The sequence below is a fragment of the Coenobita brevimanus genome, chromosome 81 (genome assembly GCF_032717465.1).
Source record: "Coenobita brevimanus isolate Jiangsu-jjx chromosome 81, ASM3271746v2, whole genome shotgun sequence".
Lineage (NCBI taxonomy): Eukaryota > Metazoa > Arthropoda > Malacostraca > Decapoda > Coenobitidae > Coenobita > Coenobita brevimanus.
The window spans coordinates 21,806,689-21,868,216 of NC_137034.1; the positions used below are offsets into that span (position 1 = coordinate 21,806,689).

At 42.5% G+C, this 61,528-nt stretch overlaps 1 protein-coding gene across 1 annotated transcript; it reads right to left on the minus strand.

Annotated features, from left to right (window-relative positions):
* Positions 1–33,161: 33,161 nt before the first annotated feature.
* Positions 33,162–59,724, minus strand: LOC145409501 (sulfotransferase 1E1-like). The gene is made up of 7 exons (XM_080279892.1): positions 59,548–59,724; positions 58,791–58,942; positions 58,311–58,512; positions 53,336–53,462; positions 39,415–39,581; positions 33,374–33,482; positions 33,162–33,274 (listed from the first exon to the last, which is right to left on the minus strand). Exons 1-7 carry the CDS (start codon positions 59,722–59,724, stop codon positions 33,162–33,164), a joined length of 1,047 nt encoding a protein of 348 aa, XP_080136018.1.
* Positions 59,725–61,528: the final 1,804 nt, after the last annotated feature.

Consider the following 61,528-nt stretch of genomic DNA (forward strand, 5'->3'; position numbering starts at 1 on the left):
CTCTGCTGGATCTGCTTTTGTCGTGGGGAATTTGGTTGAATCATGGCGCCTCTCCCCAGGAGTGTCTGCCTTCCAAGCAGAGCTTGCAGCCATTTTGGGTGCATTGTGCCATGCTCATCACCACCATTATAGACGTGCCATTATCCATACGGACTGTCTTTCCTCCCTTCAACGGCTACGCTCTTTCTCCCTCCATGATAATGTGTTCCTCCTAACAGCAATTTACACGGTTGCAACTCTTCTTGTCCAAAGGGGAGCCACTATCATACTTCACTGGCTCCCAGGTCATGTCGGGATTACTGGCAATGAAAGAGTTGATGACGCGGCACGCGCTGACTGCTCTCATCCAGAGATAACATTCCCCCTCTGCCCCAGCCCCTCATACATTCTTGGAGCACTAAAGGCAACCATAGGCAGGCTGTCCCGGGAGGAACACCAACTCTGCATCTCCGGGGGCTCTAGCTCTGCAGACTGGTATGCCACTGCTACATCATACTCTCCCCTCCTGCCTCCTAAGGGCCTGCCTAATTATTTAGTAGTGAGAATACGGAGATTGCGCCTGGGGTTCCCCTGCTTCAAACAGATCGCTGGTACGGAGCCTGATCCGTGTCCTCATTGCTTGGCCAGGTCCGATGTGCCTCTCGTACATTACCTCCTTCACTGCCCCGCTACATCTCTGCTAAGGTCTTGCCCCGATGGTGGCCATCCCCGATCGGGCGATGAATTTAGGGATGCTGCTGGCATTGTTGCCAGGGCACCTTTTAATGTTTTACTTAACGTGGTTAGGGACTACCCTCCACCACGTTAATTTCGGAATGAGCACTATATGTGCAACTGTGACGGGCTCTTGTTTGCCCGTGTCCCAGTTCAACTGGGACGAATATCCCCCCCCCCCAAAAAAAAAAAGATTGTTTGGCCATGTGGAGATGATTAAGAGAGAGACTATCTAGGAGACTGTGAGTGAGGTGAAGGGGGAAGTGGGAGGGGGAGACCAAGGATGTGATGCAGGGATGGACTAGAGAGGTATATGAGACAGGGGGGTGTATGTCGGTGGGAGGGCAGCGAAATGGTAGGGGAGGGCGATTTGTTTGTGGCCACCCCTTGCTGGGGGGGTCTGACTATGAATATATAGATAGATGGTGTATTTGGAGCTGATATGTAGGAGGACTTCTGGGCCTTGGGAACAGGCTGTGAAACCTGTGCCCAGAGTCGGACACAAGGGTACGGGTGTGTGCGTGTGTGAAGGTCACAGCCTTGCTCTTAGATCGGACTATATGAGCTCTCAGCTCCCTTCCGGGAGGGTAAAAGCTGACGATCACGACCATCAAGTGATCCTGACCAACCCGGTGAATTACATGGAAGAAAGAATAATAAAAATAAATAGAATACAACTGTAGAGTTGTACTAATCATGTGGGCCAGTCATCTTCCCTAAAATAGTGTGAACTATGGTAGCCCAACCCTGGAACCTGCACCTTAGAAGGGTTATATGGGATGTAGTGTTTGTGTGGTCATATATGCAGAGGAAGGTAAAGACAGTCCTAATTACAAGTAAGGCATGGGGCTCAAAATATATTCAATATAGGGTTAGTGCTCCTCCCCATAAAACAACTAACTCTAGAGAAACGGCCACCCCTTATGGGTTATGGAATCTAGCTATAGATACATAGTTATTCCTTATTGGAAGTCTTATCATGTGTCTACCCAAAATGCTACTTTAATGAAACAGCTTTCAGTTTTGTATCTGGTTCATAACTGTGGAGTTACCGTAAATAAAAAATCAAAATTCAAATGAGGCTAACCAGATTTGGGGCTGGTTTGAGAATAACCAGATGTTTTCTCAAGTCTGTGGCCTGGTACTCTTAGTGATTCAGATTTAAAACTTAATTTAGCATGCGGCAAAGATAAGCTGGTTGAACCTAACTTGAGGAAGTTTTGCACACGGGCTTGTGACCTTGAGAGTGACTGCCAAGTGCAGTTAGTTATAGCCTGGGCATGTTCTCTCTAGCCCCTTACCCGCGGGGATGACTGGACCACGCCGTGACCCTCCCGCGGGGATAGCAGCGCTCTGACTTACTTTTGTTAAATATTTTCTATTGTTTAGTATGAGAACAGGGCATAGGGCATATTTCAATGGAAAAAGCGAATGGAAAAAACTGGCAGGGAGTTGCGTTGCACAGCCAGGCTGTAGCTAGGTGGTGGAGGGAGTAAGGGAGGGGAGGTGGGGAGGCAAGGCAAACACAGAAAAAGTGCTCTGACTTCCTTTTTTTATATATTTTGTATATTTTTTTAGTATGAGAATAGAGCATAGGGCACATTTCAATGGAAAAAAATGGCTGGGAGTTGTGTTGTGCAGCCAGGCTGTAGCTAGGCAGGGAAGGGGGTAAGGGAGGAGAGGTGGGTGGACAGCAAAATGGCAGAGGACAGGACGATATGGAGGTGATTTGTTTGTGGCCACCCCTTATGAGATTGAGATGTCTGGCTATAGACAGACAGTTAGATAGACAGATAGGGTTCTCTCTGGTCTTGCCAGTCCTGGGGGGCAGCATCTGGGCACAGGTGAGATTAGCATCACTGTCATCAGGCTTACACTCTGGATGCTTTGCTTGTTACCACATTTCATGCCCTGTAGGGAAGTGACGAAAAAGGTGAGTTGAGGAAATATTGGTATGAATGATTGAAGAAAATATGAAGAAGAGCATATGTGTGTGTGTGTGTGTGTGTGTGTGTGTGTGTGTGTGTGTGTGTGTGTGTGTGTGTGTGTGTGTGTGTGTGTGTGTGATAACTGTACAATGTACTTAGTGCTGTAACAGGTACAATTCACCGAACCGTTATATGACCAATATTTGCATTTTTTCTGATACCGAACCGATACGGATATTTACAGTCAATATTGAGATATCGTCTTCAAATGAAAGAAAAATTAAAATACCTTTTACTGAAGATTTTATTGTTTTGCCTGCTTCTTTGTGAAAGAGTGTTGCTTCTTTGTGTATGTTCGGCAGTTTGATAATAAAGAGCCATGCTGATAATCACTAAAACTTCAGACTAATAAGTGGGTTAATGGGAAGAGAGAGAGAGAGAGAGAGAGAGAGAGAGAGAGAGTCAGTTGAGGAAGGTATATTGTGTATTGAACTGGTGGTGTGTAAGGCCTGTTCACACAAAGTGTTTTCAAATGCACATTTCCTAATGCACGTTAGCAAAGACAATAGTAGTGTATTGGATTGTACACACGCTACCAAGCGTTTTTCTCAACCGCTGTTCCCAATGCGTGATCCGACATTTTCCTTCCTACCGAGCATTTGTTCAGCGATTTGAGGTACGTGTATTTGCTTCAAGACAGACACATGCAGCAGGAAATGCCGCGTTTTGATGTTTGTGTCATGCTTCATTGGCTAGTGTGGCTTGCAACGCTAGCCAATGAAACGTGCGATCGTGCATTGCCATGACAGCCCCAACAGGCAGTCCACGTGGAGTTGGCACTTACACCTGTATGTAGGGAGCCTTGGAGCCTAACACGTGTTGAACGCCAAGGTTGAAAACGCTCTGTGTGTACAACCGCCACGTCTCCCTGGCAGTAGACGCGCATTTAAAAATACCTCGTGTGAATAGGGCCTTAGTGCGGTGGCTGTGTGGGTCTATGTACGTAAATAGTGTACATGCAGTCATCATAAGTGCGGACTGCCTGTAGTCATTAGTTTTTACATTCTTAATATGGTTTTAGTATTTACAATCACTCATCAATCCGTAATCTAAATAATTAAGTGATTTATTGAATATAATAAGAAAGAAGGCAGCAGATGGGAACGATATGGAAACAAGTAACTCTGAGACTAGAAGATGAACGACACTTGCCAACTTCGTTTATGCGCAGCTTCAACAACAAAAGAGTCTTTTAATAGGTACAAAAACGTTTCATATAGAATGTGCCTATGCTTCTCCATTACCCCTGGTGAATTACTGACTGCAGTAGAGATTACCATATCTGAAGCGAAAGTAATTCTGACAAAATTATACTTGCCACCCAAAACAAACACTTGGGAAGGGGGCATATATGAAGATCTGGCAGAAAGTACAATTCAGAGTTCAAGAACATTACTACATAGAATGTAAGCGAAATCTGAAAGAATTACATTAACCCGTTAACTGCCCATGGCATTTTTTCGGAGGTGTCCGTGGTGCGCAGACATAGGGGTAAAAATGAAATTTCCCAAAGGCCAAATTTTGTCCTAGGAATTGAGAGAACTCATGCCAAAGTATATAGTAAAGAAATATTAGCTCAATATTTAGCTTGGTAAAGCCATGGATGAACATCAAAGTGTCTGATTCCCTATTGGAATGTATGGTTTTCGTTTTCTTTTTCGGTTTCGATTTCGGTTTCGGTTTTGAGGGCTCAAACATGCTTGCATGGGTCGGCCTTGGTCACCATGGCACTATATTTGAATTCACCAGTGCAGTCAAGGCTGTATTGAGCAGTCGCATTCAGAACAGACCAGGCTGTATAGAGCAGTTAACAGGTTAACTGAAGATTTCAGTACAAATATAAATTGGACTACTCTAGATGTAAGTGGCCATGAAAGCTGTTGGAATCAAAAGCCCCTGGATCTTGTGCAAGAGATTTTCCCAACACATATAGAGGAAAACACCAGAAAAAGAGGAATTGATGATCCATCAGTACTAGGTCTTATATTTACTAGGCAAGAAAAATATACAGACAATATAATCTTTCACCCTCCGTTCGGCAAAAGCGACCATGCAGTATTAAATTGCAACTTCAGGATTGTAAAAGAGATTTGCTGTGGAATACAATCGATACAGAAAACATAGTAGTAGGATTGCATATAACAACAATAAATAGGCAAGAAATGATTATACAGGATATGGAGAGCTCAAAGACACTTTGAAGAAGACATTTTAAATACAAGTAGTGATGAACCTAAACTATTTTACAGTTACATCCGAAGCAAAACCAAAGTTAAAGATAAAATACAGTCCATTATTGGGGAGGGGATAATCTATACACAAGAGAAAGACATTTGTGAAGCACTAAATATAACATTCCAATAAGTTTTTACAGAAGAAAATAATCTTGAGAGATTATATCGAATATGCATGCCCACACATATTACCAGACATACAAATATCAGAGAAAGAAGCACAGGAAGAGCTAAGTAAATTAGACCAAGGAAGAGCAAATGGTCGTAATGAAATTTCAGGGTGCTACATGAATTTGCAGTAGAGTTTAGCAGACCTTTATATTTAATATTCAAGGACTCCTTAGGTCAAGGTAAACTACCTGATATTTGAAAGAAAGCAAAAACTGTTCCCCTATTCAAGAAAGGGAATAGACAGAATCCACTTAACTACCGACCTGTATCACTGACCAGTGTTGTTAAGATACTAGAAAAGCTGATAAGAAAAGTTTGGGTAAACCATCTAGAACACAGTATGATAACAGAAAGGCAGTTTGGTTTTAGAAAGGGAAAATCATGTGTTACTAATATATTGAGCTACTATGATAGAGTTACAGAAACAGCCTCTTGGAAAGAAGCAAATATCCATCCTATTCCAAAAAGGGGGCAACTTCTGATCCATCAAACTAAAGACCAATTGCAATAACTTCCATTCTTGGCAAAGTTTTTGAGATGCTAATTAACAAACATATAATCAAGCATCTAGAAATCAGTAAATTAATTAGTGATCGGCAGTATGGATTTAGACAAGAACGTTCAACTGTAGACATTTTTTGCCTTCTTACCCATCAGATTAACAAAACAATAGACCAACACGGTGAAACACACACAATAGCACTATATATATCAAACGCATTTGGCAGAGTATGGCACCGGGCCTTATTGTCTAAGATGTCACACTATGGCCTTGCATCACTCGTTCCTCTAATTTCTTCTTACCTTCATAATAGAAAAATACGGGTCATGGTAGATGGTAGCCTATTTATTCTCAGTTTCATTCCATAAATTCTGTCGTACTTCAGGGATCAGTTTTGGTGCCAACCCTCTTTCTCATTCATATAAATGACCTCCTATCTCACTCACAACCCAATAAAGTCTTATGCTGATGACTCAACCCTTTATAGTTCTTTCACATATAGTACCTCCTTTAACAATTTGATATTATAAATTCCCAGATAAACACAGCCTATTTCTCTGAACCAGGACCTTTCTAAAATTAATCAATGGGGACAAACAAATCTGGTCTCATCTAATGCTCAGAAAACTAAATACATTAATTTCTCCAACAGAAAGAATCCCTCAGACTCTCATATAATTTAAATGATGTCAGTATTCCCATATCCACTACAGTTGATATCCTAGGTGTTACTCTAAACCTCAACCTAAGCTGGACAGCTTATGTTAAATCCCTTGCTAATAATGCTTCCAAAAAATTGCGACCTATGTACAGAGTTCTTGAGTTCTTCACTGACGAGCAGATGGCCACAATATACAAAAGTCATGTGTGTTCTCAGATCAAATACTGTTCACCACTGTGGAGTGGATGTGGAGCGGTTGCATTGAGGCAGTTGGACAAAATTCAAAATAAAGCCATTAGATTAATCAATAATCCTGCCATCACCCAAGACCTTCCTCCATTATCAGTACGTAGAGATGTTGCTTCTTTAGCATTATTTTATATTTTTACCGTAAGTGTTCAGACGAACTGGCTTCAATTCCCGATGTTACTAACCAAGGAAAAACTGCCACTCTTCACCAGATTACTTAATATTCAACATCAAAGTCGGTCTACTAAACTCCATTCATTTTATGTGCCCTCTGTGTCACTAAAAGGAGGGGAGAAATTATAACAACATTATTTTAGTCACTGCAACAAGGAAGAGAGGCTGTATTATAGTCAAGGAAAATAAAGAAATGGTGGGCTGAGTCCACCATCTCGGTTTGGGGACGGTTATTATTCTTTCATTCCTTAAATATTGATAAGCTTTATTTTACATCCATTTCATGTATTTGTCAATCAAAACAAAATAAACAGTGTTATGAGAAACATGCAACGATTCTTCATTAAGAAATATTAGCACAGCACGGCTGAAGATCGTACGTTACGATTATAAACAATAACAAACTCACGTGTGTCTACTGCCCCTGTGGACCTACTGTACAAAGATCATGGAAAACCGTTGCAGAGAAAAATGGACAGTGCCTAGATTGAAGTATTTCCTTAAGTCTAGAGGAATACCATGTTCCGGGTACACCACTGGCGTGTTGTTCTGAGTTTTTGTACGGTATTTTGGAGCCCTTGGCATCGTCGGATTTCGGCCGGCGGTCTCGTTTCTGCATGATTTCGGCTGTAAACATTGTACAATTTTCAGATGAAAAACTTTGTAGATGTTCTTCAGCATTTTGGAGATGAAGCATTGTTCTTTAAGAAAGCTAAATTATATGGGTTTCAAACAATATGTGCACCTAGAGACTTGTAAATATGTGATGAATGCTGTCACACCCGCTGTGCTTTCACAGCGGCTATAGAAACGTTTTCCTGCATTTACCGCATTAAAGCATATCTAGGAAATCAGTATAACTACTAAAGAATAATATCATGAAGAACTTACATACGGTGTATCATTAAATATCATGGGAGAGATTTTTAAAGATATGCGATTTCTGTGGTCTCTGCATGAGTAGCCCGACTTCCATATTGAACTAGCTGGCGATTAATGGCAACTCTTGAGTTAGTGACAGTGGGAATTGTTCCTCCCCTTCACATTTTCTCCTGAAATACTTGAGCAGCTGGGAGCGCCCATGAATTCACACTATCTTCCCCCGCAATGCAGAACCTCTGCTTATCAAAATTCATTTGTCCCCAGAACTACTACTCTCTGGAATTCGCTACTGGGAGTTGTTTCCCACAAATATTTGATCCACTTCAGTTCAAGTCCAGTTGTTATGGGTATTTTATGAATGGAGGATGCCTTTAGGCACATGGACTTATTTTTTTTCCCCTTTGTTTTTCCTTACTCCATTCATTATCTATTTAAAAAGAAAAGAAAAGAGAAGAATGGGTGGACAGTATGTACTTAGATTTCAAGAAAGTGTTTGACAGAGTACTGCACCAAAGACTTTTATGGAAGCTGTACCATCATGGAGGAATTCAAGGCAACCTGTGCTGTTGGATGCAGGATTTTCTCAGAAAAAGGGAAATGAGAACAGTACTAAGTGGAAATTACTCATCATGGAGGTAAGTGACTAGCAGAGTTCCACAGGGCTCAGTGCTGACACCAATTATCTTTATAATATACATAAATGACACAGTAACATTGGAAATGGAAGCTATCCAAATATGTTTGCTGATGACACAAAAATACAAAGGAGAATTACAAACATAGATTTTTGCTGAGAGCTACATGAAGAATTAAATAAACTTCATGACTGGAGCAATAAATGGCAAATGGAATTTAATGTTGACAAGTGTCATGTAATTATGCTTGGAAAAAGTGAAAAAAAAAAAACAATAGAGTGGTGAAAAGAGTATATCTGAGCATTTTTGAAGGAAGAAGGAGGTGAGGTAGGCCAAGGAGAAGGTGGAGAGATATGGTGGATGAGTGTGTGAGGAGAAGAGGTTTGGAAGTCGGTGAGGCTAGATAACTGACAAAAGATCGAGCTGGCTGGATGAATGTTGTGAGAAGTGCATGATCAGGGATTTGGCACCCCTTTTTAACCCTCCCATGCATGATGACGCGATTCGCGTCCCATGGTTCTTTCCTGGTAAATGCACATTGACATGAATCATATGAAAAAGCAGAAAAAAATTCACTAAAAATTAAGTTTTGGGCTGATTTGCATTAAATTTTGGTGCGTCCTAGCAGGCCAGCCTTGCATTCAAAGTAAATACTTGGCAACACTGTGACTGCTCTGATGAGACAATGCGCAATAGAAAAACCTCAGTACCTCATGACCAGCTGGGCTGAAGGGTAGCGCTGCATCAATAGTCCCTTTAAATCCTCCATTTTCCCCCTCCTGCCCAAGGCAGAAGCCATTACTGAAATATTTTGATTGTATATTGTTTTGACTATACTGTGAAGTGATTGTGTCTATGGAACATATATATAGTGTTTGTAAGCACTGGGACCTGTTATCAGCTGTTAGGTCTAGAGGCAGGAGTCTGGTTTGCTATAGTGGGGTTTGCCACTCTCTGTCACCCCCCCTCCCCCCCATAAATGATGTGAGTATTTTACCTATATAGGGAAGCCAATACTTATATTGTGTGAAACATACAGTATAGTGCCTGGATTAATGGAATAACTGACCTACCTTAGCAGGTGCTGAGTATGTCATGGAGATATACTGTACTTGCTAAGGAAACAGGTGGTCACGTATGCCATAGAGTCGGGAAGGGAATAATAAAGGAGGTTGGGATGGAATCATTGTGATAGTGTTTTATACTGCATATGGTTTAGCGTGTAATATATTTATAAAAAAGTGCAGCGAGTGTTCATCAAGAAATATCCATTAACTGACTTGGCGCAAACCTAGCACAAGGATTAGAGACAACAAATACGCCACACAATCACAGACTTCAGTGAAAAGATATTGTACCAGTCTCAGATAATGCAATACTGGTTTAGTGTGAAATATATGTAAAAATAGTGCAGTGAATGTTCACCGAGAAATATTGCGTGCATTGACTGACTTAGTGCAAACCTAGTGCAAGGATCAGAGACAAAAAATATGCTACACAACCTATCTATCTATCTATTGCCAGACGCCTCAATCCCATTTCGGGTGGCCACAAACAAATCGCCTCCACATCGTCCTATCCCCCGCCATTTCACTGCCCTGCTCCCAACTCACACCCCCCTCTCTCATATACCTCTCCACCCCATCCCTCCATCTCATCCTCGGCCTCCCCCTCCCTCTTCCCCTCTCCACCTCACTCACATACACTCTCTTCATCAGTCTTTCACCCTCCATCCTCTCCACATGGCCAAACACCTCAGTGTGTTCCTCATAACACTTCCTATCACATCCACATCCACACCACAATGCTCCTTTATATCCTCATTCGTCAGCCTGTCTCTCCATGTGACTCCACAGGCTTCTCTTAAATAACTCATTTCCACTGCTCTCACTCTTGACTTGTGTCCTTCCAACAATGTCCAAGCTTCACTTCCATACGTTAGAGCTGGTATTACAATACTGTCATGTAGTAACTTTTTCACTTCCACGCTCACTTCCCTGTTTCTTATCACTGCTTTCAAAGAACCAGCAACCTTTCTTCCCTGCTGTACCCTTTCAAGCACTTCACCCTCCAAACCTCCATCCTTACTCATCACACTACCCAAGTACTTAAACGTACTCACATTTTCCAATTCCTCACCATCCAACCTCGCTGTACATTCACTGACTTCACCTCTCTCAAAGACCATCACTTTACTCTTCCCTACCTTCACCTTTAGGTTCCGTCTCTTGCACACTCTCCCAAACTCATCCACCAAGCCTTGCAGCTCCCCTTTGTCTTCACTCAACCACACAGTATCATCTGCAAACAACAGTACAGGGAGTTTCCAAACACTATCCTCTCTCACCAGGGCCACTCCAACATCCATTACCCTACCTGGTACCTCTTTTATTACCCCATCCATGAACAGATTGAACAACCATGGAGACATGACACATCCCTGTTTCAACCCAACCTCCAAAGAGAAAAATTCACTTTGTTCACCATCCACACGCACTGCAGCCTGAGCACCATCATACATACTCTTCACAGCATTCAACAACTTTCCATCTACTCCATATATTCTTAATACTTTCCACAATCCTTGTCTATCCACCCTGTCATATGCTTTCTCCAAATCCATGAAAGCCGCATACAACTTCTTTCCCTTCTCAAGAAACTTTTCCGCTAAAGATCTAAGAATTAATATCTGGTCTACACAACCTCTTTCCTTCCTAAAGCCTCCCTGTTCTTCTGCAACTAATTCCTCTGTTCTTTCTCTAAATCTGTCAATAAGTATCCTACCATACACTTTTCCTATTATACTAAGAAGACAAATGCCCCTATGATTACCACACACTTCTTTTTCCCCTTTTCCTTTGTACAAGGGAATAATTATATCTGACTTCCAATCCTCCGGGATTCTACCTTCCTCCCAGGCCTTTCTGCACAACTTCCACATCCATTCTACTACTATCTCTCCCCCATGCTTCAGGATTTCACCACACACTCCATCAATTCCTGGGGCTTTCCCCAATTTGACTTTCTTCATTGCTTCCACAACTTCTATCCTACTGATTTCTTCCTGTCTTCTCACCTCCCTCCTTCTCCCAGCCATTCCCCAGCCACTTATACTCGCATTACTTCCATCCTGTATGTTCAACAATTACTTAAAGTGTTCTCTCCATCTGCTCACTTTTTCTCCCTTCTCCACTAGTAATCTACCATTTTTATCTTTCACTCCCCTGCTAACTTCACTTCCACCCTGTCTTACTCTCTTCACCTCTTTCCAGAACGTCTTACAGTCCCTCCACTTTACACTCAAATTCCTTCCAAATTCCTCATCCACTCTCTTCTTACTCTCTCTTACTAATCTTTTCACCTCTGTCTTTCTTTCTACATATAACTCTCTCTTCCGCCTCTCAACTTCCACATATATATAATTTATACAGTATGTCGTGCAGCGAGTGTTCATGGAGAATCTATTGTGTGCATCGCATGTGTTATGCAAATGTAGCGCAAGGAGGAGAGAACAAATATCACACACACACACTACATAAATCCTCACTCACACACTACATAACTCCTCATCTTCAAACTCCTCAAGGTCCTGCCAGCAGCTCAACACCTCTGAAGGAAGTAAGTTATCCATATTTTGTTGATTTATATATTGACCTATTTATATATTTCTATATTTTTTTATGCAAATAATTACTGTTTTCTACATATATTCATAAGAGACGGAAGAAAGTTCAGCTTCAGTGTCAGTACCCAGCAAAAAGACTAGTGGTAATGCTGAGTTTCTGAGAGCACTATCGAAAATCTTATGATATTTTACATGTGTACTTTGAATTAAAAAATAAAACCTAGCAAGTGAAACTATTTAGGAGTGGATGAGGCAGGGGAAGAGAGTGTTTTTATCTCGCCTGTGGCCGAGGAGGAGTATTCTGCCTCTGTCGTCCATTTAATTGAAAAGTATTGGACGTACCGATTTCCTGAAAGAATCATGATAATGTGCATAAAATTTTACGTATGTGCATGAAATAACAATGTAATGTCTTTGATAAAAAATCGTTGTTACATAGGCAGGAATATAACAAAAACTGTGAGTGCATGATGAAAGTGCAGCACCGGTGTAGCGTTATGATCTGTCCCCCTGTCCGCCCCCTACGGCGCATGCGCGGGAGTTGCCAGATACCGCCACAAATATGCCATTTGTCCTCTGATCTCTGTAGGGGTAACATGATCGGAGCCTCTCGCCCTTTGTTTACAAACGGCAAATGGTCATTCCGGCTTCTCTTATCATTCGTCTCAAAGCTTTCTCGGGTAGTTTCCGCCCTTAAATTAAATTAGGTTAGGCGGAAAGCAGTAAAAATTCGAATTTCTAAGGTATGAATGAGTTAGGTTGGTTAAACATAGATATAATTAATCTGGGGACGAGTTATTTAATCTGTTAGGCGTGAGGATTGCCTTAGCTATGTATCTTTACAGGAATGAGTCAAGCTCGTACTGTCCCGTGTATTAAACCATTTTTATCATACATATCCTTGAAATTATAAATAGTTTTGGCACACACTACCTCATTCTGTTACTGATAATTACTCCTAGGTCCTTCTCCTTTTCTGATATGTGTAGGGTTGATCATCCTAACTTATAATACCAATCTGGTCTTTTCTCACTTTTACCAAATTAATTACATGACACTTATCCACATTAAATTCCATTTGCCATTTATTGCTCCATTCATGAAGCTTGTTCAATTCCTCTTGCAGCTCTTTGCAAGAATCTATGTTAGTAATTTACTTTTGAATTGTTGCGTCATCTGCAAACATATTTAGATAGCTTCCTCTCTGCGTTATATATTCACTTTAATACCCACCCAACCCCTTTTAAATGTCATAGAGTCAATAAGTGGCTTGGTGCTAGCTTTTCGTTTTCCTTTTTTTTTCCAATTATCCAATCCAATCCCTTTAGTTTTGAGAAATCTTACATCTCCCTTTAGTTTTGAGAAATCTCACATAAGAGTGTTAGGCTAGTCCAGTATAGTTCAAGTTCAGTCAATGTGAAATAAAAATTAGCCTCTAAATTTCATTTATGGAAAAGTACTTTTAACTCCAAACACTATGAAAACAGTATGCACTCCAGTAGGGTATGCTTAGTGAAGTTTCCTGTTCACACTGTTGCAGCACTGCTACTGATTCAATGGATAATGATAAAGTAAAAACCCTTATCAGTTACGTTACTGAGATCACTTCAGATACTAGTTGTTATGGGAAATAATAAAAAAAAAATCCTAAGTTAGGTTATTCAGCAGATTGGGTACATTACTGCACATCACTGATTGGCATATTTTAATACCAATCGTTTATTTAAATCTGCCCACATGTGCAGTAACATATACCCTGTCGTGTCCAGTAGCACAGGATATATTTATATACCGTACTATCAGTGGAAATGCAATGAACACAGAAAAAAAAAAAAAAAGCACCAAGCCAATGAAAATATGGCACTGAGGTGGAAGGAGGTTGGGTGGTTGTTAAAGTGAAAATATAAGGCTGAGAGATAAGACACATGAAGTACAAGAGGAGGTGAATAATAAGCGCCAGTACCAAGCTAAAACAATGACTACATGGCACTATAATGGAAGAGGGTTTGGTGGGTATTAAAGTGAAAATGTAAGACAGAGAGGTAAGACACATAAAGTACAGAAGCAGAGTAGGAAGAGGGGAAAGATGGAGATTAAAGTGCCCCTTTTGCCACAAGCAGGGATACTGAGGAAGTATTCTGTCCCCCCTCCCCAGAGGGGTACTATCAATGGAAACTAAGCCAGCTCCCAGTCACGGTTATCTCACGAATCCTTTCCCCGGGAAGGGGGATAGAATACTTCCTCATTATCCCTGTTTGTCGTAAAAGCCGACTAAAAATCCTTCCCCTTTTCCCCCTCTGCTTCTTGTACTTTATGTTCCACCTCTCTGCCATATATTTTCAATACCCACCCAAGTTAGTGCCATATAACTTAGTCATTGAATGGAATTGATTATTAAAAAAAAAAAAAAAAAAAAAAAAGAAAGGAAAGCGAGCACCAAGCCAGTCAATAACTATATGGCACTACAATAGGAGTTGGGTGGGTATTAAAGTGAAAATATAAGGCAGAGAGGTGGGACTGATAAAGTACAAGAAGCAGAGGGGGAAAAGAGGAAGGATGAAGATTAAAGTGTCCCTTTTAGGCAGTTTTTGCGACAAGCAGGGATACTGAGGAGGTATTCTATCCCCCCCCCTCCCCAGGGGGAAACTTAGTCATTGAGTGGCTTGGTGCTCGCTTTCCTTTTTTTTTTTTTTTTTTTTTTTAATTCCATTCCATTTCATTCCATTCCATTCATGAGTCCTTTACTCATCCCTCTTAATCACCTGTGAGGTCTACAAATACCTGTACACTAGTCAAATTTAACACAATGAGAACTACTCAACTACAGACCAGTATCACTGACCAGTGTTGTAAGATACTAGAAAAGCTGATAAGGGAAGTTTGGGTAAAACATCTACAACATGGTATGATAAAAGAGAGGCCGTTCGGTTTTAGGAAGGGAAAATCATGTGTTACTAATCTTCTAAGCAATTATGACAAAGTTAGAGAAACATTACAGAAAAGAGAAGGATGGGTGGACAGTATCTATTTAGATTTTAAGAAAGCATTTGACATAGTACCGCACCAAAGACTTTTATGGAAGCTGTACCATCAAGGAGGTATCCAAGGCAACCTCCACTGTTGGATGCAGGATTTTCTCAGAAAAAGGGAAATGAGAACAATATTAAGGGGGAATTACTGATCATGGAGGGAAGTGACCAGCGGAGTTCCATAGGGCTCAGTTATGTTTTTAGTATATTATGTTTTTAGTATATATAAATGGCATAGATAGTAATATTGGAAATGGAAGCAATCTGAATATGTTTGCAGATGATGCAAAAATTCAAAAGAAAGTTACTAACATAGATTCTTGCAAAGAGCTGCAAGAGGAATTGAACAAGCTTCATGAATGGAGCAATAAATGGCAAATGGAATTTAATGTGGATAAGTGTCATGTAATAAAATTGGGTAAAAGTGAGAAAAGACCAGATTGGTATTATAAGTTAGGAAGATCAACCCTACACATATCAGAAAAGGAGAAGGACCTAGGAGTAATTATCAGTAACAGACTATCTCCTGATGATCACATCAGTGAGAAGGTACGAAACATGTATACATTGCTTGTTAATATGAGAATAGCATTCACATATATAAATGAAGATATGCTGAGGAAGATATTCATCAGACCAACTCTGGAGTATGCATCACAGTAGTCTGGAATCCTCATCTCAAAAAACACAGATAAGATTGAAAAAGTACAACGGGCCACTACAAGATGGGTACCAAACTTAAGGGATTTAAGGTACTGAGAAAGACTGGAAAGATTAAATTTACCAACGCTGCAGAAGAGGAGGAGGAGACATGATTATGCTATATAAATGCATATCAGGGGAACAGAAAATAGACGTAAATGAAAATATATCATATGTGAAGCATCAGCAAGAGGACATTGCAAAATACAGCATAAAAAGGGAGGTGATAAAGATGTAAGGAAATTCAGTTTCCCTAACAGGACAATTGATTAGTGGAATGCGCAACAGAATGAGGTAGTGTGTGCCAAAACTATTTATAATTTCAAGGATATGTGTGATAAAAATGGTTTAATACACGGGACAGTACGAGCTTGACTCATTCCTGTAAAGATACATAGCTAAGGCAATCCTCACGCCTAACAGATTAGATAACTCGTCCCCAGATTAATTATATCTATGTTTATCCAACCTAACTCATTCATACCTTAGAAATTCGAATTTTTACTGCTTTCCGCCTAACCTAATTTAATTTAAGAGCGGAAACTACCCGAGAAAGCTTTGAGACGAATGATAAGAGAAGCCGGAATGACCATTTGCCGTTTGTAAACAAAGGGCGAGAGGCTCCGATCATGTTACCCCTACAGAGATCAGAGGACAAATGGCATATTTGTGGCGGTATCTGGCAACTCCCGCGCATGCGCCGTAGGGGGCGGACAGGGGGACAGATCATAACGCTACACCGGCATGGGTTCCCAGCAGTTTTTTGCAATTTACTTGGAAACTGCAAGGCGCATGATAAACCTGCGGATACCCTGAGAAAGCCCATGAAATTCTACACAAGATTATGAAATAAAAACATTATCTCTGTGAGGAAACTTTTGCGCTAGAGCTCCCTGCACAAAAAATCAGTTTCCAGTAGGAAATGGCTTTTAGTTTTTGCTACTTTCTCAAAAAATACAACTCGTATCACAACCCAGCAAAGCCTATTAGAAAGCTGATGAAATTCTCTTTCTAAACATCTAAAAACAATTTTTTGTATTATGGAAAACATTCAAGCTATGATGTTGGGAAGTGAGAGTGATGTTCCAGAAGTTTATTCACACCGGCCTAATGTACTTTTATTTGTACTTTTCTGTTTTTTTTTTTTTTTTTTTTTTGCTTATCGGCTAGAATAAACATCAGCGAATAAGATGATGTAGGTTTTACGGCAATATATATATGTTTGGGTGGCGAATATAAGGCGAGAGTACATGTTTTCATAGGTGCGCCGGGGGGGCGGGGGGCTGGCGAAGAGGGGGTGGAATAAAATCGTGAGCAAGAACATTTACCGAAACTTATCATGTGTGAAGGGGTTAACGTGGCAGCGTCTGGATTGACTCAGTTAGATACGCTTGTGTGGAGCTACAGAATGTGGTGAATGTTTTTGGTGCATCCGATGAAGCCAGGATTCTGGGGGCTTGAATGATGAGTGAATGGAAGCATGGTCCATTGGACTGGGCAAATTTGGACTGTCTGGACATTGTTACTCCTCATCTTTCCCTAGGGCAGGAAAGGAGGTCTAGACGATGATGACGATGATGATGAAAAGTGAAAAAAGACCACACTGGGATCATATGTTAGGAAGTTCAACCTTACACATACAAGAAAGGGACCTAGGAGTGATTACCAATAACAGACTTTCTCCGGCTGACCACATCAGTGGGAAGGTACGTAACACGTATGCACTGCTTGCTAATATGAGAATAGCATTCACATATATAAATGAAGACATGCTGAGAGAGATAATAACATCATTCATCAGACCAGCCTTGGAGCACGCATCAGTAGTCTGGAATCCTCATCTCAAAAAACATAGATAAGATTGAAAAAGTACAAAGGGCAGCTACAGGATGGGTACCAAGCCCAACAGATCTAAGCTACGAAGAAAAGCTAGAAAAATTGAATCTACCAACACTGCAGGAGACGGAAAACAGGAGACACGATTATGCAATATAAATGCATCTCAGGGAAAGACAAAATAAACATAAATGAGTGTATATCCTATGGGAAACATCAGCAAGAGGACACTGAAAAAAAAGAAAACTACACAAAGAGTAAGGCAATAAAGACGTAAGGAAATCCAGTTTCCCAAATAGGGCAATTGATCAGTAGAATGCTCTACCGAATGGAATACTGTGTGCCAAAACTATTAATAAATTTAGTGATATGTATGATAAAAATGGTTCATACACGGGACAGTACGAGCCTGACTCATTCCTGTAAAGATACAATAAGGTAAGAACAATTAGGTAAGAACACACACACACACACACACACACACACACACACACACAGTTGCAGACCTGAGGGGAGGCATGGTATGGGCTCTGCCTGTGTAATTTTGGGGGCTGGGATGGGATGGGGCTGGGATCTGTGCCAGAGGGTACAGTGCATTGCAGTTCCAAGACTACCACTTCTGCCCAATTGAGAGGGGTGCAAAACTGGGACCAGTGTCCCAGGAGGTTGCCCTATCTGTGGGTGTATAATGGGGGGAGGGGCAGTCCAACAGTTACTGATTTTTTATGACTGGAGGACACCTGTAATATGGTTTATGGATTATATTTTTTATATGTCTTTCCGTTCTCTTTTCAACTTCTTTAAAAAGAGAGGGGGGGGGGATGTGCATAATGAGGAATGTGGAATGGGAAAGGATACTAGCATTTGGGAAGGCAATGAACATGATTGTGTGCAACATGCATTTCAAGAAAAGAGAGAGTAGGTTGATTACATGCGAGTATGGGGGAAATGGTGGCCATAGATAGACTATATCCTGGTCAGGATGGCTGGTAGGAAATTGGTGAGGCATGTTAAAGTTACTGGGAGTGAAGAGTGTGTACAGCAACACAAATTGCTGATATGTGACATAGTGCTTAAGGAGCTGGTGATGAAGAAGAAAACCTGTGCACCTAGGAGGAATATATGGAAGCTGATAAACCAAACTGAAAGGGGTGACTTATATAGCGAGATTAGTAGAGTGGTGGCCGAACAGGGAGCCGTTGACAAAAGTGTTAAGCAGCAGTACAGGGCTCTCAAGAACAAACTCCTGAGTTACTGACTCAGTGTGTCGATGGACAAGGGGTCCCCCCAAGACATAATGTGGTGTTAGGGCTGGTGTGGTGGGGTCACGTAGTGTTAGGGCTGGTGTGGTGGGGTCAGGTGGTGTTTGGGCTGGTGTGGTGGGGTCAGGTGGTGTTAGGGCTGGTGTGGTGGGGTCAGGTGGTGGTAGGGCTGGTGTGGTGGGGTCAGGTGGTGTTAGGGCTGGTGTGGGTGGCGCTGGTGTGGTGGGGTCAGGTGGTGTTAGGGCTGGTGTGGTGGGGTCAGGTGGTGTTAGGGCTGGTGTGGGTGGTGCTGGTGTGGTGGGGTCAGGTGGTGTTAGGGCTGGTGTGGTGGAGTCAGGTGGTGTTAGGGCTGGTGTTGGTGGCGCCGGTGTGGTGGGGTCAGGTGGTGTTAGGGTTGGTGTGGGTGGCGCCGGTGTGGTGGGTCAGGTGGTGTTAGGGCTGGTGTGGGTGGAGCCGGTGTGGTGGCGTCAGGTAGTAAAACATGTTAATGTTGAAGGTGTTCAGCCACAGCCGGTAGATAAGGTAGCCCAAGACGGCTGCCAGGCCAATCTGGCTTATTATCATCTTGGCCACCGTCTTTGGCAATATCTTGTCAGAGCTGATGGCAACAGCGGTGGCGTTCCATATCAGTACCGATGGTTCTGTAATATTAATAGATTTATAAATACCTTCTGGTGGCGTTCCATATCAGCACCCATGGTTCTGTAATATTAATAGATTTATAAATACCTTTTGGTGGCGTTCCATATCAGCACGCATGGTTCTGTAATATTAATAGATTTATAAATACCTTCTGGTGGCGTTCCATATCAGCACCGATGGTTCTGTAATATTAATAGATTTATAAATACCTTCTGGTGGCGTTCCATATCAGCACCCATGGTTCTGTAATATTAATAGATTTATAAGTACCTTCTGGTGGCGTTCCATATCAGCACCCATGGTTCTGTAATATTAATAGATTTATAAATACCTTCTGGTGGCGTTCCATATCAGCACCCATGGTTCTGTAATATTAATAGATTTATAAATACCTTCTGGTGGCGTTCCATATCAGCACCCATGGTTCTGTTATATTAATAGATTTATAAATACCTTCTGGTGGCGTTCCATATCAGCACGCATGGTTCTGTAATATTAAGAGATTTATAAATAAATTCCTGTACCATTTTTTGGTCATTCCTGCAGCACGGCTCCTATTATACTCTGAAGGTACTGTACACCTCCTGACAAAACACACACACACACACACACACACACACACACACACACACACACACACACACACACACACACACACACACACACAATTACAGGCACTGGTTCGTTTCCACCTGACGGATTGAATTGTCGGGAGGGGGTACTGGAGACGATCAGGAGGTAGTTGTAGCCGGGAGGGGGGGGAGGGAGGGAGGGAGGGGGGTATGGGGTACAGTGGGGGGACTGGTGGGGGTAGAGGGCATAAGGGGGATGGTAGGGGAGGGGGGAGGGAGGGGTATGAGGTACATGGAGGGACTGGTGAGGCAGAGGGCATAAAGGGGATGGTAGGGGAGGGAAGTATGGGGTACAGTGGAGGTACTGGTAGGGGTAGAGGGCATGCGGGGGATGGTAGGGGAAGGGGGAGGGAGGCAGTTGGGGTGGGGATTGGGAGTTGGGGGCCACCTGACATAAGTTATTTTAAATGGATTATTTTGCCCCAGTGATGATACCCATTGCATAGAAAGTGCTATAAACATTTGCATGTGTCATGAATAAAGGGATAACAATGTATATTAAATTATTCAGGCTAAGTGTTCAGGAAGCTGCACATGGAACAAACCAGCAGCACCACACGTGAACACACAGACAGGGATTTGTACCCTGCCTGGGGCTGTACAATGTGGGTAAGCTGGTACCAATTGCACACACTACTATTGCACACACCACCATTGCACACAGAACTATTGCACACAGCACCATTACTCACAGCACTATTGCACACACCGCTATTGCACTCAGTACTATTGCACACGTCACTATTGCACACACTGCTATTGCACACAGCGCTATTGCACACACCACCATTGCACACAGTACTATTGCACACAGCACTATTCCAAACACCACTATTGCACACAGCACTATTGCACACAGCACTATTGCACACAGCACCATTGCACACACCATTATTGCACACACAATTATTGCAAACACTGCTATTGCACACACCACTATTGCACACACCACTATTGCACACAGCGCTATTGCACACACCACTATTGTACACACCACTATTGCAAACACCACTATTGCACACACCACTATTGCACACACTGCTATTGCAAACACCGCTATTGCACACACGACTATTGCACACAGTACTATTGCACACACGACTATTGCACACACGACTATTGCACACACGACTATTGCACACATCACTATTGCACACAGTACTATTGCACACACCACTATTGCACACACTACTATTGCACACTCCACTACTGCACATAGCACTATTGCACACATTACTATTGCACACATTACTATTGCACACAGCACTATTGCACACAGCACTATTGCACACAGCATTATTGCACACAGCACCATTGCACACACCACTATTGCAAATACTGCTATTGCACACACCCCTATTGCACACAGCACTATTGCACACACCACTATTGCACACACCACTATTGCACACACCACTATTGCACACACCACTATTGCACACCACTATTGCACACACCACTATTGCACACACCACTATTGCACACACCACTATTGCACACAGTACTATTGCACACACCACTATTGCACACCACTATTGCACACACCACTATTGCACACACCACTATTGCACACACCACTATTGCACACACCACTATTGCACACACCACTATTGCACACCACTATTGCACACAGCAGGTGAGGAGTAGAGCAATGATGATAGTAGTAGTGATAGTGGTAGTGATAATAGTAGTAGTGTGGATAGTGGTAGTTATGATAGTGTGGAGAAGATGAGGAATGTAGTCATTATAGCGGTAGTAATAATAATACAGTAGTTGTGGTGATAGTGGTAGTGGTAATGATAATAGTGATAATAGTGGGGAATGTAGTGATGATATTAATCAATTAAGACAGGGCAAACATCGCAGGGAGCACAACCTCACTCACCCTCCGACTCCACCCACGCGGGTCCCTCTGTGCAACCGTCTGTGCGACTCTTCCTCCTCTGTGTATCTCTCGACAGGAGTGATCGACCTGCCCCAGCCATGAGTTTTGTGGCCTTCCCCTTGTCCTCCTGCACTCTGGGTTAACTCGTTCAGAGATCACCCTGTGAGCAAGAGCAGCTGCAGGGCCACATGCCCATATAACTGGAGTTGGCATTGACATATTATGTGGGTAATAGGCCTCGATTCAGTCTCATGGAGTAGTCGCTTGTTGCTCACCCTGGTTGTACCAGGAATATCCCATGATCCTGTGAAACACTTAGTACCAAAGGAGTCAATTCCCTGCTTCAGGTCACTGTTTAGTGTCCATGTCTCACAGCCATAAAGTAAGACAGGGAGCACCAGGACCCTGAATGTGTGAACTTTTGTCCTTCTACACAAATAGCAACAGCACCAAATACCCGAAATGAGTAAATCCATAACCCCGTGGGTCAGACCAATGCGAAAAGATGTCTCACTGTCTGATCTACCTTTGTTTTGGACCACACTACCAAGATAAGTGAATCTTTCCAAGACTTCTCTATCCTCACCACATGCTTGAACAGACTGAACTGCTTCATCCAGCAAGCCACCAAATGCCTGGACCTTGGTCTTGGCCCAGAAGACCTTTAATACCAATGGCTTCGCATTCTCGTGAAATTCCTTGAGGCCACTCTGTAGTATCTTCAGTGACTCCACTAGGAAAACTGCACCATCAAAAAAGTCGAGGTCAGTAACCCTGAAATTGTCAATTGATACCTCACAGCGACTTCAACTCACAGTCTGGTCCAGTACCCAATCCATACATATGTTGAAAAGTGTGGGGACAAGGACACATCCCTGTCTTACACCAGAACTTGCTGGGAAGAAGTCGTATGTTCCCCTTCCACACTTGGCAACACTCTCAGTGTTTGAGTACAAGCCAGCATTCAGTCAGATTATCCCTGCGGGGATCCCATGAAGTCGCAGGAGTTCCCATAGTACCTTCCGATTTACAGAGTCAAACACCTTCTTGAGATCCACATAGGCTGCTCGCAGACCTCGTTGTAAATCAAGACAGCACTCCACAAGCACTCAAAGAGCTAGGATATGGTCAACAGTAGATTTCTTGGGCGTGAATCCAGATTGCTCAAGCCTCTGAAACTTTAGCAGATGGTCCCAGATATGCATCAGGAGAATGTGAGCAAGATCTTTACCTGGCACACTGAGCACTACAATATCCCGGTGGTTACTATAGTCATGCTGGTCTCCTTTTTCTTTCCAGATAGGGGTGACCAAACCTTTGTCCAGTCAGGAGGATTGGAATGAAATCAGTTGCTAAATGGCTTCCATGACTGCATGTAACACCTTCACCCCCAGCTTTGATCAATTCTGCTGGGATGTCACAAGCACTTGCTGCTCTACCACATTTCAACATTGCCACTGCCTTCTTAATTTCATCTAGAGAAGGCACAGCTTCGTCAGTTGATGGGACAGCGTCAGTAGTTATACATCAGCCAACAGAAGCTCTCCACTGAGAGGTTTGGCCATGTATACCTACTCATAGTACTCAGCCCAATGAGCCCTATACTCGTTTGCCCTTGACATGAGCCGTCCATCTGCTGTCTGAACAGAGTTAGTCAGAGAGGTGAGTCTGGAGTGGAGCTTCTTCAGGGCTCTGCAGGTGGATCGAAGGTCATTTGCATGAAAACAGGCTTCCACCTCTTAGCGATTTCCTTGACATACCTCTCCTTGGCCCTTATCAGTAAAACTTGTGCCTGCTGAAACAGAAGTCTGTGCTGTTCCTGATCCCCAGCCAGACTGGCAGCACAACTCCTCTCAGTTGTGGTCAGCATTTCCCATGAGATGAATCCCCTCCTTGATCTCAGGCAGTCTCCAGTACACTCATCAGCTGCTGCCAGGGTAGCACACTTAACCCGCCCCGTCCCGGAGACATAAATTCACGTCCTCACATGATGTGCACTCATATCCCGGAGACGTAAATTAACGCGGCAACATTGCAAGGTCCCTAATTTTCACAATTTTCAATTTTTGCGAGTGATTTCGCGAGTGATTTTTGGCACGTATACACGGGACACCTTCCTCTATTCCTCTACAAGATGCCAAGCAGGGACAATGTCTTACACCACATAACCTCTCCCCCCCCCTGCACGCCATTGTCTCGGCAATTCACCTGTTACCAGTGACCTGGCCAATAAAGACATTCAGGGCCAGAGTGATTCCCCAATCGATGACAATGTGGAGGACAAAGTTTACATAGCATTAGAGGAAGAAACGGTCAGAAATGATGATCAAGTAATGTGGGAAAAAAAGGTCATGAATGGTGATGAGTTAATGAGTTAAACAATGCTTATAATGCCTATATTACTGTCTGAAAACCAATATACACTTGTACTACATATAAATTCGTACCAAGTAAATAAATAAATACTGTTTATGAGTGGATAAAATAGTTACCCTCCCATAGAACTCGTTTTCTTTGGTGCCAGCCTGTTAGAAAACCCAGTCAGGTAAGGAGGTACTCGTACCTGGGTCGAGTATTTTAAACCTCGGGTGAGCGATTTCTCTATGAATTTTCAATGTTTCTCACCAAAAGCGAATATTTGAGCCTAAAAAAAAAAGGTCCAAAAATGTCGGGACTGGGGCATACCACTGCCCAGAAAACGTCGGGATGGGGCGGGTTAAAGGTATCCCATTGTTCAACAGGATGCTCAACAGAGCTGAACACTTCAAATCGATTTGAGACTGCCACTGCATACTCATATACACACTCCTCATCATTGAGTTTCTCAAGATAGAACCTTTTTAGGTGGCATTTTGAGAATCTCTCAATTTTTTATTTGTAGCCTTAAAGTAGCAAAAACAAGTCTGTGATCAGTAGCAAAGAACTCTGCACTCCTGAAAACCCTGCAGTTCTGAAGGAACCTCCAGCAAGTACTAACAAGAATGTAATCAATCTCCTTAGCAGCCCCTTCGGTATTGGGAAAGCAAATCTAGTGGTGAAGATTTAGCTGCTGGAACCAGGATCCAGCTAATCTTAACTTATGGGCTTTGGCAACATCCAGAAGGTAAGTACTATTGGAGTTCCTGGTTTCTGGGCCATGGGGACCTATACAATCCCCGAAGCCCTCCCTGTCAGTGCCAGTAACTGCATTAACCCGCCCCGTCCCGACGACGTATGGGTACGTCACCACGATTTGCATTTGCCAGTCCCGGCGACGTACCAGTACGTCGTGCAATTGCAATGTGCATAATTTCGACAATTTTCAAATTTCGCGCTTGATTTGCGGTACGTACCCTCGCCTGACCTTCCCCTACCTGCCACCAGGCGGGGACACTCGGCGACCCCGCGCGACCCGCGCTAGCCCGCCACTCGTCCACTCACCTGGTAGCCACGGTCCTGCTCAGACATGGCTAAGAGAGTCTCTCAGAGAGCGAAATTCAAGTCGCCCTGGACACCTTTAGGCAGCAGTGATTCCCCACTGGATGACGAGGAGATGGACAAAGATTATGTGCAGCCAGATGAGGAAGAAACCACCAGCAGTGACGAGGAAGTTCCGTCACCAAGGAAACGGCAGTACGTGACTTACCGTGCTGCTAGAGAGGGGCAGGAGGCAAAGAAGGCACGTGGTATGTCATATCCCTATCCCCAGCGTGCCTTGGAAGCCGAATTCGAGGTCGAGGACGAGGACGAGGACGAGGACGGAGACGTGGGACGTGCTGCCACGTGGTATGGGCGGGAGGTGATTACGCATCGTGGCCCAGAGCGCACACCACGTCGTCTAAGCAGGTATGGGCCAAGCATTCTGTTTGGGGTGGTAGGAAGTGAAGTGGAGGGAGTGGGGAGTGAAATGGACATTCCTGGGATTAGGGAAAGTGAGAGTGAGGTGGGTGAGTCATTGCTCTCCCTACGCAGTGTGAGGCGGCAGAGTGGATCACGTGGGCCAGTGCGGGTGCGTTTCCTTATCAGGTGGGGTTGTGGGGGTGGGGCATGGGGGGGAGGAACCACTCCAAAGCACGTCTTATGCTCCCCAATATCCCCTAACACGTGGTCGAGCAAGGTTGCGTGAGAGAGCACGTGGTGTGGTAATGGAGGGGGAAGGTGGGGAGGAACCACTCCCCAGCACGTCTTCTGCTCCCCAATATCAAACTATTTCATCCCCACAGCCCCCTAATGTTCCTCAAGGCCGTAAGGGTAAGGGAAAGGGAAAGGGTAAAGGCAGAGGAAGAGGAGTGACAGTGGGGAAGCCCTCCGTACTTCCTTCTCCCCAACCTCCCCAACCAGGATCTCCTCCCCACCCAGACGAAGGCGGTGATGGGGACGAGGGATTTGTGTCGTGGGATTGGGAGGATGGGAGTGATTTTTCTCCCTCATTCACCCCTTCACTGAGCAGGGGCGATCTGGCTGCATTGCACCAGGTATTCACTGTAATTCAAGCAGGTTGGATTTTTTCCACCTGTTTTTCAGTGAGGAGCCTTCGTTGATCAGATCGTGCTTCAAACAAACCTGTTTGCAAGCGGCCAGCGGCTAGAAAGTGAAAGATTGGGAAGAAGGAGTAGGCATTCAATGATTTATGATTACCCTGTCTCCATTCCAGAAATGTTCTTATTTTTGCCCTTGTCCTTTTGATGGGTATAATAAGAAAAATAGAATTCCTGCTTACTGGACTAGGGACCCTGTTATGTTTACCCCATATTTGGTCAAGTGATGAGCCGTAATCGGTTTCAACAAATTCTAAGTCGCCTCCATTTTTATGATGCTAATGACCCTGCAAATACAAACAACACGGACAAAATGAGGCGAATTAGGCTGGTCTTTGATCACCTCAGGCAAACCTTTCGATCCTCATTCTATCCCTATAGAGATCTCGTCATAGACGAGAGTCTCGTGTTGTGGAGAGGCAATATTTCATTCAGACAGTATATACCCAGCAAAAGGCACCGTTTTGGGTTCAAGATCTTTGTTATGTGTGACTGTAGGACTGGATACGTGCAAGACATAGTCTTGTACACCGGTGCACAGACAGACATAATAGAAGATCGAAGTATAGGACTTTCTGGAGCAGTGGTAAAGACGATGATACAAGACTACCTTCATCGTGGTCACGTTCTCTACCTCGACAACTGGTACACTAGCCCTCTTCTCGCTCGTTATCTTCACAGACATGAAACGGGAGTATGTGGAACTGTAAAGGTGAACCGGCGTCACATGGTCAAGGTAGGGCGGAAACTTGCAAGGAGTGAGGTTGTCTTCTTCAAAGCAAACAACATCCTTGCAACAATGTGGAACCACAACAGAGAAGTAAGCCTCTTGTCCACGGTTCACCGCCCCTTGATGCACCGTACTGATTCTGTTGATTACCATAGCGAGAGCAGGCGTCGTGTTTGGAAACCTGAATGTGTCATGGACTATAATATAAACATGCGCCTCGTGGACCAGTCAGACTCCATGATATCGACGGTAGAGTGTGCCAGGACCACGATGAAGTGGTATAAGAAACTGTTCTTTCACTTGCTAGATATCACTGCTCTGAATTGCCACCACCTTCACGCCATGACCACAGGAGTTCAGGAAACCTTTGAAGGGTTTGTGAGGGAGCTCACACGAGAAATCTTTGCAAAATATGCGGTTGAAAGGCCCCAACAGCGCCCCCGCACTGCACCTATTACCCACACTCCCCAGAGATTATCGGCCCTCCATTTCCCCACTCCTATCCCGCCCCAGCCCAACAGACCTAGGCCCCAGCGCAGGTGTCACGTGTGCAGTAATTCCCAGAGTGCGACTCACGACACAGAGGAAGGACACCCGCTATGAGTGCGTGCAGTGTGACGTGGGTCTGTGTATTCACCCATGTTTTAGTGAATACCACACGTTGCTGCAATTTTAGCATGGTGTGATTGCGAAAGGACGCAGAAATTATGATGTAAATGCGACAGACAGACGCTCTGTGAAAAAATCAGTCATGTGGATCGCCAAATATTAGTATAAAGTGCCTACGGGTAGAACATAAGTGCAAACATTGGGTGTAAGTATATAAATCTGCCCTAAGTTGAAACTTACATAGAGAGGGTTGTTTGATGCGATATTCTGTCGCTCAGTGCAATAAATACGGCCCCTTATTATATATTTTCTATTATGTGACATTCTTACTGGTATAATATAAGTTCAAATTATTGTATATGATGATGTATTTCCTAAGTCAAATATTCATAGCGTGTCTATAAAGATAAGATTTCCTGACGCCTAGTCGAATGAATAAGGCACGTATTAGTCAAAATAAAAGTCAGCAAGTGATAAAGTGAATAATTAGTATATAAGTGTGTGCGTGAATTAGTATATAAGTGTGTGAGTATTATGTATGACGTAACATTCCTTGCGAGGGTATTTTCAGGCGATATTCTCACGCTCACTTGAATAAATAATGGCAGTAAGTATGTACAGTGCATTGGAGGTGTAAACGTGTGTAATGTAAGTGGGAAAATATAATTGGAGTGAATAAATAAAGTAGATGATGAAACACGAGTGTTTGAGATCGTGGTTGCTACATGAATAGGCGCTAGCATATCGCTAAATGCCCTCGTAATGAATGAAAATAATTGAAAACCTTCACAGTGGTGGGGGAAAGGTTCTATGTAAATGGGAAAATAATTAGAAAGTGATAAAACAATTTGGTATGTTGAAATACGAGACATGGCGAGTGCGCTACTAAGCTGATGTGCGCTAAACTTATGCTGCATGTCATCAAAATGAATGAAAACATCTGAAATCACTTACAAACAGTTGTAATTAGTAAACTGTCATTGAAACAGAAGTATACAAGTAGAAAAAATGATCGGTAGACTCATAACAGAAAATTAGCAGATAGCATGATACGACTCGGACCTAACTCGCTATGCTCGCGCGATGGTACAATGCTTATTTTTCCTATATATGTGTCTGAAATCCATTATATTGTTACTGTTATTGTTTATTAGTACAAATTCAATAAATGTAGAGGTGTTGTGTGTTGTTTGTCCCATTACTCCTTACCATAGAAAACGTTTACGCATATCCAGCCCATTACAGAATACGATACCTGTGGGGGGAAACCGCACCTGTATAGACCACTTATAGACTGCAGAGACAACTTTCTTCAAGATTTTCCATAGTTTCTCGACCTAAGCGGAAGTTTCATAAGAAAAAAAATTTTTCCAAAAAGGCTCGGGACTGGGGGATGTCATAGGTGCGGAAAGGCTCGGGACGTGACGGGTTAAACCCATCCAGGACCAGGAGTGTATCCCGTGCAGGCACTATTCCACAACAGAGTCAAGTTTGGTATAGATCTTCAAGATCACTCGTCTTAGTTGGAGCGTACACTGCAATAACAGAGATGAAGCCCAAGTAGTGCTTCAGCCTCACCAGCATTATATGCTCATCAATCGGAGTAACCCTGTTGACACAAGAGACAAAGTGAGCTGCAGCTGTCACAGCAACACCCCTAAGACGGGTACCATCGTCACAGCCAGACCAGCAGTATGTGTAACCATCACTACTGATCTCACCATGCCCGGGTTGCCTCACTTCAGAGAATGCAGCTATGCCAACCCCCAATTGCCCCAACTCCCATGACAACGAAGGCAGTCAATCATCCTCTGACAGGCTTAGAACGTTCCAAGCCCCCACCTGCAGTGCCTTCGAAAGGTTAAACCCACGCTTGCGCATCCTTTGCACCACCATGACATGAATCAAAATGAGGGTCTGGGCTATGGGGTTCCCCCTCCCATCATTCGGTCACTGGGGTCCAGTAGGCCTCACCCAGCAACCATGCACTGAGGGAGGACCTCCAGGCAAAACTGGGTCAGGGTTAGGCAACATGCACAGACCCCTGTCACTCTTCCTTCTCTTATTTCGCGTGGGGTTGTTCTTTACAGGAAGGGGACACAAACTCCACCCCAACTTCCCAATTCAGGAAAGGGCTCACCAGTAGCCTATGGACAGGGGCGTGGAATCCCTGACTGGCTATCCAAGTTTAACCTCAGAGTTTTCCTTCTCTCAGGTGGATTGCCAACCAAGGCTGAGCTCCACCTACCCTCCTAGATGGTCATTGGCATAAATTGCTCATCCGCCCTTTGACAGGTCTTGCTTTTCATCCTGCAGGGTGTCTAGTCACCCTCTTCACTGGCCTAGACCAGTGGGGATGCGATTTAGGCCCGATTCACACGACCCATTTTGGTTCCGACAGGCAGTCCGGCGGCTAGGCACCATCGAGATTTCTCACATGCATTCTAATGTGACTGTTCACATAACCCGTCAAGCTGATGGCGGTAGCCATCTGTCAGCCGACCGACACGTCACGGATATCTTCTCGAGAAATCCTGGCCGGCTAGCTGGCGACCTGACTCTGGCCTGACGGGTTCGTGATGGCTCATGTGAACAAGGACACGTAACATACCCGTCCATTCCAGGACTCGCTGTTACCGCCTTGTCCATGTAGATAACACATACAGTTCATTGTTTGGTATCATGGAAGACATGCTGATCGAACGTATGCGTTCTTATGAAGAGTTATTTGATATGACTAACAAGAAGTACAGTAATAATCTGCATGAGGATGAGATATTGAAAGCGATTGGCGAGAAACTAAAACAAACCAGGTGAGTGTGTCAATAGTTTATTATACATGAAATTATAAGTCACAATCTTTGCAGGTAAAATTCACTGTTTTTCTTGCCTTAATACAGGAAATGCTATACCACTCCCAAGGTAGTGCTCCAGCAGGACTGCTGAAAAATTTTACACCATCATCTGCCAGTTCTTTATACAGGGTCCAGAATTCTCCCTCAAACCTTCTCTTTTTCAGTGACTGATGTACCCATAACCTTTTCCTCTTTCCACGAACTTTTTCTTCCTTCTCTTCTTCTAACAGTAGAGCAATTGCTGCCAAAATCCTTAGAGACCGACTGGCCATGATCCTCATACAACAGTGAGCACACACTGAATGACGATGCTGGACGGACCGGGAACGCGTCATGTGAATACCCAACATTGTGACGGCGTCAAGCCGGCGGCCTGCCTGTCGGAGCCAAAACGGGTCGTGTGAATCGGGCCTTATTTGCCGACGATCCGACCATGAAACAGGTAGCACTGGATTACATGGTACCAGTAGCAGAACAGTGTCTGACCTGACTATAGTGATGACAGTGGTGGTGATAACAGTAGTAGTGGTGACAGTGGGAGTGATAATAGTGAGGGAAGATGAGGAATGTAGTGATGATAGTGGGAGTGATAATAGTAGTAGTGGTGATAATGGTAGTGATGATAGTGAGGCGATGATGAGGTACGTAGTGATGAGAGTGGTAGTGATAAAAGTAGTAATGGTAATAATGGTAGCGAAGACAGTGAGGGATGATAAGGAATGTAGTGATGATAGTGGTAGTGAGAACAGTAGTACTGGTAGTGGTGATAGTGGTAGTGATGATAGTGAAGGGATGATGAGGAATGTAGTGATGATAGTGGTAGTGAGAACAGTACTACTGGTAGTGGTGACAGTGGTAGTGATGATAGTGAGGGGATGATGAGGAATGTAGTGATGATAGTGGTAGTGATAATAGTAGTACCAGTAGCGGTTATAGTGGTAGTGATGATAGTGGGTGGAAGAGTGATGACAGTGGAAGCGATAACAGTAGAAGTGGTGATAGTGGTAGGAATTATAGCGGCCGTGATGATAGTGGTGGTATGATATATTTTTAGCAAGGAAAACAACACTGCAAAGTGGTATAACTCCGCCTGAATCAGGTTTTAGGCAGGGCATGACCCCCGTGGGCTGCCCATGCTAAGGGGGTGTGCTCTGCGGGTCTGGGGATCCGTTGGTATGAATAGCTATATACCTGGGCAACGCCGGGTACCCCTGCTAGTGCCAGAATTAAAGTACGGGTTTATTGGTAATTATAATAATAATAAAACTTCAGTGTTGAGACTATACCGGTATTTGTATTTACATGTTACATAGTATAGTGATCTATATACAGAGTACATTGTGCAGCAGATGAACATTACAGTGCCAGAGTGTGTGACATCCGTATGTAATATAGTCAGGGCTTAAATGTCTGCATGCTATAGTTGGTTTGTGTTCACCTGATGAGCCAGGTGTAATCAGATTGGAGGATAAATTTGACTAGTAACCAAGGAGACTTATTCTCGCCTCATAACTAAAGCTCATCTGATATCACATAACCATGATATAATATTCAAGCTGTGGAAGTGGCCGCTTGTGTCAGATGAAAACATACAGACGGTATTAGGCCGACGTTGTTGTTATTGTTGTGGCCCAGGACTCAGCTGAACGTGAACCCTGTGGACTGCAGGCTGAAATTGTTCTCTGCAGTCCACCATCCTTCTTTCAGGGGAAAGAGAAAGAGCTGAGGAACGTTTACATAAGCGGCCAGTGGAGCCACTCAATTAAACCAGTGCCACCACGTGAAGGCTTCCCCTCCAGCGCCTTTTAATTGATGTTGCATCGGGATAGCAATCAGTATATCTAACGTTCTTTGTCTTTTAACTTACACCATAAAACTGGTTACAACTCTGACAGCCATGGCCAATGCAGGGATAATGTCGAAGCGAAGCAGTCCAGAATTATATCAGATTAAAAAAAGGAGTAAAACCTAGCTTAATGCATACATTGTTATCAAAGACTAACAACTAAATCATCATTATCATAATCATCATCAAGACATCATTTCCCACGCAGGAGATGAAACGAAGCAGAGTCTAGTGAGGAAAAAAAAAACTGTTGGGCATGCTGTTGGCTGGTACCTAAGAAAAAGGAAAAGGAAAAAACTAGAGAGGAGAAGGGAAAAACTCTACAAGGGTATCAGCGTGGTGTGGTCTAGCACCTTAAGTCTCCCTCAGCCCCTAATCGTTTAATTCTTGCTAGCTTCAGATGATTTTATTAGGCTTAGCAGAGACCTTTGGAAGTGGAGGGGTTGGATACAGCTTCATTAACCTCCTCACTGCTACGGTGCTCTCCTAAGCTGAATAAAATCGTCTGGAGGTAGTAAGAACACACTAAAACTTGTATCTTAGTGAGGCCCATATCTTATGTGGCAAAGGAGGCTTGGTAGCACCTCTTCCTTAGCCATGTATTTGGCATATCAAACCTTAACATTGCCTCGTGTGTTATTTATTTCACCTTAATATAGACAAAGTTTGCATCAGCTATACAGAGGAGGACAATGAATTACATTGTGCAGAATAAACAGGTAAGGAATGGGTGTTACCAAAGCTCAGTAGTCACTTAATACACCTCTATGCAATTAGCTCACTAATCTCCAAACTTGAACTTAAAGCCAGTGTCCTTCACGTTGTCCCTGATCCATTGGTCCATCTCTTGGTTCAGTTCTGGAGAGAAGTGGTTCTTCCAGTCGCCCTTTATCCCTGGAATAAAGAAAAAAGTGTTCATATTCTCTCTCTCTCTCTCTCTCTCTCTCTCTCTCTCTCTCTCTCTCTCTCTCTCTCTCTCTCTCTCTCTCTCACCTTTCCTAAACATGCCACCCTGCTTCTTCCACAGATCCTCGTTGTACAGGGATTTGTCAATTGGTTCCCCGCGGGTTTTCATAGACGTGAAGCTGGTGAACTCGGCAATCTGTGGAATGCAGGAAGTAAATAATAATAATAATAATAATAATAATAATAATAATAATATTAATCAATAATAATAATAATAATGATGATAGTAATAATAATAACAATAATAATAATAATAATAATAATAATAACAACTAATCATAATAAGAATGGTAATAATAATAGTAATGATAATAATAATAATAATAATAATAATAATAATGATAATAATAATAATAATGATAATAATAATAATAATTATTATTATTAATCATAGTAATAATAATCATAATAATAATAATAATAATAACTAATCATAATATGAAGAATGGTAATAATAATGATCATAAAATAATAATGATAATAATAGTTAATAATAACAATAATAATCATAATAATAATAACAACAGTAATAATGATGATGATAATAATAATAATAATAATAATAATCTATCTATCTATTGCCAGACGCCTCAATCCCGTTTGGGGTGGCCACAAACATATCGCCTCCAAGTCGCCCTGTCCCCCGCCATTTCACTGCCCTGCTCTCAACTCACACACCCCTCTCTCACATACCTCTCCACCCCATCCCTCCATCTCATCCTCGGCCTCCCCCTTCCTCTTCCCCCCTCCACCTCACTCACATACACTCTCTTCGTCAGTCTTTCACCCTTCATCCTCTCCACATGGCCAAACCACCTCAGTGTGTTCCTCATAACGCTTCCTATCACATCCACATCCACACCACAAAGCTCCTTTATATCCTCATTCGTCAGCCTGTCTCTCCATGTGACTCCACAGGCTCCTCTTAAATAACTCATTTCCACTGCTCTCACTCTTGACTTGTGTCCTTCCAACAACGTCCAAGCTTCACTTCCTTACGTTAGAGTTGGTATCACAATACTGTCATGTAGTAACTTTTTCACTTCCATGCTCACTTCCCTGTTTCTTATCACTGCTTTCAAAGAACCAGCAACCTTTCTTCCCTGCTGTACCCTTTCCAGCACTTCACCCTCCAAACCTCCATCCTTACTCATCACACTACCCAAGTACTTAAACGTACTCACATTTTCCAATTCCTCACCATCCAACCTCGCTGTACATTCACTGACTTCACCTCTCTCAAAGACCATCACTTTACTCTTCCCTACATTCACCTTTAGATTCCGTTTCTTACACACTCTCCCAAACTCATCCACCAATAAGAAGAATGGTAGTATTAATGATCATAAAATAATATTAATAATAATTGTTAATAATAACAATACTAATAATAATAATCATCATCATCACCATCATCATCATCATCATCATCATCATCATAATCATAATAATAATAATAATAGTAATAATCATCTATCTATCTATTGCCAGACGCCTCAATCCCGTTTGGGGTGGCCACAAACAAATCGCCTCCAAGTCGCCCTGTCCCCCGCCATTTCACTACCCTGCTCCCAACTCACACCCCCCTCTCTCATATACCTCTCCACCCCATCCCTCCATCTCATCCTTGGTCTCCCCCTCCCTCTTCCACCCTCCACCTCGCTCACATACACTCTCTTCGTCAGTCTTTCACCCTCCATCCTCTCCACATGGCCAAACCACCTCAGTGTGTTCCTCACAACGCTTCCTATCACATCCACATCAACACCACAACGCTCCTTTATATCCTCATTCGTCAGCCTGTCTCTCCACGTGACTCCACAAGCTCCTCTTAAATAACTCATTTCCACTGCTCTCACTCTTGACTTGTGTCCTTCCAACAACGTCCAAGCTTCACTTCCGCACGTTAGAGTTGGTATCACAATACTGTCATGTAGTAACTTTTTTACTTCCATGCTCACTTCCCTGTTTCTTATCACTGCTTTCAAGGAACCAGCAACCTTTCTTCCCTGCTGTACCCTTTCAAGCACTTCACCCTCCAAACCTCCATCCTTACTCATCACACTACCCAAATACTTAAACGTACTCACATTTTCCAATTCCTCACCATCCAACCTCGCTATACATTCACTGACTTCACCTCTCTCAAAGACCATCACTTTACTCTTCCCTACATTCACCTTTAGGTTCCGTTTCTTACACACTCTCTCAAACTCATCCACCAAGCCTTGCAGCTCCCCTTCATCTTCACTCAACAACACAGTATCATCTGCAAACAACAGTACAGGGAGTTTCCAAACACTATCCTCTCTCACCAGGGCCACTCCAACATCCACTACCCTACCTTGTACCTCTTTTATTACCCCATCCATGTACAGATTGAACAACCATGGAGACATGACACATCCCTGTTTCAAACCAACTTTCAAAGAGAAAAATTCACTTAGTTCACCATCCACACGCACTGCAGCCTTAGCACCATCATACATACTCTTCACAGCATTCAACAACTTCCCATCTACTCCATATATTCTTAACACTTTCCACAATCCTTGTCTATCCACCCTGTCATATGCTTTCTCCAAATCCATGAAAGCCGCATACAACTTCTTTCCCTTCTCTAGAAACTTTTCCACTAAAGATCTAAGAATGAATATCTGATCTACACAACCTCTTCCCTTCCTAAAGCCTCCTGTTCTTCTCCAACTAATTTCTCTGTTCTTTCTCTAACTCTGTCTATAAGTATCCTACCATACACTTTTCCTATTATACTAAGAAGACAAATGCCCCTATGATTACCACACACTTCTTTTTCCCCTTTTCCTTTGTACAAGGGAATAATTATACCTGACTTCCAATCCTCCGGGACTCTACCTTCCTCCCAGGCCAATCTGCACATCTTCCACATCCATTCTACTACTATCTCTCCCCCATGCTTCAGCATCTCACCACACACTCCATCAATTCCTGGGGCTTTCCCCGATTTAGCTTTCTTCATTGCTTCCACAACCTCTATCCTACTGATTTCTACCTGTCTTCTCACCTCCCTCCTTCTCCCAGCCATTCCCCAGCCACTTATACTCGCATTACTTCCATCCTCTACGTTCAACAATTCCTTAAAGTGTTCTCTCCATCTGCTCACTTTTTCTCCCTTCTCCACTAGTAATCTACCATGTTTATCTTTCACTCCCCTGCTAATTTCACTTCCACCCTGTCTTACTCTTTTCACTTCTCTCCAGAACATTTTCTTACAGTCCCTCCACTTTACACTCAAATTCCTTCCAAATTCCTGATCCACTCTCTTCTTACTCTCTCTTACTAATCTTTTCACCTCTCTCTTCCTTTCCACATATAACTCTCTCTTCTGCCTCTCAACTTCTTCCGCCCCTATTTCTCATCCATTCATTGTATGCTTTCTTCTTTTGTGCCACAGCCTGTTTCACCTCTTCAGTCCACCACGCTGTTCCTTGCACCCCTCCGTCTTCTCTTCCTTCCACACACCACATCACATGCTGCACATATTTCTTCTGTAAATATCTTACACACACCTTCCACGTCTCCCATCTGCTCCAATTCATATTTGCCCAATCGTTCCTCCACTTCTCTCTTATACTCTGCCTTTTTCTCATCCTCTTGTAACCTTTCCACTCTCCTTGCAACTACTCCTTCCTCTCGTCTTTCCCTTCTTCTATTCCTCCATCTTACTTGCATCCTAATTCTGGCCACCACCAAGTAGTGGTCAGAAAGGCCACTCACCCAACCTCTATAAACTCTTGCATCCAATATACATCTTCGCATCCTTTCATCCACACACACATAATCAATCATTGCCTTCCTTTCATTCAGTTCACCACCCACCCTTCTCATCACTCGCCATGTATACCTGTGGATCATTTTATGCCTGAAGAGGGTATTGGCAATTACCAACCCCCTCCCAGCACAGATGTCCACTAACGCACTCCCATTCTCATCTATCTCAGCAGGCACACCCCACTCACCAACTATTCCATCCACCTTCACATTACCAACTTTACCATTCATATCACCGATCAAAAACACTCTCTCATTCCTTCCAAACTTTTCAATGCACACTTCCACATTATTAAGAATAATAATGACTAATAATAATAATATTAAAAATACTACTACTACTACTACTACTACTAGTAATAATAATAATAATAATAATAACAATAATAATAATAAAAATAATAATAATTAAATAAAAATAAATAAATAATAATAATAATAATAATAAATATATATATTAATAATATAATTAATAATAATAATAATAATAATAATAATAATGATGATGATGATGATGATAACAATAATAATAATAATAATAATAATAATAATAATAATAATAATAATAACAATAACAATACTGATAATAATGATAATGATAATAACAATATTAATAATAATAATAATAATGGTAATAATAATAATCATCATAATAATAATAATAATAAAATAATAATAATAATAGTAGTAGTAGTAGTAGTAGTAGTAGTAATAATAATAATAATAATAATAATAATAATAATAATAATAATCTATTTATCTATCTATCATCCAGTCCTCCATTGCCCCATGAGGAGCCTAGGAGCCCGGGGCTAGGCAGTTGGTCCTGACATTTAAGATGAGAGTGACCAGGTTCACTCATCCCTGAGTGGCATTACGTGAGCAATCAACCCCAACCACCCCTTGGATATAAACCTTCACCGGCTTAATCCGATTGGAGAGCAATAATTGCCCACTAAACCACCAGGCGTCAAAATTTGGTTATATGGTTACCACCCAGCGTAGTAAATGATTTCCTGGTGTACAGGAAACCATTTGGCTTGTCACTCAGTGTAGAGTCACCCACAGGCAGAAGGAAGAGGAAAGAATGAAGGAAAGAAAGACACAAGAGGGAGTGTAAATTTGCCCACAGGCAGAAGGACAAGGAAGGAATGAACGAAAGGAAGACAGAAGAGAATGGAAGGAAAGAGGGATGGAGGAGAGGAAAGGGCAGACACCCGAGAGCAGCACTACATCGAGTGAGTGGATGGTAAGTGCCCCCACCTACCACAATAATAATAATAATAACAATAATAATAATGACTAAACATAACGATGACGATGATATCATCACCTTCATCATCATCATCATCATCATCACCACTACCACCACCATCTCTATCCTCCTCCTCCTCCTCATCATCATCATCATCATCATCATCATCATCATTATCATAGTCTTCATTCTTATTTCTTTTTCCGGTCCAAGGATGGGCTGAGGCAGGCTCCAGAGACAGCGATAAAGAAATTACGTTGATGGGAGACGTGTTAAGCTTCGTAGCACTTATTCCTGGGCGATTTATCTGGGCGATTATGGTATAAAATTCTTGTGGATGTTTTTCGTGTCTGTTAATATCGTTGGCATCAGTAGGTTGTAAGATGATGTTGAGGTGTTGTGTTGGGAATACATTGCGAAGGAAGGTGTGTTACCAAGTGTACAGAACCAGTTACAACGCCAGCCAGAAGCAATCCCTTGACCGTCATGTGGAGAGAGAGAGAGAGAGAGAGAGAGAATGTGATAATGGTAGAACTTTGAGATTTCCGTATGGTTGCTGACTGCACTGTATAATGTGGGATGCAGGCTGATCCCACCTAACAACAACACGTGTTCCATCAGTGACCGTCAGTCATAAGTGGCTTCCTTACACCTTGGCGGACTCAGTTTTTAGTAACAGGGGTCGGTATTCTCGTCGGGTAAGGAGGCGTCTTAGCACCTCTTCCTTATCGATTTATTTTCCAAACCATCCATTGCTACCCTCTTTTTTGCTTCTTATATATTTTTACCTTCGACCTAGATTACATGAATAACACACAATACTATAGTCAAGGAGTAGACTAAGGAATAAGCCGGTATGGAAGAGATGTTAAGTAAGCTTCCTAAACGCACGAATTTCTCCTATTCACCTTCTAGAATATAGTAACGGAGCAGACTCAGGAATAAACCGGCAAGGAAGAGATGCTAAGGTAGCCACCTAACCGCACGAGTGTCTCCTGCTCACCTTCTTGAGTTGTTCCTCCGTCAAGTTTTTGCCGAGGAATTTGTTGATGTTCCGCAGCTGCCCCATGATGTCGTCCTTCATGTCCTCGTAGGTGGTGAAGTAAAGGTTGGGGTTGTCTCTCTGCCTCCAGGCTTGTAGCACGTGCGGCCAGTACGGGCAGTATGGGACTAGCACCAGGACAGACAATAAAGGATGTTGACAATTAATAAACAAATAGATACATAAATACCCACATACAAACAAACGAAGGCTACATACATACATACATGCGTATAAACATATACTCGTACATACTTAAATACAGTAAATTAATAAGGACAATATAACACTAGTTCCACGACGACAGAAAATGAGTGAATGCATACCCGGTACATACATCCGTACCCACACATACAAACACATATATACATACATACATACATACATACATACATACATACGTGAAATAAATACAACTACATCATTGATGAAATCATGATCGTATTTTTTTTTTTTTTACATCACGAAAATCGCCTTTGATATTAAAATTCCAAACCCCCGTGATATACAGCCAAGACCAAGAGTTCACCGACACTGCTCTGCTTGATGTGTCAGTGGAAGCTGATAAATGAAGTATTTGACTCGACTGTAATATGAAGCACGTAATAAATTAGTATGAAGAGAAGAGATACTGTCTGTCGTCTGGTGAGGAAGGACAAATATGGAAGGCAAGACAGAAGATTCCTGACGAACTTTTTGCTCACGGCTGTGCCGAGATCTTCACACCAGGGGAGGGATGGGGGAGGGGGAGGGAGAGGGGAAGGGGGGAGGGATGAAGGAGGGTGGCCAAGCTCTATTCTGAGGAGGGTAGTGTTCTGTGTTTACAATTTGTGTTGACTCCATTTAAGCCGTACGTCACTACTGTACTAAAAGCTCTGTGTACTCTTAAGGTGAATGTTTATATTGAAAGTACTCGTTTGGCTGAACACAGACCGGAGAAGTGAGAGCACAAAAGAGTAAAATCTGAGTCACCCACAATTCGCTGATAATCTTATGTGATCATATTATTAGCCCTTAAAAGGAAATGCTTATCAGTTGAGATTAAAATGATAAGGCAATGTAAATGTGTGAAGAGGAGAATTTGCAGTGTTTCTCCACTTAAAAATAGAACATTTACGCTTTGCGATTGTACAAAATAATGTACTTATCATTACAGTACAGTACTCAAATGTAATACCTTTATTCTCTCCCCTGAAAGTTGACGAAAAATTATCATCCATAGTAAGTTGATCACTGAGCTAACTAACGAAACAGGGATGTGATTCTTGTGATTCTTGAGCATACTTACGGTTGATTCCCTGTCGTAATATAGAATTAACTTAGCATTGTTTTTGAAAGAAGAACTAGAGACTTAACATTGTATAAACCTCCTTATCTTCAAATAATTTTCCTCGTAACCAAGAAATCTATCGTAATTATGTCTGAAAATCTGATCCCAGGCTACTACAAATGTCACATATTCCTATTATTCTATAAAAAATTATAACTGGGTTCTTTGTAAACTCCCACAAAGTATACGGCACAGTATCGCACATTGTTGCACATCAAATAATTAGAAATTTTATATGAGGGGCTAATGGGGGCAGAGAGTCTGAGGAGGTGCAGGGGGGGAGACCTCCCAAACCCCATAGATAACACCTCTTCTAATCCATTCATCCAAGGAACGCTTTTAAAAATGTATTTTTTGTTATCACTTTATGATTTTCTATCAGGTTAAGAGAGATTGTTGGAACAGGACGAGTTAAATGCATCCTAAATTAACCCCTTCAGTATGCGAGTCCTTTCTGAAGTTAACTAATGTCGTCCCATAGAAGCAAGGGTAAATTAGAGAACACGTTCCCCTGATAAAGGCAAGGGTAAATTAGAGAACACGTCGCCCTGATAAAGGCAAGGGTAAATTAGAGCACGTCACCCTGATAAAGGAAAGGGTAAATTAGAGAACACGTCGCCCTGATAAAGGCAAGGGTAAATTAGAGCACGTCACCCTGATAAAGGAAAGGGTAAATTAGAGAACACGTCGCCCTGATAAAGGCAAGGGTAAATTAGAGAACACGTAGCCCTGATAAAGGCAAGGGTAAATTAGAGAACACGTCGCCCTGATAAAGGCAAGGGTAAATTATAGAACACGTCGCCCTGATGGAAAGAAACTTAAATTAGAGAGCACGTCACCCTGACAGAAACAAGGGTAAATTTGAGAGCATGGAACTCTGATAAAAGCAAGAAAAAAATGGAGAACATGGTAGGTGGGGGTGTCTTCGTAGATGGGGACGCCCATCATCCACCCACTTAGTGTAGTGGTACTCTGTTTTAGGGTAGCTCTACATCGAGTAGCGTTGTAAATGATTTCCTGTAATCCAGGAAAGCATTTACAACGATGGGTGGTATCCTTATAACAAACCGACACGTGTTCCCTATGTGACAGCAAGTGGGTTGGCGGAGGGTTAGCGCACCTCCCCGGAAAACTATCTATCTATCTTTAGCCCGACGCCCTAATCCCGTAAAGGGTGGCCACAGACAAAACGCCTCCAAGTCGCTCTGTCACCCACCATTTGACTACCCTCCCCCCAACTCACCCCCCCCCTCATATACCTCTCAACTCCATCGCTCCACCTCATCCTCGGTCTACTCTTCCCTCTCCCTCCCTCCACCTCATCTACATACACCCTCTTAGTCAGTCTTTCATTCTCCATTCTCTTCACATGTCCAAACCACCTCAGTGTATTTCTCCTAATCTTCTCAACCACATCCACATCCACCCCACAACGTTCCTTCACTTCTTCATTCGTCAACCTGTCCCTCCACGTCACTCCACATGCTCCTCTCAAGTAACTCATTTCCACTGCTCTCACTCTTGACTTGTTCCCCTCTTGCAAGGTCCACGCCTCCCTTCCATACGTCAGGGTAGGGATCACAATACTATCATGCAGTGACTTCTTAACTTCCATACTCACCTCCCTATTTCTCTTCACTGCTTTCAGTGTACCAACAACCTTCTTTCCCTGCTGTACCCTTTCACGCACTTCATCCCCCAAAGTTCCATCCTTATTCATCATACTACCCAAGTACTTGAATGCACTCACATTCTTCATATCCTCACCATCCAACCTCACTGCACACTCTGTGATATCATTCCTCTCCAACACCATACTTTACTTTTGTTTACATTAACTTTCAGATTCCTCCTCCTAAACACTGTCCCAAATTCATTCACCAAACCTTGCAACTCCCATTCATCTTCACTCAACAATACTGTATCATCAGCAAACAGCAACACCGGAAGCTTCCAAATCTCACCCTCATTCATTAGAGCCACCCCCACATCCACTGCCCTACCTTGCACCTCCTTTACAACCCCATCCATGTATATATTAAACAGCCATGGAGACATCACACAACCCTGTTTCAGTCCCACATTGAGATCAAAGAACTCATTCAGCTCACCATCCACTCGCACCGTAGCCCTAGCTCCCTCGTACATACTCTTCACAGCACTCAGCAATTTCCCCTCCACTCCATATATTCTTAATACCTTCCACATACCTTGCCTATCTATTCTGTCATAAGCTTTCTCCAAGTCCATGAAGGCAGCATTCACTTTCCTTCCCTTCCCTAGATACTTCTCCACTAAACATCTTAGAACAAGTATCTGATCTACACACCCTTTTCCCTTCCTAAATCCCCCTTGTTCTTCTCCAACTAGCTCCTCTGTCATATGCCTAACCCTATCAATGAGTATTCTACCATATATTTTACCAGTCACACTAAGAATGCAAATACCCCTATGATTACCACATACTTCTCTCTCCCCTTTTCCTTTGTATAAAGGAACAATTACGAAGTATACCTGATTTCCAGTCCTCTGGAACCCTTCCCTCTTCCCAAGCCAATCTACACAACTTCCATATCCACTCCACAACAATCTCACCCCCATACCTAAGCATTTCACCACACACTCCATCAATTCCTGGGGCCTTTCCCAACTTAATCTTCTTCATCACTTCCACTACTTCCGCCCTACTGATCTCTTCCTCCCTCCTCTCATCTCTTCTTCTCCCAGCCATTCCCCAACCACTTATACTCGCATTACTCTCACTCTCTACATTCAACAAATCCTCAAAGTCCTCCTTCCATCTCCTCAATTTCTCGCTCTTCTCCACCAACAATCTATTATTCCTATCTTTCACTCCCCTACTATTTCCCCTTTCACACTGCCTTACTTTCTTTACCTCCTTCCAAAACAATTTCTTACTCTCCCTCCATTTCACACTCAGATGCCTCCCAAACCCTTCATCCACTTTCTTCTTACTCTCCTTCACCAGTCTTTTAACCTCCCTTCTCCTGCTCACATATACCTCTCTCTTCTCTCTCTCATCTTCTCCCCTACCTCTACTCGCCAACCATTCACTATATGTCTTCTTCTTTTGTTCCACAGCTCGTTTCACCTCATCATTCCACCATGCTGTCCCTTGCACACCCTTGCATCTCCTCCTCACTCCAAAAACCGCTTCACATGCTGCGCCTATCTCTTCCATGAATATCTTACATACGTCTTCCACCCCTTCCATCTGCTCTAGCTCATACCTTCCCAATCTTTCTTCCACTACGCTCTTATACTCTGTCATTTTCTCACTATCGTGCAATTTCTCCACTCTTCTCACAGGAGCTGCTTCCTCCTGTCTTCCCCTTTGTCTCCTTAACCACTTTCATTGCATCTCTATCTTGGCCATCACTAAGTGATGGTCTGAGACTCCATTCCCCCACCCTCTCCACACTCTTGCATCCAACACTTGTCTTCTCATTCGCTCATCCACACACACGTAGTCTATCATTGCCTTTCGTTCAATAAGTTCACCATCCATCCTCCTCATTACTCTCCATGTATACCGGTGGATCATCTTATGACAAAAGTAGGTGTTGGCTATTGCCAACCCCTTACAAGCACAGATGTCCACCAAAGCACTACCATTCCCATCTATTTCAGCTGGCACACCCCACTGACCAACCACTCATACATTCCCAACTTTGCCAGTCATATCTCCAATCAACAGCACTCTCTCGCTCCTCTAAAACTTGTCCATTCATGCTTCTACTCTTGCCCAAAACTCATCTTTCACTCTTGCCACTCGATCCTCTGTCGGGGCACACACACATACAATTACCTACGCTTGTATAGCTACTTTCATCCTCACCCATACAATCCTTGCACCCACTGTTCCATACTCTCTTATATTCTCCTTCCATTTCTTGCTTATCATCAGACATACTCCCTCTCTTGCCCTCTCATTCTCATTGACTCCCGCACATATACCTAAACCATATTCCCATTCTCTCACCCTATCACCTTCCATTCAGTTTCAGTCAATTCACATATGTCCACTTTTGCATCCTCAAGCACCTGAACAATCTCTCTCTCTTTCACTGCATCATTCACTCCTCTCACATTCCATGTTCCCACCCTAAGAATGTCCTTTGTCCGTTCCTTAGTCATCAAAGTATGGTCCATCCGAACAAGAAGCCTCGGACCAGGGCTGTCCAAAAGACGACGACTAAGGACCGAACAAAGGACATGATACGGATGGCGACGTGGAATGTAAGGGGTGCAAATGATGAGGTGAAAGAGAGAGTGATTGTCCAGGTGCTTGAGGGTGCAAAAGTGGATGTATGTGGATTAACTGAAACTAAATGGCGAGGTGAGAGTGTGAGAGAATAGGAGTATGGATGGGGTATTTGTGCAGGAGTAGGTGGGAATGAGAGGGCAAAAGAAGGAGTGTGTATTGTTGTGAGTAATAGATGGAAGGAGAATATAAGAGAGTATGGATCAGTAGGCTCAAGGATTGTGTGGGTAGGATTGAAAGTTGGACAACAAATGTGGGCGATTGTTTGCGTGTATGTGCCAACGCAAGATCGTGCAAGCAGAATGAGAGAAGAGTTCTGGACAAATGTGCAAGTGAGCATAGAAAAGTTTGAAAGGAATGAGAGAGTGTTTTTGATCGGTGATATGAATGGTAAAGTAGGGAATGTGAAGGTGGATGGAATAGTTGGTGAGTGGAGTGTACCTGCTGAGATAGATGAGAATGGCAGTACTTTAGTGGACATTTGTGCCAGGAGGGGGTTGGTGATAGCCAATACCCTCTTCAGGCACAAAGTGGTCCACAAGTATATGTGGCGAGTGATGAGAAGGGTGGGTGGTGAACTGAATAAAAGGAAGGCAATGATTGATTATGCATGTGTGGATGAAAGGATGCGAAGGTGTGTAATGGAGGCAAGAGCTTATAGAGGTTTGGGAAGTGGACTTTCTGACAACCACTTGGTGGTGGTCAGATTCAAGGTCCAAGTAAAATGGAGAAATAGTGGAAGGAAAGGACGGGAGGGAGGAGTAGATGGAAGGAAAGTGGAAAGGTTACAAGAGGATGAGAAAAAGACAGAATATAAGAGAGAAATGGAGGAACGATTGGGTAAATATGAACAGGAGTAGATGGGGGACGTGGAAGGTGTGTGCAAGATTTCACAAAAGAAATATGTGCAGCATGTGATGTGGTGTGTGGGATGAAGAGAAAACAAAAGGGGGTGCAAGGAACAGCATGGTGGAATGAAGAGGAGAGACAGGCTGTGGCACAAAAGAAGAAAGCATGTAATGAATGGATGAGAAATAGGGGCGTGGAAGAAGTTGACAGACGAAAGAGAGAGTTAAATGTAGAAAAGAAGGAAGAGGTGAAATGATTAGTAAGAGTGAGTAAGAAGAGAGTGGATGAGGAATTTGGAAGGAATTTGAGTGTAAAGTGGAGGGACTGTAACAAAATGTTCTGGAAAGAAGTAAAGAGAGTTAGACAGGGTGGCAATGAAGTCTGTAGATGAGTGAAAGATAAAATGGTAGATTACTAGTGGAGAAGGGAGAAAAAGTGAGCAGATGGAGAGAACACTTTAAGGATTGTTGAACACAGAGATAGAAAGTAGTGCGAGTGTAAGTGGCTGGGGAATGGCTGGGGGAAGGAGGTAGGTGAGAAGACAGGAAGAAATCAGTAGCATGGAAGTAGTGGAAGCAATGAAGAAAGTCAAAATGGGGAAAGCCCCAGAAATTGATGGAGTGTGTGGTGAAATGCTGAAGCATGGGGGAGAGATAGTAGTAGAATGGATGTGGAAGATGAGCAGATTGGCCTGGGAGGAAGGTAGAGTCCCGGAGGATTGGAAGTCAGGTATAATTATTCCCTTGTACAATCGCCCCCAGGAAGTGATGGCAGAGTTTCAGATTGCTTCGGTCACTCTGCACTTTGTGAATACTTGGTAAAACTTCTGTGCCTCCATTACGTCATATAAAAAATATATATATCACTCTAAGAAGTATCTAAAACGAATAACGTGAGGCAGTGATATATTAGAAGTTAACCGTCAGATACTTCTCCCGATTTGGATGAATGTGTAATGTATTAGTCTGAGCGCAGCATGCACCATAACCCCAGTTCATTGTGTATTTGCTTTCCAGGATTTCAATACAGATGCTCTAGCTTCGAAGACCAGTTAAAACTCATGTGACTGCAATACGTTACCTTTATTTTCAAATGCTATGGTGATGATACAGCAACAATAAGCTTGCCGCAACAATGAAGTTTTTTCTTAATTATGATACTCGACCGCATCGGTAGCAGCAAGACCATTCTGCCTTGTTTTCCTTGTCTTCCCCTCGTTTATAATAATTTGCAACTTTGTTCATAATTAATGCAAAATTATTTCAGATTGGAAGAAGAAATGAGATTTTACCTTTTCTCATACAATAGGCAGTGAAGAGGACCAAAACATGAGTTTACACTCTTGCACTGCAAAAAACATATACTTTTTGCTCAGTCCCTAGTATCCTATTAAAACAAACTTCTGTGTCCAGCTAAACTGAAAACGCTGATACGAAAGTTTTGAACTCAGTTATTTGTTTATGAACATCTGCATTCTCTTTCTCCTGTAAAATGTTTAGACACTGAGGATACTAGGCTATGACAAGTTTGTCTTTCTCCAAGGAGCTCCGCCTCGCGACAAATTTTCGAGGTTTTCCTTATTTTTTATTCATTGATAGTCCTCTCTCCCTACATATCAAGTGGGTTGGTGGAGGGTTAGTGCCCCTCCCTGTAAAACAAATAACTCAGAGTCAAATGGCCACCCCGTACGGGATTATGGCGTCTGGCAATAGATAGATAGATAGATAGTCCTCTGGCTTATCTTGAAAAATCAAGATAATTTTCTTAATGAAAAACTGGCCTTATACAGTGTAATAACTACATGTCTGTGAGTAAAGGCTGTTTCCTTCCGTGCATATTGATCGAACTATTTAATATAGCTTACTAACTTACGCCGCATTCCCACTTTCTGTCGTCGTCCATGAATACAAAAAAATCGGAAATGACTAAATTATTCCTTAGTGTTGTAACGGATATTATTATATAAATAATAATGACTGATTTTAATTAATTATTAAACTGCTTTTCTTTTTAGTATTACGCTACTAAAAAATTACTGCGTTTTACCATAGTAGATATGAACTCCGTAAATTGTTCCTGACTGTCCCTGAGCGATACTTCTGAAAATTCAATTAGTTCCGTTTAGGATTTTTTTATTATCGTAATAAACGAACTGCTTACTGTAGTTTTGAAATATACCGGTACATTTTTCATTTATTTGTTGTTTTCTGTAACAGTTTTACAGAATAGGTATCACCTTGTAAAGATATAAGGACGAACATGTAGCTTACATTATCGATGACCGAAAACTTCTGGATACTCTTCCGTCACTTCTTAGGCTGACTGTACAAGGGGAAAGGGGAAAAAGAAGTGTGTGGTAATCATAGGGTCATTTGTCTTCTCAGTGTAATAGGAAAAGTATATGGTAAGACACTTATCGACAGAGTAAGGGAAATAACAGAGGAATTAGTTGGAGAAGAACAGAGAGGTTTTAGGAAGAGCAGAGGTTGTGTAGATCAGATATTCATTCTTAGATCTTCAGTGGAAAAGTTTCAAGAGAAGGGAAAGAAACTGTATGCGGCCTTCATGGATTTGGAGAAAGCATATGTCAGGGTGGATAGACAAGGACTGGAAAGTATTAAGAATATATGGAGTAGATGGGAAGTTGATGAAGACCGTGAAGAATATGTATGAGGGTGCTAAGGCAGTAGTGCGTGTGGGCAGTGAACTGAGTGAATTTATCTATTTGAAGGTTGGGTTGAAACAGGGATGTGTCACGTCTTCATGGTTGTTCAATCTGTACATGGATGGGCTTTAGGGTTGCCATATCTGAAATGTCAAAATACCGGACGCCTCCGCTGAAACCCATGCTACCCCCCCCCCCAAACACACACTTTGGGCCTTTGACGTTATGAAATTTGGATATAATATAATATTATACTACATTATATATATATATATATATATATATATATATATATATATATATATATATATATATATATATATATATACCCACACACACCCACACCAGTACTGCTGTACTGTATCACAATCTTTAATCGTTTTACAATATAATGAAAAACAGGCAAAGTACAGAATTGGCTAGATTATGACTGAAAAATGCTAAAGCGCCTTTAATGCAGGATAAGATCATAAGAATAACAAATGCTACAGTGTAAAAATGAAACACTAAGCCAATAGTTGTTTTGTGTTTTTACCATGTATTTTATGGCTGTAAGAGCACCATGGAAAAAAAAAAAAAAAAAAAAAAAAGCTCGTGGCTGAACAACAGGAAAAGGCGGGACATTTCAGCAGCTGCTAGCACTAAACCAGCCAAGTTGGCAACACTTAACAGCTGACGAAAACAAGGAGAGTCTCTCTCTCTCTCTCTCTCTCTCTCTGGGGGCGCGGTAGCACAGTGGTAGCGCGCTGAGCTTGTGATCGAGAGGTCGCAAGTTCGAGCCTCGCCCGGGCTACAGTTGCCGGGAGGGGTAGCGCCCTCCTGTTTCCCAGCGGGGCTATATGGCCTTAGTTGCCTAGCTCGGGGAATTCATTTCTCCATTTCTCCCTCTCTCTCTCGTCATAAGAGTGTAATGGTATATTTTTTGAAAAAAAAAAAAAAATGATTGAAGCTGAACTTTCAGACTTCTGGAGAATTTTTAAAATTCCTCCCGGACGAAGATTTTGACACCTAAATGCCGGACAGGGGACGTATGGCAACCCTAATGGGGTTATAAAAGAGGTACAAGGTAGGGCAGTGGATGTTGGAGTGTAGTGCCACAAATTTAGTATTCATGTATGTGTTTAGAGGTACTGTAATTTCTAAGTTAGATAGGGTGTAATCTGAATACTAGTCTATAAATTCCTGTCCTAAGTAGTAATTCATATGTTAATGATTGATGTAGGGTTAACTTTATTTCTATATGTATACATCTCTGTATCTATTCATGGGTGATGAAATTGTGAGTGTTGAGCTATGGGAAATTCCTCCGTCTGGTAGAGTAATGAATCACAGATGCGTGCTGCCTTTCTCCTTGTTTGTGCGTCGTTGTAGGGCGCCAAGTTTAAACCTTAAACAGAGTAATGATGGGTATACAATTCTTTCTGTATCCTAGTTGTGAAATGCTTACTAATGAAGCTGCTAGAACCCAAATATGTAAGATTAATAGTCAAAAAGGCCAAAATAATGTCATTTGTGAGGATCTAATAGTCCCGCTTGCCTTAGCCGTCACTAGATGACATAAGCTACCCTAAACTCAAGGCGGGATAGTGGTAAGTTCAGTATTTAAATTAAGTAAGGATTGAATCCCAAATTTTCCCCAATTCAATCAAAAGTCCTAACGTCATGTGTACACTACTATATAAATAGTGAAGAGAATTAAAGCCCACCATATTGCAAAAACACAATCTCATTTGATCTAGCAGTGGCCTCCCTTGGTGCCCGACAATGCTACACTCGCTGCTCAGACATCGTTTATAACAGACGTTGGTTCAGGTGAGCTGTCCACATTCCTCCTTTCCCCCCTCCTTTTTCTTGTTTAATCCTTACTTGGCGTGAACCATATGAAGTAATGTTGTTAAAAGCTTAACGTAGACACTGCTGCTCAGACATCGTGTGTAATAGACGTTGGTTCAGTCCCCAGACACCGTGACGTCGGAGTGTGCACGAGGCCATCTAGTGGTATTGCCCACAGACTCGTCTTACATACACACTTACACTACCCATGAATTATTTTATAAACTGAATGTAGTAGAAATGGTTTTATTGATCTATCAGGTGAACTTTTTTTTTTGTAGATAAGGAATAGAAATTTGAAAAGTGATGTGATCATGTAACGGAAAGGCGAAATTCAAACTTATTAACCGTTTTCTTTCTCTTATATTATGTTAGATAATTAGGAGCGTTGAAGGGAACTTAGTGGTTGTGAGCAAAAATGTGATTTTGAGTTGTTCCTCGAGGCTAAACAAGCCCGAGTGATTATGTATTCTTGGTGATTATGCATTAATGATGATTATGAACTATTAATAATTATGAATTGATAGTGTTTGTGAATTATAGTGAATTGCATGATGAGGTTATACTACACGGACGAAATAGAACACGAGTGATTATTTTTCTTGGGTCGAGGCTATGCCAGCTCGAAAAGACAACCCAAACCCATAAATGTCCCAGTCTTGAGGCTATTGACGAACCCAAGAATAACCGACATTAAAGAGTGAGGTATGATGTCCTCAGAAACCACTTGAATATTCCAATTGTTTCGCTTGGTGATAATATTGTATGATGGTCGCCCAAACCTTGGTTTTAATTTATAACCCTTTTCCATATGACTAAAGGTCATGTAATTAAAAATGTCTGTTGAAAGCCAGTATAGAATTATTAAAGTAGAGTAAAGTATAGGTCATTTTTTTTTTTTTTTTTATACCCAATCAAGGGAATTATGTCCTCTCATGCCTAACTCACTCCCCTTCCAATTCAAGATTCCTCCGCTTTGGGAACGACGACCACGCGTGGTACTGACTTAATCTCGACTCGGCCAAAAACTACAAACGCTACCAAAACTATCTTAAATAATTAACCTTGATCATACCAAGTCAAAACACCACCCCTCCCCCTTCTGTTTTACTGAAGTGAATTTTCTATCAATCACGGAGGGGAGACTAAGTCGCGTACCATTTGTATTATCAATGGGTAAGTTGAACAGAACCAATAACCGGTGGGAGATTAAATAACTGGCGTCACACTGATGAACAATAGTGGTGGGATTGAAAATCCTGTCATTACAGGAGTGGCCCTAATGAGAGAGGGCAGTGATTGGAAACTCCCTGTACTGTTCTTTGCAGATGATACTGTGTTGTTCAGTGAAGACGAAGGGGAGCTGCAAGGCTTGGTGGAGGAGTTCAGGAGAGTGTGTAAGAAACAGAATCTAAAGGTGAATGTAGGGTAGAGTAAAGTTACGGTCTTCGAGAGAAATGCAGTCAGTGAATGTATAGTGAGGCTGGATGAGGAGGAAATGGAAAATGTGAGTACGTTTAAGTACTTGAGTAGTGTGAAGAGTAAGGATGGAAATTTGGAGGGCGAAGTGCTTGAAAGGGTACAGCAAGGAAGAGAGGTTGCTGGTTCCTTGAAAGTAGTGATAAGAAACAAGAAAGTGAGCATGGAAGTGAAAAAGTTACTACATGACAGTATTGTGATACCAACTCTAACGTATGGAAGTGAAGCTTGGACGTTGTTGGAAGGACACAAGTCAAGAGTGACAGCAATGGAAAAAAGTTATTTGAAAGGAGAATGTTGAGTCACATGGAGAGACAAGCTGACAAATGAGGATGTCAAGGAGCGTTGTGGTGTGGATGGGGATGTGATAGGAATCGTTACGAGAAACACGCTGAGTTTTTTTGGCCATGTGGAGAGGATGGAGGATGAGAGACTGACGAGGAGAGTGTATGTGAGTGAGGTTGAGGGGGAGAGGGGGAGAAGGAGGCCAAGGATGAGATGGAGGGATGGAGTGGAGAGGTATATGAGAGAGGGGGTGTGTGAGTTGGGAGCAGGGCAGTGAAATGGCGGAGGACAGGGCGACGTGGAGGCGATTTGATTGTGGCCACCCCGTATGGGATTACGAAGTCTGGCAATAGATAGATAGATAGATGTGACCCTGACAGATGCAAGGGTAAATTAGAGAGCATGTCACCCTGATAGAAGCAAGGATAAATTAGAGAGCATGTCACCCTGATAGACACAAGGGTAAATTAGATAGCATGTCACCCTGATAGAAGCAAGGGTAAATTAGAGAGCATGTCACCCTGATAGAAGAAAAGGTAAATTAGAGAGCATATCACCCTGATAGAAGCAAGGATAAATTAGAGAGCATGTCACCCTGATAGACACAAGGATAAATTAGATAGCATGTCACCCTGATAGAAGAAAAGGTAAATTAGAGAGCATGTCACCCTGATAGAAGAAAAGGTAAATTAGAGAGCATGTCACCCTGATAGAAGCAAGGATAAATTAGAGAGCATGTCACCCTGATGGAAGCAAGGATAAATTAGAGAGCATGTCACACTAATGGAAGCAAGGGTAAATTAGAGAGCATGTCACCCTGATAGAAGATAAGATAAATTAGAGAGCACGTCACCCTGATAGAAGCAAGGGTAAATTAGAGAGCATGTCACCCTGATAGAAGATAAGGTAAATTACAGAGCTTGTCACCCTGATAGAAGCAAGGGTAAATTAGAGAGCATGTCACCCTGATAGAAGATAAGGTAAATTAGAGAGCATGTCACCTGGAGTTCAGGAGTACTATAATCTCTATACTACAGTCTGTGTACTCTGTACTGTATTTGTGTACAGTAACCTCTGTACTATAACAAATCACTGTAATGTAATCTCTGTACTGTAATATCTGTTCTATAACCTCTGTACTGTATTCTCTACTTACTTTGTCCTCTCATCACTCCCCTGGCAAGCTTCTCGAGTGATCCTTGATAGTTTCCACCCTTGACCACACGTAAGAAGTGGTAGAAGGATACCACCATGTCCTTGGGGTTCCTGGCCACGTAGACTACCTGTAACATCAATACCATCGTCAATCCATCTTCATCCTCAATCATCATAATTATCATCAATTCATCATCATCATCATCATCATCATCATCATCGTCTTCATCCTTCTCTTCCCCTCCTTCTTGTCCAAGCCATTGCTATTATTAAACTTTCCACATCCCTATGGGAAGTTTTCTTGTTTTTTTCAGTATTATTATTATTCAAGGGAAGATCTAAGTCGCTGTCATTCGCATACCGTTAGAGTTACAGCCTTTATTTTGTACCATATTATAGTACTGGTTGGCCGCTTCATCTGATCAGATATCATCCTGATCCTTCCAGTGGAACCCGGATAGGATCAGGGGAAAAAAAAAAAAGTGAACCTAAAACTAAAGAACCACATAAGTTAAAGGGGCTGAAATTTTTAATGGCTTATACATTTGACACGGCTAGAACACAGTGCTTAATATAGTCCAGTTCAGATCATTATTCTGCAGATCGCCTATGGTCCAAATTTTTGACTACCCCGGAGGACAGAGAAATGACCTGATTTTACATGAAAGAATAAAGCTACAACCACCAAACTTGGTGGACTTATAGATCTTGATGACCTAAGGTGATGTGCACCTTGACCGCAAGATCCCATTAAAGCTCAGCTTCTTGTAGACAATGTCTGAGGAAAGTTTTTCTTTATCAAAATTGTCCTTGGACAATTTTCCAATGCTGTAGTTATGATTATTATTATTATTATTATTATTATTATTATTATTGTCGTTGTTGTTGTTGTTGTTGTTGTTGCTATTGGTTTCATCATCATTGTATTCATTACACCCTTACGATCGAGTGTATTTTACTGCTCGGTGTGTGTGTGTGTGTGTGTGTGTGTGTGTGTGTGTGTGTGTGTGTGTGAACAGTATAATTCTAACAGTTTTTAATTTATGTGAACATACAGTAATTTAGTGCAATGGTTGAGGATAAGCAGTGGTGCTGACCTGTTGCTTTATAGAACAATAGTACAAAGGCCAAGGATAAAGAGCAAGGTCAAGTAATAAGCTTCACTCCGATAAAGCTAATGTTGTTGGAAGGACTAAGAGACAGGTAGAAATGGATGTGTTAGCTTTGAGTGAAACGAAGATGAAGGGGAAGGGTGAGTCTATGTTTGGAAGTATGAATGGAGGATTGTCAGGTGTTGTAGAGGAAGGGCAAGAGAAGGTGTGGCCTTGTTAGTGAGTCCGGAAGTACTGCAGTGTGTGACTGAATGGAAGGAGGTGTCATCGAGACTGATGTGGGTGAAAGCGAAATTTGAATGTGAGTTGTGGGTGTTTGTGAGTGCATATGGGCCTGGTAGTGAAAGGAATGAGGAAGAGAGGGAGTCTTTCTGGAATGATGTTGGTGAGTGTCTGCAGAGTTTTGGAGCGAATGTGAATGTGGTAATGATGGGAGATCTCAATGCTAGAGTGGGAAATGTAGCAGTTGAAGGTGTAGTTGGTATGCATGGAGTGCCTGGAAGAAATGAAAATGAGGAACGAATGATAGGGATGTGCGTTGAGCGAGAAATGGTGATTGGAAATACGCTGTTTGAGAAGAAAGATATTTATAGGTATACATGGGTGAGACAGGAGGGTGGAAGGGTTGTTGATAGAGCTTTGATGGACTATGTGGCTGTGTCCAGGAATGTAATAGGATGATTGTTGGATGTGAGAGTTCTGAGACAGGAGGGTGGAGGTATGTCTGACAACTATGTGGTGGAGGGAAAGTTAAGAGTAGGTAAGAGATGGGTGAGAGCTAGGAGGGTTAGGTATGGCAGGGAGGTTTGGAAAGTGAGTGAGTTGGATAAAAGAGAGAAAATGATAGGGTATCAGGAGAAATTGAAAGATGAGTGGAACACAATGAATGATCAGGAAAATGGCATTGTGGAGGAGGAATGGCAGTAGTTTAAGAGTGCTGTGGTGGGGCATGCAGAAGAGGTGTGTGGTGTGAGACGTGTGGGTGGTGGTGTAAGAAAAGGAAGTGAATGGTGGTGCAAGGAAGTATGTATGGCTGTGGCTGAGAAGAGACGTATATATGAAGTGTGGCTGCAAAGGAAGGATGAGGTGTCATATGAGAGGTATAAGGAAAAGAGGAATAGGGCGAAAGGGCTGTGCGTGATGCTAAAGTGGCAGCAGATGAGAGGTGGGGCAGGCAGCTGACTGAGAATTATCAACAAAATAAGAAAATGTTTTAGAAGGAGGTGAAAAGGGTGCGAAAGGGAGAGTCTAGGAAGGAAGAAGGAGTAAAAGCAGAGGATGGAAGGATGTTAATTGAGATGGATGCAGTAAGGAAGAGATGGGCAGAGTATTTTGAAAGATTGTTAAATGTAGAGGAGGAAAGGGTGGCTGAGATTGTGGCAGATGGAAGGGTGCAAGGAATAAATGTGTTGGGAGAGTTGAATGATTCTTTGATCTCGAAGGAGGAAGTGGAGAAGGCAGTAAAGGAGATGAAAGGAGGGAAAGCTGCCGGTATGGATGGGTGTGCTGTGGGAAGCCTGAACGGTGGTGGAGTGACTATTGTTGACTGGTTAGTAAGATTGTTGAATGTGTGCTTTGTGAAAAGTATGGTTTCAATTGACTGGGCAAGTGCTTGTGTGGTCCCGTTGTATAAAGGCAAGGGTGATAAATATGAATGTTCTAGCTTTAGGGGTATAAGTCTCTTGAGTGTTGTAAGGTGTATGGTAGAGTGTTAATTATGAGAGTTAGAGAGGGTACAGAGGGAGTGATTGGTGATGAGCAGTGTGGCTTTAGGAGAGGGAGAGGATGCGTGGATTAGGTGTGCACTGTGAGACAAGTGTGTGAAAAGTATTTAGCGAAAGGCAAGGATGTGTTTTGGGCATTCATGGATTTAGAGAAAGCGTATGATAAAATTGATAGGGAGGCTTTGTAGATTCTTTTAAGATTGGATGGACTTGATGGTAGGTTACTAAAAGGGGTGAAGAGTTTGTATGTAAACAGTAGAGCGTGTGTAAGAGTGGGAAATGCAGTGACTGATTGATTTCCTGTGAGAGTGGGGCTGCGACAGGGATGTGTGATGTCGCCTTGGTTGTTTAATATTTATATGGATGGTGCTGTAAGGGAGGTGAATGCAAGAGTTTTAGGTGGAGGTCTGAGTCTGGTGAATACTGATGGTGGAGAGTGGAATCTGAAGCAGCTGCTGTTTGCAGATGATACTGCACTTGTGGCCGATTCAGAGGAGAGATTGAGAGTGTTGGTAGAGGAGTTTGGAAGGGTGAGTGAAAGGAGGAAATTGAAAGTAAATGAGAATAAGAGTAAAGTGATGAAGTGTACGAGGTTGGTAGATGGTAGGAGGATGAATATAGTTTTAAATGGTGAGTTGCTTGAGGAGGTAGAGTGCTTTAAATATTTAGGGTCACATGTTGCTGTGGATGGAGGAATAGATGCAGAAGTGAAGTTTAGAATGAATGAAGGAGGAAAGGTGCTGGGAGTAATGAAAAAGATGTTTAGATGTTGTTCACTTAGAATGGATGTAAAGAGAAGGCTGTATGAGGGTGTTGTGGTACCGACTGCGTTATATGAGGCTGAAACATGGAATATGGGTGTAGTAGAGAGGAAAAGTTTGAATGTAATGGAGATGAGGTGTCTGAGGAGTATGTGTGGAGTGACGCATATGGATCGAGTGAGAAATGATGAAGTGCGAAGGAGAACTGGAGTTGTTCGGGAGATGGCTGGTAGAGTTGAGCAGAGAGTGTTGCGATGGTTTGGGCATATGGAGAGAATGGATAATGAGCGATTGGTGAAAAAGATAACTAGATCTGATGTGAGAGGTGTAAGGGTGAGAGGGAGACCACAAATAGGATGGATGGACAGCGTGAAGAGAGCGTTGGATGTGAGAGGGATGTCTGTTGAGCAAGGAAGAGTGGCTGTGCATAGCAGAAATAAATGGAAAGAAATTGTGAATGAATAAATGATGACGCAGCCCTGAGGGGATATTCTCCCGCATTTGGTCTGATCAGCTAGTCAGGTCAAGTGCAGGTAAGGGGATGGGTCTATTATGATGTGGCAGGGGTAAACCAGCTCTGCTGTCGGGCCCAGCTGCAGATGTCACTGATTGCACTGCGCAATTGACCTTTGTGCCATGTGGTGCGGAGAGGATCTGTCCCTTCTCCCCTTTGGGGCTAAGATGCGAATGAATGTGTCTGAATGGATGAGTAAATGGGGAGTGTGTCGTCCTGTCTCGGCTACCTCCCTTTCCGTGGGGGAAGCAGCCTAGGTATATAGATAGATAGATATTTTAAGAACAAAAAAGTTAGTCACAGAATAAAATTATATATCTTAACCTAACCTGACCTAACTTAACCCGGCTCTATTACTCAAACATTTTATTCAATTTCGGCCGAATTTGGTGGAATGAATAAGGGTCAGCCAAGAATGAAATTATTCGATTTTGAGACAACAGGTCATAGGGAAAGGACAGAGGGGAAGGTCAACGCAGACAGGTTAGAAACGACTTGGCGAGAAGGTTGAGGGTTAGGGAAAAAATAATTATTCGATTTTCAAGAATAATCAGGCATCGGTCAGGGTCACAAAGCACGGTCAAAATTTACGACTGAAGGATGCAGGTGTGTTTACTCTCTGTGTGCTCTTCGTAACACCTCTCCCTTGGCGACTTATTTTACATATTACACCTTCACGTTCCCTTGTACGTTATCTGTATTGTTTATAGTTCCACACAATTAGCGTCATTAGTATAGATGACAGGGAGGTGTAATGTGAAGAATATCAGTGGCTAACAGTGAGACCCTTTCACTTATTTGCATCTCTCTCTCTCTCTCTCTCTCTCTCTCTCTCTCTCTCTCTCTCTCTCTCTCTCTCCCCAACCTTGCATTTCTTGAGCAGGTTCTTGTTGTGCAGCTCCAGAGGGAAGTGCGATTTAATCACTCTTGGCGAGGGCTGACTCTCCACTATCTGAATCGCCATACCGTCCTTCTCTTTCTTCCCAGGACAGACTCTGCTGAATTTCTCTGCGATCGACTTCATGTTCGTATCGGCTTTTTCGTGCTTGTCGAAGATCATATCTAAACTGGAATTACAAAGGTGTAGGTTAGAGGGAGGACAGCCTGATGGTGAAGTGCAGGGATTAAGGCATCTGACTATAGACAGATAGTTCGATAGATATGTCAGCGCTCGGGTTCCTATGACTCACCTCCTTGTGAAAATAGCTTTGACAGTATCAAGTGCTGGTTGAATGTTGTACTGTTTTTTATGCAAGGAAGAGGGAACCAAAGGTCAGAAGCCCATAAGATTGTTCACACACACACACACACACACACACACACACACACATAGCTAGATAATTACCAAAGATCCACTGAGCGGACCCACAGCTTCTCCTTCATCTCCTCGTTATTGGGGTCCAGATCCGGGTTCCTTAACATGACCCAAAGAATTTCCTGCATCCACGTTGTGCCGCTTTTGGGGAACGTAATGACGAACACGTCGTCTGGCCGGAGCTGGAAAATCATCATCATCATCATCATCATCATTAATAATATAAGCTTTATCGTCATCATCATCATCATCATCATAATTAATAATATAAACTTTACTGTCACCATCATCATCATCACCATCATCATTATCATCATTAATAAAATAAACTTTATTACCATCACCACCATCATCATCTTTGTCATCATCGTCATCGTCATAATTAATAATATAAACTTCACTATCATCCTCATCGTTATCATCATCCTCATCATTATCATCATCATTATCATCATCATCATTATCATCATCACTATCATCATTATCATCAGCAAAGTTTTCATTATCTTCATTTTATTATTACCGTTACCACTGCCATCATCGTCATTAGTTATTCATCGTCCTTCACATTATTCTCAGCTGCAGTAATCCTCCTCATCAATATTCGTATCAGTATTATCGTTGTGTAAGGGCAGCTGGATCATGGAAAACAAATCGCTAAAGAAGATATGTTACGGAATCTCCAAGGTAGCACATATCTCCACCTCGTGTCTTGGAGTATGACTACCCTTATAACACTGAGCTGTGACGTGGGAAATAAATGGCTAAGGAAAATGTGTTAGGGTACCTCCATGTTGTAAAGCCGGTCCAGATATCGTGTGGTAATGGCCGGGTACAACCAGCCGTCGGGCAGGATTCGGACCAAAGCACTTTTGTACATCACCAGGTCTTCGCTGATCTTCCGTAACTCTTCATTGGTCAGGAGTTCGGTCTCATGGCCAGATAGAAGGCGTTGCTTGTTCATCCTTAGTGGTCTCGTTTTTGCACAGGCTATAGAATGGACAGAAAGGTTAGGTGAGGTTAGCTTAGGTTGTTAGTGAGGTTAGGTCAGGTTAGGTTAGGTGGCGTTAGTGAGGTTAGGTCAGGTTAGTTTAGGTTAGGTTAGGTTGTTAGTGAGGTTAGGTCAGGTTAGCTTAGGTGAGGTTAGATTAGGTTTGGGGTTAGGTCAGATTAGGTTGCATTAGTGGGTTAGGTGATGTTAGATTAGGTCAGGTTAGGTTAGATTGTGCTAGTGAGGTTAGGTCAGGCTAGGTAAGGTTATATTAGGTTAGGTTAGGTGAGGTTAGGTTAGGTTGCGTTAATGAGGTTAGGTATGATAATAATAACACAACTACTAGCTACTACTACTACGACGACGAGGAGGAGGAGGAGGGGGGTAATAATAATAATAATTAACAACAACAACAACAACAGGTGGGGACGCTTACCATCCACTCATTCAGTGTAGTGCTGCTCTCGGGTGACTGCCCTTTCCTCTCTTCTTTCTTTCCTTCATTCCTCTCACTTTCTTTCCTTCTTTGTTTCCTCTTCCTTCTGTCTACAGGTGACTCTATACTGAGTGACAAGCCATATGGTTTCCTGTACACCAGGAAACCATTTACTGCGCTTCATGGTAACCATATAACCAGATTATGGCGCCTGGTGGTTAGTGGGTAATTAAGGCCCTCAAATTGAATTGAGTAGGTGCAGGTTTATAGCCAAGGGGTGGTTGGGGTTTATTGCTCATGTAATGCCACTCAGGGATGAGTGAGGCTGGTCACCCTCATCTTAAATTTGAGGACCAACTTGCCTAGCCCCGGGCTCTTATGCTTCTCATGGGGCAACACAAATTTAGATAATGATGCTGCTGATGGTGACAATAATAATAATAATAATAATAAGATGAGCTGTCACAGAGTTCAGCACTCGCGTCCACCAACTGATTTGACGGAATTATTTGACTTTACCCTCTGACCCTGACCTTCGACAGATTACTCTCAATATCAGTTTACTTTATTCTCTCCTAAGTTTTTAATAATTCCACTAACGTTCGTTCAAATAAGATCAGTAATGTTTGAGCTGACTTTTACCAGTGATCTTGAAATGTAATCTTTCCCTGGTATCTCGCCTTTTCACTGCATTCAAAAATAAATTTCTCTTTCACTCTTTTTGTTTTTACCTGAAGACTTCCACAAGGTTTAGCTGATATCAGACAGAATTTGTTTAAGCTGATCTTGTCGCGGGTCTTTGACACCTGTCTCACTCAAGAACACTAGATCACACTCCAGGGTGATCCTCAACTCATCCACCAAGCTGGATCCAAATCAGATCAAAACTGTTTCACTTATTTTATTCACTTACAGATATGTGGCTCGAGCTTCGACCTTTTCCTGTGACCTTGACCTTTGATTGATTGTTCTCAAAACTGTATCCCTCTATTCTTCCTTTTGTTCTTCCTTGACCTTTGACCTGTTGTTCTCAAAACCAGTACGTCTGCTCCGTAGCCGGTTGTCAAGCCATCCACCAAGTTGGCTAAAATTGGATAATAACTGTTTGAAATATGTTAAACGCTCACACGGGTCACACTTTGTCCTGTGATCTGCCCCTTACACTGATTGTTCGAAATTAATATATTAGTCGACCTTGCTAGCCCGTGATACTCCACTTTGACTCTATGCCCTAAAAAACAGTTGGTGTCTATGAGGCCTACCGTATCTGTCAACCTTTCCACTAAGTTTCGTTAAATCGATTAAAACACACACACACACACACACACACACACACACACA

Coding starts and splice junctions, on each gene's coding strand:
- LOC145409501 (XM_080279892.1), bottom strand. CDS start 59,724: ATGAACAAGCAACGCCTTCTATCTGGCCATGAGACCGAACTCCTGACC. Junction 58,943..59,547: donor ACCGGCTTTACAACATGGAG/GTACCCTAACAC, acceptor ATGATTTTCCAG/CTCCGGCCAGACGACGTGTT. Junction 33,483..39,414: donor CGGAGGAACAACTCAAGAAG/GTGAGCAGGAGA, acceptor TGCATTCCACAG/ATTGCCGAGTTCACCAGCTT.